Genomic DNA, 72,089 nt, shown 5'->3' on the forward strand with positions numbered 1-72,089 from the left:
AATCTGTTACGGGTGGCACAGTGAGTAGCTCTGCTGTCTCACAGAGCCTGGTTGGTGCCAGAGGATGTGGGTTTGATCCCCACTCAGTCTGTGTGGAGTTTGCATGTTCTCCCTGTGTCTGCATGGGTTTTCTCTGGGTGCTCTGGTTTCCTCCCACAGTCCAAAGACATGCTGTTCAGGTTCCCCCATAGTGTGAGTGACAGAGAGTGTGTGTGTGTGTTCCACTGATGTATGAAGGAGTGACCCTTTGTAAGTAGTGTATCTAGCAGTGTAAGTCACCGTGGTGAATAAGGTGTGTGGGCGGATAACACTACATAGAGTTCATTGGATGTCGCTTTGGAGAAAAGCGTCTGCTACATAAATAAACATAATGGTGACTGCACCCAACTTTGAGAGTTTTTACATACACAGGCTGAGGAGCATCCTGTGATTCTTCTTCAGCTGCTAAGTTATTATGGTAATTAAATTCCCTGGGTATTTCACTGAAGGGCCCCCTGGTCTTAAGTGTGTTTCTTTAAAATGACACACGAGTCCAGCTGCGCCGTAGCTCTGAAGAACTGCACTGCTTTGGTCGACCGTTGTCTTTTTTACCTTCTTTTCTGGCCTACCCCCCCCTTCCCGCTCCTTTCCAACATGAAACCGTTGGTAATTATGTGAGTTGCAACGGAACTGAAACGATCAGACATATGCCGCCATCGCGGAGGGAACTTACTGCCAGGTGGCTTCTTCTCCAGTCCAGTTACTTTGGGGTGGTGCTGGATGTAGGGGGGGGGTGGGGGGTGTTGAGTTGCAGTTTCGGAAAATGCCTTTGTCAGCTCCTATCTCTCTATACTGATGAAAACCAGATGCTTTCCCCCAGTAATTATTTCCTGTACTGAAACGGCGAGCTGACAAGTTGAATGTGCATCATTCCGGGCCGAATCGTCTCCCTCCAAGCTGGGGCCCGGACCAGACGGAGCGAGGTGCGGAGGGGCCGTGGGAGGTCCGGCACACTAACAAGCCAACCTGGAACATCAGCGGCCGCCGGCTGCGACTGGGGGCATTTTCCTCCCCTTCTGCCACCATGCATGGACCTCTGCTACAGTCTGGGCTGGAAGTGCTTTCTGTGTTCAGTTTTTTTCCAGTGTATTTTACCATTACCACTGTAATTTTCACAGTAGCCCATATTAAGTAACTCCCTTTCTTGAATTTCCTTTTATGGCAATTAACAGCAATCTCATGCATAAGACTATGTTAATTACATTCCTAATTAATATCGTATGCTGATATTTTCCCATATTCCACGCCAATTTAACGCCCGAAATTTGGACTCATTACACGATTTCTGATTAACACACAAGGCAATCTGTTTGAGCCGAAACCACGGTCACAGACATTTTGTTGTCAATTAAAAACGTTGCTCTTAAAACGTACTCAGCACTTAAACTATATTCATCACATTGGGCAATCAACCCACCAAGCAAAGTAAAACGTTATTTTTATACCCCAGCCATATGTATACAGTTTGTTCATATCACTGAAGCAACTGGCAGTGCTGCTCCAAGTCTGGATTCACCATGTTATCCTTAAAGTAGCATTATCCTCCAAGATCCTTTTAAGAAAACTTCTTTCGTTCATCTAGGCAGTGCTTTACAGTCTTCCGCGTATCAGCGAACACACTGCGAAGTTGCAAAGTTATTATTATTATCATGATTACGGTTATGGGGGTGTGGGGTTCGAGCACCGCTTGGGGTGCCTTGTGGCAGACTGGCACCCCCTCCCCCCCAGCCTCAGTGATGACTGATGAAGATGACTTACAGCAGCCACTGACCATTCCAGTTCTTGCTGAAGAAACTCTGGTGCACATCCAATTACACACGCACACGCACACTGTCTGAACCACTTGTCCCATACGGGGTTGCAGGGAGCTGGAGCCTAACCCAGCAACACAGGGCATAAGGCCGGAGGGGGAGGGGGAGGGGAGACACCCAGGACAGGATACCAGTCCGTCGCAAGGCACCCCAAGCGGGACTCGAACCCCAGGCCCACCGGAGAGCAGGACCTGCTCAAACCCACTGCGCCACCAGGCCCCCCACCCACTTACAGCTAATAGTAAATTTTTTCTTGTTAATTAAAACTCCATTAATGGGTGCTGAATGCCAATTAAAGTTATGTAACTCATGGTTATCGTTTTAAGGTATTTAACGGTTGTGACCACTGCCATGATTGTGTTGTTTACTTTGCTGAATGCACCCTTTTCAATAACTCCGTGGGGTCAGATGTCAGCTTCACAGTTACATTCCTCGCTAATGGTTTCAGGAGGCTTTTATACGAACAAGTTTGCCGACACTAAATAGGATTTACGGTCATTTGAGAAAACAATATTTGTATGTCGTGCATCTATAGGCCCCACTGGTTAAAATCCCCCCCCCCATTTAGCCGACATTTCTCTAAATTGACTTAAAATGTTAAGCTACCCACAATTATTTCCCCATTTATACAGCTGGGTAATTTTACTGGAGCAATTTTAGGGTAAGTACCTTGCTCAAGAGTATTACAACTGGAGGTGAGATTCAAACCTGCGACTTCTGAGCCCAAAGGCAGTAACCCTAACCCCTACAGTACCAGCTGCCCAAAATGCACCTCTATAGTCATCTGGGCAAGGACTTGAGATTTATTTACAGAGGAGAAGATGAGCAGTATCATATGTAAGATCAGGGTTACAAATGTGGGTTTTCCATCCTCTGAGGCCCAACAGTTGGCAGAACTTGCATCGAGGTGTGTGACCTCCATCCGTTGGTTCATCGCCTTCATCTTTCTCGGGGACATGCAGACTAAAACGCGGTCTATGAATAAAGCTGACGGTACTAGGCTGTCACATTCTGTCACCAGAAGAACGGGAACAGTTTTGGACTGACCGAATGGGAGAGAGAGTGGAAAACACAGCTCTGTGCCCCAGTCCACTTTTACCAGTTCAGATCTCGAACCCAGCGTGTTTTACTACACAGTGCAACACACACAGTCCGAAACCACTTGTCCCGAATGGGGTCGCAGCGAACCAGAACCACCGCACCCCTCCCCCAACACAATAAAATGTTCCAAAGTTCTTAGTTATGTCAGTTTCTGTGTTGATTATGACTAGTTAAAGTTTACCGATTACAAAAATACCACTAGTTCTTTTAGAGTGTCACTTTTAGGTTGGTACTTCACTGCCATTGGAAGATTCTAGAAGGCACCAGAACATTCTAGAAAGCGTCAGCACATAAAAGGTGCTGGAATATTCAGGGCTCGGAACCCGATGCCAAAATTCACCAAAATTTTCTAATTTCAAGAATGTGGAATATTTTCCTAAAAATTTACATACAGTCCAAACTAACGCCAAACACGTTTAACAAAACTGAACGGGAAATGCACAAAAAAAGGACATGAAATTTCTGCTACGTCGTGTTATACGCACTGCGCTGTGTTTCGGTTCTTAGAAAGTGTAACGCTGAGCAGTTTCATTTCGCACAAAGCCGGAAAAGTTAAACGCCCAGCAGGGAGGGCAAGCGTTAGCCGGCAGAGCTCAGTGCTTACAGAGGCTCTCTTCTCATTTTTTTAACTTCGTAACACAAAACACAGACAATATTTACCGTCCTGTACTTTTCACATCTGGAGCGCAACCTATTTAATAACGGCAGAAATTTTACAACTTTTCCGCACCGAGCAGAGATTGCGAGTCCGGAGACTGCGACGGGGGACGGTTCTGCGATTTGCGCGCAAACGTTTGCTCGGGATATTTCCAGACTCGACAGACGCGACACACTGCGCATACTGTGCAGATGTGTTATTTTGGTGAAGTCGGTAATGAGAAGCTAACGACTCTCCGTCGTCAAGCTCAGCAAGTGAAAAATAGCCAAACAAAAGAGAACGGAGAGCGCGTCGACGTCGCCTCTTCTCCCGTCTTTCTAATCAGGGACGTCGCGCAACCTGGTCGCCGACTTCTTAGTGAACAAAACGGCCTCTGACCTGGACGCCACCCGAAAGCAAAGATATGTTGTTTCCATGGCAACGGGGCAGCAGGCCATGAGTGGCCAACTATAGTGCCTACTGCAGCTCTCCAAAGTCTATATGCATATGACTGAGTACGTGATGGAGCTCTTTCTGTCTGCAGGTAGAGACACACACACACACACACACAAAAAGAGAGAGACAGTGCTGCCGCATTCGCTGCTCTCTTGAGCTGAAAGGAGAGACCTGAAGCCGAGGATAAGTCACGACCCTAGCTTTGACATCTTCCGACCCTAAACATTCCTGCCACACGGAGCAGCAGGTACCAGAGTGGAAAAGGAGTTAAAATTTGTCACCCTCGAACCCGGATTGCTGCAGCAAAATGCATCAAGTCAACTGCAGACCTGCACAACACATCAGGTATCTGTTGATTCGGCAATGATTCATTGAATGAAGCGATAACGTGATTTCAGCAGCATCTTTTGTTGGTGAATATAACATATTTTTCCACCATCACATTTCTTTGTCGAGGCACAACTTAAAGGACTCGTCCCGCTCTTGTGAAAATCTGGTCTCCCGACTCCTCGCGAACGCAGAGAGACGCCTGCTGCGGTCTGGATCGGTACAACACGGACACGTTCACGCGCAATAATGGAAGCGGCGCAAGTATGATATTGCCGCATCATAGTCAGGATTACGGAAGACACGATTTTGAATGCGAGCAGCCAAATGACGCAACGCAGAGACGCCGCCGACGTGCGCCTCGGCAGAGCATTAATCTCGCAGCGACAGCGTAATTGTCAGCCTTGCAACAGTCAACATTGAGGAATTCATCATGTGTCGAAATGATTAGGATTGCAATACGTGTCACGCTACAGAACCCTCCGCTGCAAAGTCAGGGATCATAAATCTTACTTTAGAGGGACCAAAACACTGGGAGAAGTATTTTCATACATTTAAAATTAAAAAAAAAAGAGAGGCCCGGACTTTCCGATGTGCAACAAGGAGAAATTAATTTGTAATTCCAGCTACACCGTCTAGATATTAATATTCCTTTCTTCATCCTACAGATGGAAACTAACATTCCTGTTATTACATGAAATCTTAAAACTGAAATCCATGTTACTGGGGAGGTTTGGTGGTTTGTTTCTAATTTCAGTGTTTAAGTTGTTCAGTCTCTCTGGAATCATCATTCACTGTGCCCTTCATCTCAAGAAAAGAGGAATGTTTCTACACACACACACACACACACACACACACACACACACACACACACACACACACACACACACACACACTTAGATTGACTGAACCGGGGTAAATTCCATAGTAAAAGCCTATGAGTTGACTCACTTTAAAGGAAGATGTGATGGTTTTCATACATATTCAGGACTCCTCTGTGCCGTGTGTAAAGGACGGCAGTCGTAGCGGTCGCCTCCTCCTCGCGAGTCCTGCTGGAGGACGGCGCTGCCCCAATCTAATCTTCCGAAAGCAAGGCCAAGGTCAAGTCTCTGAAGCAAATGATTTCCTCGCATCAGTTGCTCCCGCACTTACCAGTTGGACCCCCCTGGGAAAAGGAGAGTCGTACCTAATTTTCTGATTTATCTGCGGATGAACTCCCTTTGCGCATCTTCGGTGTTGTGATCTTCAGCCTGACATTAAAACACAAATGTGTGCAAGCACAAAGTGATTTAAATGACAGGTAACTGACTTACAGGACATTATGGGAAGCACAGAGTAGGAAATGCCCTTTAATAAAATGGATTATAATTTTAATGAAAAGTCAAATGTGGTTTTTGGTAACCTCTAGTATGACAGTGCCCTGAATGTCTCACAGTTATGGACCTCACTGCAACCTCTCAACCTTTGCACAGAGCATGCTGCAAAACTGCGACAAATGCTGCCAACACACTGATGCCTTACAGCACCTGCAGCGTGTATTAAGACATGGGTTCAAACTGGGCTCAGTCTTTATGGAGTTTGGATGGGTCTCTTCTGGGTGTTCTTGTCTGTCTCATCCCACAGTCCAAAGACGCACAGACACCGTCTTAAACCGCTCGTCCCGAGCGGAGTCATGGCAAACCAGAGCCTAACCTGGCAACACAGAGCACAGGCCTGGGGAGGAGGGGACACGCCCAGGACGGGATGTCAGTCCATCACAGGGCACCCCAAGCAGGACTCGAACCCCAGACCCGCTAAAGAGCAAGCCCCGGCCAAACCCACTGTGCCACTACGCCCCCAGTCCAAAGACATGTTTCAGGTAAAGAAGTGACTTTAAATTGCTATTAGTGTGTCCACAGGTCTGTGTGCACGATTGCCCACTATGCACGGGCATTGCATCCAGGGTGTACCTTCTCATGTCCTATCTCTCTGGGATAGACTCTGGATCACCGAAACCCTGCAGCGGACAAGTGTTAATTGATAAAAGACTGGTGGATGCATAGACTCGCTCCAAACTCTTTAAAACAACTAGAAGCCCTGCAAAACTGCAGCGACTTTCCGGAGATCATTCCGCTAACATCGGTACGGGTGATCCGAAACATCACTCAGAGATGTTTACATCGACATTACATTGATTTATTTAGCACTCACTTTTCTCCAAAGCAACTTCCAATGAACTGTATGTAGTGTTATGAGCCCACACACCTTATTCACAGCAGTGACTTACACTGGGTCACTCATCCATACATCAGTGGAACACACACTCACACTCTCTCTAGGGGAACCTGAACAGCATATTTTTGGACTGTGGGAGGAAACCAGAGCACCCGGAGGAAACCCACGCAGACACGGGGAGAACACGCAAACTCCACACAGACTGAGTGGGGATCGAACCCACGTCCTCTCACACCACCCAGGTGCTGTGAGACAGCAGCGCTACTTCCTGCGCCACCGTGCCACCCCGTGGTATGGATGACTATGGAAGATGTGATTGGAACAATTCACATTTTACATTTATTTAGCAGACGCTTTTCTCCAAAGCGGCTCGCGCTGGATACTACATAGCGTTTCAGCCCACACACTTTATTCACCAAGGTGATTTACAACACAACGTCACGACAGATGAACGCCACCGAAACAGTCACATCCAGTCCACGTACGTTCGTCCTCCGTAGGGCCTCGCTCTCTTTTTCCTTCTCCCTTCGAAGTCTCGCGGTCAGCTTTCCGGAGGAGGAGTTCCTTGACGGGGCCCGTCGCCTCCGTCAGCGGGACGCAACAACCTTGCTCCAAGCCGATGCGGTCCCACGGAGACGGCATGTTTGCTGACCTCCCCCAGGCGAGTGGCACCGAAGCAGTCACTTAGGCCTGCCACTCACACTTGAAAGTGCGGCAGCATTAGTGTGCGGGGCGCGTGCACGCCGACGGCGGCTGGTTAAAAGGGCCCGGCGACCAGAGGCGTTATCAGCCTTTAACAAATGGGCTCTAATCCCCTATCGATGGGAGGGGAATGGGGGGAAGAAGAAAAAAAAACAAAAAAAAAAAAAAAAAAAAAAAACCAATTGAAGTCGATACGAGGTGTGCCTGACAAAATATGCACTTGATTGCACTGAAGGACAGACAGGTGAGTTTGAGAAGGTAATCCAACACGTGGCAGCAGAACAGAGGCCCGACACTGCGCACACTGACACCTCTCTGGGCGTGAATGACCATCGCGAAGGACTTTTCACATTGTCACAAAAAAAAAAAAAAAAAAAAAAAAAAAAAAAAAATCACTGTTTTCTTGACCCCTCAGAAAATTCATCATCCATTTTTATAAAATTTAATACTTGTTTATACGTATATAGACCTGATGTTTCTGTCCAAGACAACTTAGAATTTTAGGTTTGGAGACTAAGCTACTAGAACGTACTATGAAATTTATATAGCTGGGTAATTTTTACCGAATCATTTCAGGATAAAGGACCTTGCCTAAAGGTACGACAGCAGAAGTGGGATTCGAACCCGAGGCCTTCGGACTGCACAGCAACAGTTTCTACTAATGCACCACCTGGTGCCCATTATACAACTGGATTTCCTTTTTGTTGATGATCGTTCTTCCATCTCCAAGGTGTTATGAAATTATACGGCAGAAAAGCATCAGCCCGAATTTCCCCGAACTCGATGCCTCGCAGGTTCAGCTTTGCGTCCCTGAAGCCCAGATGTTGCCCGGCGTTTCAGACTCGAACGGACCGTGAACTTCAGCTCCATCTTGTGACCACACTGCAGTTCTTTTATTGTCCCTCTGCTGATGCATTACGACGAATCGAATCAACCTGGAGAAAAGGCACTTTTCCTCTTTCTAGGTGCTGATGTGGAAAGGACAGCACGCTGAACCGCATTAGCGCAGACTTCACGCCACACACGCTCATGAAACAGAGGCGGTTTAACAGACTTCCGAAATACTGTACGTTTCGCTGCGGAAGAAAGATCATCCGACAGGCCAGCTTTTTCAAAACAATACAATCATGTTCCTCAGCACTTCGGAAAGAGCATTCGACGGCAAAACGCACGCACACGAAAAACAGACAGGTCTCAGCTGCTCATTGCAAAGTGCACCAAGATTCATAGTTTATGAAAGAGAATAATACATGAAAGTCAAAGTACCAGGTCAAGCCAAGAATGCTTGGGAAAATGTTAAATAATCTCGGAAATGAAACGTAAAGGCCTGGAAATCTACATGAAAATGGGGGAAAAAAAAAAAAAAACTGATATGAATATAATTGTTTGGACATTTATAGCTATAATTAAAATTTTGATTACTGACAAGTATTTTTTTTCAGTTAAATCTTTTCATTCATCCATCCATTATTAGCAACCGCTTGCCAGGATCGCAGTGGTTTGGAACCTATCCCAGAAGCAGAGGGTGCAAGGCAGGGTAAATGTGGAATGGAAGACTGGTCTATCACAGTGCAATAATCTCACACACACACACACACACACACACACACACACACACACACACACACCAAATGTCACCTGCACACCGAAACACATCTCTGGACTGTGGAAGGAAACCAGAGCACCTTGAGAAGACTCACATGAACATGGGAAGAACATGCGAACTTCCTGCAGACTAAGCAGTATATGAGCCCCCAGCGCAGAAGCTGCGACGCACCAGTGCCACTTCTGGCCCCACCGTTCCTTTCAAACTAGTCGAATGAGACCTACAAAAAGAGAAGAGCTCTTACCTGGTGTCTCCTCACCTGTGTCAGAGTTCAAAATGTACTTCACAAGTCAGAAAGCATCCCTGTAAGCTTGGCAGGATTCTGACAGCTGAGGTTGAATTTTTTTTGTTGCCTGGGGAGTTCTGCACAGCACATTGTTACCAGCTGTCAAAAATAAACATTAAATGGGTACAAAGATACTGAAACTAGTGTAGCCTGTAGGTCTCCCCGAGATAACACATGAATAGCACTTCACGGACTTATAAATCTGCACACAAAGTATTCCGCACATCATAAATGTCAGCAGGTGGCATGGTGGTTAGAGTCATCCCCTCGTGTTCAAAATTCTTACATTAGAGAATGATGCTGTATTAATGGGTACATCATTCTTGGAGAAAAACACCATATAAATCAAATTATAAATACAAGGATGCTGCTAAAGTTCTCCTGTGGAAATCAACAACACTGTCAACAATCAGGGCAACTAGGAGCTATGTGGTTACAGCTGCTGGTTTTGAACCCTAAGGTCACAGGCTCAAATCCCACCTCCACCTGTAGTACCCTTGAGCAAGGTACTTACCCTAAATTACTCCACTACAATTAACCAGATGTATAAATGGGCAAATAATTGTAGATACGTAGCTTAACATCGTAAGTTGCTTTGGAGAAGGGAGAAAAAAAAAAAAAAAAAAAAGTGTCAGTTAAATGAATAAATGTAACAATTTCCAGTGTGTTACAGCAGGAGGAGAAAACACACTGCAGTTTGGCTTAAATTCAAAACAAATATAAGCAGGTGTTCAGATAACCTTTCATCATAAAAAGCCAATATTTTAAATGTGATTAGAGAAAAGCGATAACACCAGAAGAAATGAAAATGTCGGCTGACCACAGCACGTAATTTAATCCTTCACGTATGCTAATATTGCAGAAAACTCACCATGACATACATTGGTATCACTGCACTATAAAAATAAAAGCTTTTTACAACACATCATACACCTTGTGGAATAATCACTTTAATTCACTGTAAAATAAAACATGATTACAATAATCACTCAATTTTCTCCATCAGGAGGGCAGTCGCTGGAGCCTTAATATAGTGCATTCTATAAATATCGCTTTAAAAAGCAAAAAAAAAAAAAAAAAAAAAAAAACACTTAACCCCTAAAGGTGACACCAACAGTCATGGTTTGTTCACAGCAGCACTAGAACATTCCTAACACCGTCACCTTGCACCGAAAGCGGAAAGGAATAGATCTAGTCCCATGGCGGCCTTAAAACAAAAGATAACAAATAACTGTGTGCCCACCTGCCCAGTACCACCTGTACGTACATTTACACAATTTCATCATCAATCCACCAGACCGTGTAATGCGTTGCATGTAAGAAAAGGTCAGGCTACGATGTAGCGCAACGCACTGTAACGTCATTCAAGTTGATTAATTGTTCCCATTGCAACGTTAAGAGGGACGGACTTCAAATATCCACTAAAAATTTCTGTCAAACAAATAAGACTGTCGCGGAGAACAACACTTGATGGGGACGGGATGAGAAGAGGAAGTATGTGAAAAGGGAATATTGCATTTGTTTTTTTTTTTTTATTTCGTAGCTACTTTATATAGCAGAATTTGGCACTCAGGAATGCAGCATTTCCTCGAGATTGCCCGTTGTGACTACATTTTCTGCCTGGAAGCACAAAAAAAAAAATACATTTTGAAGGGCTTTGTGAATAATCAACCTGTGTGACATTGGGGCTCAGTCGCGGTTGAGCTACCCGACGCTCGGCCGAACCGAGAGTAGAGGCTACTTCTCCATACAGTCCCATAACAACTCCATTCCTGTATGTCACATGCCGATTATTGCCGTTCCCCCTACATCGCCCAGAAAGCGGCTCCGTTTATGTCATCGAGAGAGGTGAAATTGTTTGATAGTCCTGACCAACAGTGAGGTAAAATTACACGTGGTCATCAGATCGTAGTGGTGTGAGCTTGAGCAGCTTCGAAGAAACACAGCAAACGGGCTAATGTGAGCGAATAGTACCGAATATTACCACCGACGTTCATCCTCCCTTGATAGTGTAAAAAATGCAGAGAAACTGTAAAATGTCCCTACTTTTATACAGAGCCGGCAGGAGCTGGAATGAGGCTGAATTCACTAGAACACAGAGCTACACAGTCTTTGGTCACTAAATTCTTCAACGGGCAATTCAAGTACGATGTCGGAGTCTTTTAAAAGAAACTACAGATGGATCTGGGCAGATCAGTGGAAGTGCCCCATAGCTTCTGCAGCTTTGGCCCGTACCAGAGGTTCGGGATCCTGGAGCAGCAAGACGAGACCTGGAGAGAGAAGGTGAGTCAGCATTTTAATCCTTTTACCTGTCAAAGCGATAAAATGAACTCACCGGCTACCTAACCGCCTATGCAGGTGGTCCCCGTTTTACGATGGAGTTACGGTCTGCGAAACCCATCATAAGTCGAAAATATCGTAAGTGCATTTAAGGGAGGGGCGCAGCGGGTCTGACCGAGTCCTGCTCTCCGGGGGGTCTGGGGTTCGAGTCCCGCTTGGGGTGCCTTGTGACAAACTGGCGTCCCATCCTGGGTGTGTCTCCTTCCCCTCCGGCCTTACACCCTGTGTTACCGGGTAGGCTCTGGTTCCCCACGACCCCGTATGGGACAAGTGGTTTCAGATGGTGTGTGTGTGTGTGTGAGTGTGAGTGTGTGTGTGAGTGTGTGTGTGAGAGAGAGAAAATGCATTTAATACCCATAGTACACATCTCTGTGTGACAGACTAGGAGATGTGGATGTATCGCTCGACATATCACATGCCCGGGGGCGGGTCAGAATTCGAAGTACGGTTTCTACTGAATGTCTATCACCAGCCTACCATCATAAAATTGAAAAGTCCAACCGTTGCGAATCGCAGACTACCTGTTATTAAACACCAAGTCTCCTGTAACTTCATCTTTCAGCAGTGATTACAAAAATGAAGATATTTGCTCCTCGAACATTAATGTTTGCAATACTAATATTCAGGAACATTAACATTCTTGCTATATGTTTAACAGCATCTTATTCAGTAATATCTTCCAAAAAAAAAAAAAAAAAAAAAAAAAAAAAAAAAAAAAAAAAAAAAAAGAATAAATAAATCAGGTTGCTGCAGAGCAAATGGGACCTGTATTTATATGACCGGCCAACAGATGGCAGTAAAAAGAAAGCTGCATATGTTTATGGCTTGAATCAGTCAACAGGTGGCACTTGGAGTCTACAATGAACACATTTTGTTTTCAGTCTTTCAAAATGTATTTTACACACACACACACACACACACACACACACACACACACACACACACACACACAGTCTGAAGCCGCTTGTCCCAAGCGAGATCGCAGTAACCCAGCAACACAGGACGTAAGGCCGGAAGGGGAGGGGACACACCCAGGATGAGACGCCAGTCCGTCACAAGGCACCCCAAGCGGGACTCGAACCCCAGACCCACCGGAGAGCAGGACCTGGCCAAACCCGCTGCACCACCATGCCCCCGAAATGTATTTTAATGTTGCTTGAATTTTTTGTAACAAATGTTGCTTTTTATTATTGCTGTACATAACCCAAAAATTAATAGAGGGTAGTCTGTATTATTAAGTTTTTATTGAAACCTAATGGTTAGAGATTTACAAAGAGAAGTAAAGGCAGATTTCTGGTTCCAGCTGTGTAAGTTGAGGACCCAGTGTACATATAATTGCAACAGGGAGCTGCAGGGAGTTGCTTACCTTTTGTTATACTCCCCATGTTCAAGTGAGAAAAATACTCTTCTGGAAGATTTCCCAGCAGAAACCCTAGATATTGAGAACAACAGATTTGTGTTGAAATGCACAGCTTCTTGGCTTCTTCCAGGTAATGACTTCATGGCAGATCACTACAAACTAATAAAGGAAGATGCTCACATGCCTTAGCTCACATTTTACTTCATGCCTATTAGGATTATTGCAAAGGTTAATCTTTCAGAAGACACTGTCATGCAAAGGAAATCCTCCTGCGAAGGTCAAGAGATCGAGAAATCTGGGACCGTAAAAGGTACTCAGGAGAAGTGCCTTACCTATAAACATAGCTGCACCAGCTCGCACCTCAGCCCAGTTGCTTTTGAAAAACTGGATGACGGTGATGTGGTAGAAGTTGAGCATGCTGGGGAAGTCTTGAATCTGTTGGGGGTGAAGAAATGAGGCAGTGTCTCGCCAAGGAGGTTGGCATCATTATGAGCACGGCCGAGCCGTTTCAACCCGTCACTCACAATGTATTTGGTGAGGTCGTTGACGAACTCGCCGTAGTGCAGGCCTTTGTCCTCGTGTAGGTGGTTCTGGAACATAGTGGCGATCTGCTCCGAGCCCACCACTGGAGCGCACACCCGCATGGCATACTTCGAGGCCTGCCAGGACAATGAGGTAACACAGCGATGGCCATCATCATCTAAACCAAAGGCTTAAGTAAAACAAGGCTTGCCTGCTGCAAAATGCTGCCAATTTTCAACGTGCATCTAAGCGTGAACATGGGCTGCCCTTACCTTGACCACCTGTGGACTGGGGTCGTTAAGATGCAGAAGCAGGCTGACCAGCACATTGTGGATCTGGTCCTTAAAGACGGGTTCCCCGGAACCAAATTTGGACAGATTACCCAGCAGCATGATGGAGGTACAGCGAATCTCATCATTCTCCTGTAGAATCAAAATGACCACAATGAGGAACATAATGCTGAAAAATTAGAAGGGAAAATTAAAATAAAAAAAAACCCTTGTTATTGTACTGGGGTGACACAATTCAGAGCATCTGGATGCAATAAGACCTCAGAAAGACAAATCCACTCACACTCTCCAGGAAGGGCTTGATCTTCATGAAGATGTAGACCACCAAGAGCTGCACGTTCTTCTTGTCCAGGTAAAGGAGGACTTTGGAGAGGCCGGACATTGCCTCAAGGGTGATGCGCTTACCGGGGTCATCTTTCTCCTCCATTCCTGAACTCATGGCTGCCAGTAGCTCCTTTGCATACTTGTTCACCTGTTGGTGGAGGACACAGCAACTCTGATTTGTCACACAGGGCTTTGTCTCAAGAAAATTAAGCATCTATAAGCACCCGGCACAAGTATCCATTTTCTGCATATAAAGCTTTAACATTTGTGGCACTTTCAGCGTTTTAAATTAATGACATTTGGAAATGTCCCCCCAGGGCTTTATAGAAGCATTTCTCAACACCAACCCACGTGCTGGTTTTCGTTCAAACTGATTGTGAAATTAATGAGCCACAATTGAGCTGTTCACTGAATTAATGACACAATTCAAATCCTTTTCAGCCAAAAGTGTTAGCTGAGGACACGCTTCAATTTGTAATATTTGTGAAATACTCGCATTCCCCCAGTGAAGAACAAAAGTAAATAAGTTCAATATTTCTCTTTAAAAAAAAAAAAAAAAAGTGTGGGATTGGATTACACAGTGCTTACAATGAATGCCCGTGCCATCTCTTTCTGACTTTAATCAATAATTTACATTTATTAATACAATATTTAAACTCAGTACTCATTTATTCTGCTTAAAGCAAATTATAAAACATTCACTAGAAAGGAGAATTTTATTACCATCAATGGCCCAAGCAACCATTTTCTAATGCGTGTTCCTTAAAACTGTTTAACATGCCTGAAAATTTTATATTCTATTCAACTTAATTCTGCAATTACCAGCTTAGTCCAGGAACCATAATATCTGCTCTGCTCAGTCACATTCAAATACCATCATGTGCCATGGGTTCTGAACTTGTCTAGAAAAATGTAAGAACCAACAACATTGCTAAAGAACAAAGCTGGAATAATTGAGGCGAAGCACAACGGGGGGGGAAAAAGAAAAGAAATGGGGAGGTATATCATTATTTCAATATCAACAAACTTGCTGGCAAAAAAGAAGAAACAGGAGGAAGAGTATTCCTGGGGAGACCCCTTCGGTGCTGCGTCGAAGCACACGAGCCGTAGAGGAGTTTGCTGGGCACCTTCTCGGGAGAGCCCACGGCGATGTTCCCCAGGCCCCGGATGGCGAGCATGCGCACTGTGCTGCACTGGTCCGAGATGCGCTCCATCATACTGTTCATCAGCATGTCCATCATCATCAGTTCTGTCACCACGTGGTGGTTGAGTAGCTGCGGAAGACGGTGCCGCATGCACACACAAAAAAAGAAAGAAAAAAAAAAAAATACATCACACCTCTACACTGCAAAGTTTCACACCAGTATTATGTTCTTCTACTCCAGAGTAGAACTTCTCATACTCTATTTCAAGCCTAAAATGTAACATAGTTATCAGTATAACTCAGCTGAAAACAAACAAATATGAACAGCTTACTTTGTCTGACCAGAATGCCAGGATACAGGATACCCTAAGCAGTAACCCCAGGACACCAGTAGGTGGCAGTACATACTTTTTCCATGGATACTCATGTGGCAAACAGCACTTGAGCGCTCTTTAAAGCGCTTCTGCTCTGAGAGTCATTGAAGTGCTCTTTACAGACTGAATCACAGCTCTCCACGCACAATGTGACGGGATAAACATCTATTCTGTCAGTTACATCCAGAACCCCAAACCCTCCCGCGCTGAGCATCTTCGGCCCTCACCTCCGAGAAGAACGCAATGACAGTGATCCTCTGGCACTCGTAGATATTGTTCAGAGAGGGGCACAGATTCTCCACGATGGTTGGCAGGCGAGGGCCCGCGTGCTTCGCCATGGCCCTGGGGGCATCACAACGGGAACACGGTAGCTCAGGCTTGGGGGACCTCGTTCAAAAGCAGCTTCTTTTGGGATTAGTAAAGTTGTCTGCCATTCATTCAGTTCTACCCTTAAGAGACTGCTGTGTATTTGAGTGCAATAGCATTACTAAGAAAAGGCAAGAAATGTTTCAAGCGCGCAGGCATCGAGCCCAGGAGGACAGGTCTCTCGGTATATATCTCCGGAACCATGTGACAGGGGTGTACCTAGCCAGCAGAGTGACACCATCCATATGTTTCTTGGGGTCCTGCATCTTTTCCCATGCACCCTCTGAATCCAGGGGCTTCAAAACTTCTTCCAGCTGCGCCCGGGCCAGCAGAATCCGCAGCGCCTCCACTGCCACCCTATCACCACGGTGACACAAACATATAACCTTCATGGTGATTGACAGTGGTGGACATTCCAGTACAGCGTTGATGTGTGGGATAAAAGTATTCATCAAAAAAGGGTTACTAATACTTTCTGAAGGAAAATTCTAGTAAATGCCACTTCCGTTTTCATACTTTTTCAGTTTTAAGATTAATTTGTTTTTAGCCCATGTTATAGCTAAATTAACTTGTAGCATTTGTCCAGTTTATACAGATGGGCATTTTAAATAAAAGTGATTCAGGGTAAGTACCTTGATCAAGGGTATTACAGGTCTAGTGAGAGCAGGAGTGGGGCGGAAACCTGCAATCTTCATGTCACAAGTCCACGTCATTGATCGCAAAGCAATCTTCTGCCACCTTACGGAGTAGAACTGCTCACTGCAGTAAAAACCCTTTTGCCTCCTCTCCTTTCAACTCTATGGGGAGGAGGCAGGCTGAAACGATGCTCACCCACACACATCGAAGGACGAGGGAAACTTCCCTGACTGCTTCCTCTCAGGGCCAATGCTGTTGCTGTTGATGTCCTTGGGGACCTGGACACCGACGCTGGACCCTAGGCGCACCAGCAGGGTGCTGAAGAGTCTCGGGAAGAGGGCCACCACGGCATCGGCACTCTGGCCATTCAGCATGATCTCTCGTAAGGCACATGTCATCTGTCAAAGCGGGAGGAGGGGGACAGCCGGTCAGCACAGGGCCCAGCAAAACCTTTCTCATGCTCTGCACAAGGGAACCACGTGGTGTTCTACAGTCCTCAGCCAAACAGTTGATGGTTTTAATCCCTGCTGTAAAACTTCCAAATGAATTGTATCAAAGCTGCATGCTCACAGCTAAAGGGGGTCCGGTGGCGAATTTGGACATGCCCGGCCTCAGCATCGACTCCTTCTTGTCTGCGTAGGGGGCCATGACGGCCAGCTTCTCCATCATAATCTCCATGATCTGGGAGGCCAGGGTGCTGTCAGCACCCAGAGCAATCCACATCTCACAACTCCAACTGAGGATAAAAGAGAGACATCCTGTTTGTTATGGAGGTGACTACAGTAGTCTGGCACTATAGCAGCAGCGGAGCCTTCACACATCAAAACTTCAGTAATGTAGTCACTCAGAGTGGCAGACTGCAGCACTCAGAACAGTGTTAAAGTCCTGGACTGGGTCCTCAACTTATCAGCACAACTGGGGCGGTCCTTAATAAAAGACTTCCGGCAATTCACTTACAGGTTATGTTCTGTATAAGCATCAGATATAGCTATAATAAATTTAAAAAATAACTTGTAAGACTTTAATATTAAACTTGAAGCTGAATTTATCGATAGTTGGCATTCACTGATGCCAGACACAAACCGTTAACACTACAGAAGCAAGTTGAATTGAGATGGTCCGACACTCCTATTCTGTTTGAGTATGTTTTAGCAGCATCTACCAGCTGGGCAAGTAAACACAATTCAGGTTCAATTCACAACAAACAGAAATTTTACAAAATAGATGAGTGAAGAAAATGCCATTTAATACAAATAATGTTTAAAAATTGACACTCGTCTACTCTTAACATCAAGAGCCAGTGAAACTCAAATTCATTTCCTGACAAGCCATGTTTCAGCTGGTTGTCACAGCAACTAACTAGTCCACACACACACACACACACACACACACACACACACACACACACACACACACAGGACGGGATGCCAGTCCATCGCAAGGCACCCCAAGCAGGACTTGAACCCCAGACCCACGGGAGAGCAGGACTCGGTCCAACCCACTGCGCCATCGCACCCCCTTCTAACTAGTCCAATCACTAGATAATATTACAGTCTATACCGAAACACAGGACCAAATACTCCATTTCCTAAACCCAGAGCAAAAGAAGCAATCCACAGGTGTTCCTCTTAACAAAAAAAAGTAGATAAGTACATGACAGAAGATGTTAGACACCCAAGAACAGTTTCACATCCCTGGTATGAAATAAGTAAATATGAGCTGTGAACTGCAAGACTACAAAGCTGTATTTCAGCTGTCACCTGTCAAAGGGCAGGGGGTAAGCGATGAGGGTGTTGACCACCGTCTGCAGGTGCTGCGTAGCCAAGATGAGGACGGACTGGGCGACGGCCACCTTCACCTGCTCTTCAGAGATCACTTGCAGCCGGATGTGCAGAACCTCCAGCATCTCGGGGACCTGAGAGACAGACACGCATGGGGTCATCAGCGATGATCCCACCACTGCACAAGCATGAGTCAAGAAGAAAAGCTGCTCCTTCAAATATAAATTAAGGTGCTGGATTCTACTTGTCCAGTTACCATGTGTGGTGAGAACTACAGTAAAACAGATTTATACTTTGCATTAAGCTGGAAAAAAATTACTGTAAACCATGAAATAATCAGTTTGAGTCACATCCCTCACTAAGGTACCAGTTCCCTTGAACATCATACTTACCCTGAACTGGTAAAGCTGTAGGAAGGTACCACATGCTGTATGTAGCCTTCGAAGAAACATCATCTGCATGACTAATTAAATTAGTCGTATAGGTGGCGCATAATTCTGTTAAATACTGATACCCCTGCTCCTCCTAACTCATTTTATTTGTAAAATAAAGATTTAAAAGACATCTAAATTTATTTGCTGCTACCTTCTATTAAAACCTCAAATAAAGCTTTAATGAAAAACACTTTGTACCCTTTATAAAGTGATCCCTTATATAATGGGTTCCTGTACAAAAAAAAAAAAAAAGCTACAGCACTTAATTCATATGCTTTTTTTTTTTTTTTTTTTTTTTAAATTCCACACCTTACGTAATCATTTTACTTACAAAATTTTTATTTTATGGCATTGCCCCTTGCATCAGACCTTTTGAGACAATTGTACACTTTTGGTGTATAAAAGCCAAAAGGTTTTTTCCTCCTAATTCTTGTGTCAAACTTCCTGTAAGTGCAGGCATCTCAACGTTACAGAAATAAAACAATAATATAACATTTCATCTCATACTACGAGTGCTGAGATGCTTTCCTTGTGGGTTCTGCGGAGAGACAGTCCTTACCAGATCCTGTAGTCCTGCACCCCTGTTTTTAAGGAGTGTGTTAAGCATGACGCTGGAGGCCCGGGAGCAGTTGGCCTGGGGGTCCACCAGACCCTCGAACAACATGAAGATCAGCGTGATGAGCTGCTGCTGCGGCAGGCGCTTGCTGATTATCTGAGGGTACAGGAGGATAGGACATCGCCCAGTGTTAACAACGCAAGTTTGTAAACCAGAACGTTGCCGATTCAAGCGCCAGAAGGGAACTGCTGAGGTAACCAAGATCCTTCAACTTCACGTACTAGTGCTTGAAGTTTTATGAATATCACTGGGTCGGCGGCAGAGACTAAACCCATAAATTGAACATATGTCTGCATATACAGAACAAGGGCAAAACGTTGTGTAATATTTTGCACATGTGATCATATAGCATACTATAAGTTCCAGAAATCCTTTAAATTGTCATAAAAATTAAATGTTAATTTTTTTAAGCAGAAAACTAAACACGCTGGTCATCCACATATTTACAGAGGGAACTTCGCGTGTAGACCATAGCAATAAAATGTATTTTATTGCCAAGTATTTAACAGTAAGAGGCCTACATTCCAAAAAAAAAAAAAAAAAAAAAAAAAAAAAAAAAAATGGTTTGTCTAACAATAAAAAAAAAAAAAAGGGGGGGCATATGAAACTTTTGTTAAAGTTTCTTTCAATGCATGAGTGAACCGCAATCCAGCGAGTTCGTACCCTTTCACATCCCCAGAATAAATGTATAAAAGTGCCTGGACGGGCTTTGCATTTAAAAGCCAGCCTCGGGAATATTGTGTGAAGACACAGTGGAGTGAAGAAGATTCAGTGAATGAACTTGCAGTTCTGTACATGAATGCTGAACAAAATGCAGACAGGGGAGACTTCAGCACATACAAACAGCTATTCATCCTCGGTGAAAGACAAGTCAAGGCCCCGTTCCCAGGTCTCCCTCAGCGAAGCACAAGAACACGTACCAATACTTATTAAAACCGTATATAACGCAAATATCACACCCCTGGAATTGTTTGGGGTGGTTTCTCAGCTTTAGTTAACTCTATAGACTATTCTCATTTTCTAGGATGTAATACAATGTCACAGTTGCTAGTATTAAGTCTCTGCTGAGTAGATCAAAATTATTTCTTAGGTGGTTGAAACTTACCATTTCTTGATCTGCAAACAATATAAGCAACACCCCCAACATGGGGATGTGGGTTGCGAGCAACCGGAGGCCATAATGATAAAATGTTTGGGGTCCCCAGATCCCTCCAAAATGTTGTTCTGGGCAGCTGCTCTGGCACTGGAATCCAGGCTCACCCTCGAGTGACAATGGGTTGTGGAGGACTTCCCTAGGGAACTTGCAGAGCTGCTTACCTTTGTGAGACCGGAGCAGGTCGTATAGAGCACAGTGGGATCGGGGCTGTTGAGCTTCTCACGGAGGGTGATCAGGCTCTCCACGGACTCGTCTTTGTAGTCCAAGGCAAACCCTGCACCAAGGGCGGCGTGAGAACCGTTGTCTCGCAATCCCACCCATGTTGTGTTAATAGGAGACAACTGAAAAGCGCCTGCCTTTCACTCACCATCGTAGCGCAGCTGGATGTAGAGCAGCGTGTAGATGCAGTCAATAGCAGCCCTGCGGACCAGGGGGCTGGAGTCTGTGCAGCGGGGGGACAGACGTCCCAGCAGGGCGCCCAGGTTGTGGAACGTCACCATGTTCTGTTAGGGACATGGAAAAAATCTATCCGATAGCTCACAAAGTTAAAAACCGCATGTAAAAATCACTGCAACAGAAGTGTGTGTGTTTGAGGGTTAAAGATCTCATGCCAGCTGCCTCCTTCTGACAAATTTATAATGCCTGAATGTGGCTCTCATGCCAGACAACCAGTGGGACATGAGGACGAGAGGAGCTACACAGCTTGAGATTTGTCTAGATGTTGCCTTTGCATTTTCGTCACCAACATCGTCGTTAATCAAATGTAAGTGGATTAAGTTTTATCGCGTAATTTTTCTCAGTGAGGCTCTACCAGCCACTTGGAAACAATATTAGGTAACCGATGAAATGACAAGGTGTCAAACTGGAACACTCAAGACTAAAGCATTAGCAAAATAGTTATTATTGGTTAGTATTATATCATATTTATAACTATTTTGGTAAATCCAAAGACATGCTGTTCAGGTTCCCGCCATTGTGTGTGTGAGAGACAGAGAGAGTGTGTGTGTTCCACTGATTTGTGGATGAGTGACCCAGTGTAAATAGTGTATCTAGCAGTGTAAGTCACCGCGGTGAATAAAGTGTGTGGGCTCATAACACTACATAGAGTTCATTGGAAGTTGCTTTGGAGAAAAGCGTCTGCTAAATAAATACAAATGTAAGCTCATGTGTGCTCTCCGATCTTTGCTTTATTTTTCATATATACCAGGGGTTCTGAGCTTCCAGGCCCTTAAGTAGAGGGCCCTTTACTGGACACTAATTTGAAATATCCTTTTCTAGGAACTTCTGACCAAGAAAGGTCTGTTGGTATCTGTTATAAATAAAAATGTTTTATAGCCTGATGGAGTAGTTGGAAAACAGGAAACTGCTGTTATTTATATTTATTTAGTTGATGCTCTTCTTCAAAGAGACTTACAGTGTTAACCTACTTACAGTGATTTACACTTTTATACAGCCGAGTAACTTTTACTGGGAAAATGTAGGGTTAGTTCCACGATCAAGTGGATAACAGCATGCGCTGGGAGTGGAACCTGGCTCCTTTCCCTGAAAAAGTGGCAGTTGTAACCGCGGCACCACCTGCTGCCCCAGGTTAATATTTATACCAGGTATATTTTTTTTTCCACAACACACAAACCTTCACATTGAGTCTCTCCAAGTAGAAGTCGAGGATCTCTGCTGTTGTGCTCACGGCCCTCTCACGCTCGTGGTCCATCCTGGAGCTCAGATAACCCTCAATGTGCTGAGGTAGGGAATGGAGCAGGGGATGGAAGAACATGATACCAGGGTGTTACACACTGACTGGGTTTTTTTTTTTTTTTCTTCTAATATTTCCAGTTTTAAGAAACTCTAGCCCAAGAAACTCCTCAGCTGGCTGGATCACCTTCTTACCTTAAATATGCTCTGGAGACCATCTGGGCTCAAATCTCTCGCCAACATGTTTCTCAGCAAATCATGAAGCGCGTTGAAGGTATCAACGTACAGGGCCTGAGAAACGACATTTTTTTTTTTTTAAAAGTTTAACAGATCTGATGAATAAACGATGTGCCACGTCCTCCCAGCTCTTCCGCAGCAGTTGTAGGGCACTTATGTGCTGCTTTGCTTTCAATCTTCTGTCCAGTTCGTCCCATACAGGTGTTTCACCAGGTGTACTCAAATTATTCTATGTTACATAAAGTCTCCTTATCTCTTAGCCATTTCATTATTTTTATTTACTGCGTAAAACAGAATGAAATAAACACCCATCGTTGCCAGGGAAAAAAAGAAAACTTGAGGATCTTATTGGCTGTCTGAGCCTCAATCCATCGGTCTGTACCACATCACGCACTGCAGACAGCAGCCAGAGGTCAAGTGGCACAACCTCCCTGTCACCTGAGCAGAAGTTAGAAAAAGTGAACTGAAAGAAAGATAAACAGTATCATTTGTGCGAGTCGCCTTTGGCCGCCGTGAGTAAAAGAGCACAGATGCCTTGTGGAACCGTAACAGTTAATATTTTCCACCGCGAGAGCTCGCACGCAGGGAGCCTCTGCTTAGGCAGCCTGACAGGAGCAGCCCTCACCTCCCTCTGCTGCGGGTCCAGCACCTCGTCCTCTTTGTTCCCCTCCACGACCTCAGCGGGGGGCAGCCCGTACGCGCTGTTTAGACAGGTGCGCAACATGTCGAAATTCTCGTTCTCCGTCAGCACGGGGTCTAGGTTACTGGGCGAGGCGGTCAAAGGCAAACAGTTGGACACTGCGCGCTCACAGCGGACAGCTCGAAACATCTGGCACGAAGCACGCTTAAGCACGAGCGTGTTTTCGGGGGTTGTCTGTGGAGCCGACTTTGAAAAATTTAGTGTTACGGTTGGGAATCTTGAGTGCCGGACAAGCGTTTGAGTGAGGAACTGACTACGAGAATGAAGCAACGGTCATGATATCGGGACATAATGAAAAAAGAAAAACAGCAATGAGGGGCAGAAAAGGGGGCCTGCAAAGCATGCTTAAGGGCTACAGCGTGTTAAACGCATTTTTTCCAGAAGGATACACCAGGTCAGCACATGCGGCCATTGCTAGATGGCGCACTGGAGTCCGTATGGTGTCTGCAGGCTCCGCTTTTACGAAGTCCTGCCAGAGAAACACAAACACGGTATAGACAACATGAATGCTTGCGTAATCAATGTTACCCTGCTATATAAAAGGGTAAATCACTGTCAGTCACTTTATACTAAGTGGCTGCAGAGAAAAGTGTCAGCTAAATAAAGTAAGTACTTTGTTTCTTAACTGGCACTTTTACTCACAGCACCTTTTCCCATTACACAGCTGGACAGCAATTAACCTGTGACACTCATCTGAGCGTCAGGTTATTATTACTTTCAGCTGTTATTTATCTGAAGCCGTCGTCCAAAGAAACTTGTGCGTTATGTTTGTATACCTAGCTACCCAGGGTAAGTACCTTATACAAGTGTACTAGAGCAAGAGGTGGGATTTGAACCCCAGTACTTCAGCTGCAAGTGAATGGCTCCAACCGCTACACCGCCCAGCACCAATGCGGATTACCAGTGTGTTCTTAAGCGCCAAAGTACATGAGTGTCAGGCATCATGAGGCTGAGCCATTAACTCTTCCCATGCTGCTTCCCTGCCTCCAAGATGTTGGTGGAGGGAACAGATCTGTTGTGTACCAGCATGGCACCCAGGAGCTCCATCTTGCGGGAGAATAGGTAGCTCTGTCTGGTCACGCAGGTGCCGATGGCCCTGGCGATGAGGCCCACACTCTGGATCAGGCTGAGCTTCATGGTCAGGTCCTGTTTGAAGTCAATGGCATACACACAGACAGAGAGAGAGAGACACATGCATGTTCTCACACTGGATCTCAGAGGAAGGTGAACCCAGGTGAACCTGTTAACCTGGAACATGGTATAATTTACTGGACCAACAGATTGAAGCATTTCCCTGAAGGCTTTGCAGGCAGAGTACACAGTGGCTGGATAGAAAGGGAAAAGAATATCTGCAGAAATTTGTTTTTTCCATGAAATCACCTAATTTTCACAGATTTACATCATTATCTTATTAGCACTCCGTCATAGTTTTCATGCCACAAAAAGCTCTTAAACTACAGTTCTTAATAACACCTTAGATTGAAGTGAATTTAACTGATTTCAAAAGCAAATACTAAAATTCCTGAAAAAATCCTTTATATTTTACACTACTGAGATTTTTCTGCACATTTTTTTTTTTTTTTTAAAAACTTTTTCTATAGTTTAAAAATATAATTACTATGTGTGCACCCACTGGTTAGGACAGATGTTACAGAGGATGCTGTGTAGTAGAGCACATCTCAATAAATTGAAACACTGAAAAAAAGGTCTCAACTATTTTAATCTGAGGAATAAAAATGTTTTTTATAGACATTTTATGCTATATGCAAAATAGACATGGAAGCCAGGAAAAATATAAAAATCAGAGTGCAATTAACCAGAAAAACCCAAAAATAAATCAGTAAATTAAGGGGAAAATGTGTAAAATATATTTTTTTAAAGACTGAAGACAGAATAAGGCTAAGAGAAACCATGAATCACTAAGACCTGACAGTAAAGACATTTCTGCAGTTTGGTGACTTCACTGTTGGTGAATGTGAAGTTAGTTTTGCGTGCAGCATTTTGAAACCAGATTAGTAACAAACGGCAAGAAACTTTCTGAACTTCAAAGAATAACAATGAGCGCAAGGAAGTATGAATGAAGGCGATCTTTACAAATATACTAATAAATACAATTGCAACACTTACTCCTGTCTTGAGACGACACTAAATCAGTAAAAGTTTTACTGGTGCTGACAGTTATCTCTGAGCTCTGGCAACAATAAAACAATACCTTAACTACCTCACCGTAGAGTTAAAGTGGAACAGATTTATTGCAGTTCTTTGAGGAAATGAATATTTTCACTTCGTTACACGGTACAAGACCACGCGCACCCTTCCAAGCACAATAAAAGGCTCAGATATTTCTCCGAGCTAAACGGGCCGTACTTGTACATTTTCCTCCATAAAACCCAAACCAAACACCGCATGAGCCCAACGACACTTTTTTCAGGAAGTTCAGAAAGTTTCTATTTTTTCTCTCTCAAGACCTGACCCTCACACCAAAGACAAAAGCAAAGAGGAGTAAGGTTTTAGCAAAGGAGCGGAGGAGAAGGGCTGTCACGTTGGCTTCCTCTCACTGTACCTTGGTCTCTACTTTAATTCCCAGAACCTGCACAATATAAAAAGTAATAAGGAGTTTACAATTGAGGTGTGTATTTCTCTCGCAGAGCAGTTCATTCACTCCAAAAAGTGTAAAATGTAAAGAAAAGAATATTAATCCGTCTCTCTAAGGAGAAACCACCCCTACCTTACTTGACTGTACATTACTACTACTTTACTGTCCCTCCAGCACAACCTGGGAATGGATTAAGTCAAAAATCATATGTTTTAGGTATTCAGCACAACCAGATGTTGTGCAGTGAGTGCGTGCAAATTATTTGGGCTGAGAGGGATTTTTCGAACAAAATAGGAATATAAATGAGGACAATATGATGCGTTAAGATAAGGGTGCATTTCACTGCGTGTGTGCGTACACCATGCGACCACCACCACCACCACCACCTGTGCGCAAGTGAAGAGGACTGTGATCATATGACCACACAAAACCCTCATCAAAAGGCAGAGAGGAGATGGCCCTGCAGAGTATGGTTTTAATGAAAGTTTTAGTAAAGTTACAATACCTGCAATACGATAAAATGAGAAACCTTCTGATTCTCATGCTGACCTCTATGATCTCTTGCGAGGATGACATTTGATGTATGTCATTTTGATGTGAATATGATGTGATGACCAGGCATCAATGTTAATCCATAGGAAGGGAGGCTATTTCTCTACCGTGAACTCAGCCGTTTCTGGTCGTGTCATAAACTAGCAACGTATACCACGAGCTCACCGTTTCACTATGTGAATTGGCGGTAACGGTGTATTTTAGGGACTGACTACGGCTCTGTGTTCAGTCTGCCTTCCTGCTTTGGCGCCTGCTGTGTTCCAGCTGGACCAGAAAACCTACCTTGGTGTTGAAGTGTTTGCTGATGCACCTCAGGATGTCAGAGTCAATCCTGGCCAGGATCTTGTCACCAGGGGCGTTGAGGGCCACGTACCCGTAGCACAGGATCAGCGTGCTCTTCATCTTCTCGATGTCAACGTCATTCTTGTCCTGTAGACCATAACCACAGTGAGAAAAAGGCTGACATGGGAGATGGGATGATTGGGCCTTTGCTGCCACCCATAAAAAAAAATTTGGTGCATTTCATGGATCTTCAACACTGAGCTATTTTCCTCTGAGTCTTACAAAGCCTAAGAAAGGACAGGGGCGTTCACTGGCTCATAGTGCACGTTTTCAGCGAACCCAGCACAAGATGAACTTACTTTAAGGAGACCAAATATTCCTGAGGCCTTCTTGAAAGCATCCGATTTGCCAAAGTCTTCAAGTTTGGCCAGTGTGTCATCGAGGTGACTGCTGGCACAGAGGCCAATTCCCATTGCGACTCCCTGTAAAACACATCCAAATATGACCATTTCAATGTCACCAAATTCCAGGAAAGTCTGAACTTGTCACTGGACCTATTGCTGGACAAATGATTCATTTGAAGAGCCTTTTCCAATGAAATCAGTGTTAGGATCATTTCTCAACAATTCAAACAATTCATAACGCATCAATTCACATATACATCACACACACACACACACACACACACACACACACACACATTACCATCTCAGAATTTATTTTGGAAGAGTAGTTGCACGAAACCCAGACAGACAGCTGTCCCATAATGTAATGAAGTGTCAAAATTTACTTGGCTTTACCGTTCTCTCGATGGTGTCGCTGTGGCGTGCTGTAATGAGAACTTCCTGCAGCTGCTTCCTCACCACGTCCTTACTGCGGCACTGCTGCAGGGTCACACCGATGCACTTGTACAGAAAACTCTGCCAAAGGCAAACATAAAAACGAGACTAGTTAACATGATTTCATGAACCTGAGTGGTTTCAGCATCTGCATCAGCTAAATACCACTGTTATTTATGAATATTAATTAATGTACCTGATGCTTTTCTCTGAAGGAACATACAATGACAGATTTACATAGTAAATTATTTACAATTATGTACTCATTTCTATAGCTGGGAAAATATCAGAGCAATTCATGGTAAATAACTTGATGAGAAGCAATATGGCAGGAGCAGGAATTTTAACCAGGGCAATTTGATTACAAGAGCAGCAGCTTTAACCTCTATACCATCTGAAAGTTGAAAATCATTTCCCGACTCATACTTTGCAAAGTGCTGCAATCAGCAATTGAAAAAGCTGCTATAAGAACTCAATGGTTTCTTACCAGGTAAGTTGTACTTTTAAATGTTTGTTTTGTACTAATGCTTATTTAAATATCCACACACACACACACACACACACACACACACACACACACACACACACACACACACACACACACACACACACACACACACACACACACACAGTCTGAAACTGTTTGTCCCATGCAAGGTCACAGGGAGCCAGAACCTAACCTGGCAACACAGGGCATAAGGCTGGAGGGGGAGGGGACACACCCAGGATAGGATGCCAGTCCATCGCAAGGCACACCAAACGGGACTCGAACCCCAGACCCACTGGAGAGCAAGCCCTGGCCAAACCTGCTGCGCCACCGCGCCCCCTCTTATTTAAATATTAAATAATATTTACATAAGCATTAGCACAAAAATTTGTATTTCACAAAATTACCACAATATTTACATTAAAGTATAAATATTGTGCAAAGAAGACAAGATGTCATGCTTTACCTCATTAACGAGAGATATCACACTGCCAGCCACCTATGCTGAAACTGTGTACATGCACACAGTGGGGCGTACAGGTACAAAAATTAATTAGGTAAGACTGCCTCACCTTCTCCTCCAGGGAGCTGTTGTAGGTGGGCAGGTATTGTGTTGACTCTGCAGACAGCTGACAGCTCCATTTGTCATCTGAGATGGCAACCAGGGTTTTGGACAAGAGCTGCATCGAGAAAGGACAACATTTGCATATAGCCAAATAAATAGAGAGGTGCTGCACCCAAGCAAAAATTAAGACAGAAGGTGCGGTCAAATAAATCGAGCAAAAAGCACAGTCAAATATAAACAAAAAATACAGACATGTCAGACATGTGCTGCAAACAAACAAAACAGACAGAAGGTAGTCAAACAAAACAGAAAAATGGCAATATCAGTCAAAAGGCAGAAAGAGCAGTAGAACAAAATTAACAGGACAGAATTTAAGAAAACAAGCAACAAGAAACAAAATAACAAAGGTGCCGCATTTAGGCAAAACAAAACAAACCTATAGGTTCTGTAAACAAAATTATACGTGGAAGGTACAGTCAAGCAAAACAGACCAAACATAAGTATTTCAAACAAAACAAAATAGGTCTTTAACCAAACACAAACACAGAGCAAATCTGTCAAAAAAAATAAATAAATAAATAAAATTTAAAAAAGAAAAAAAAAAAAAGAAAAAAAGAAAAAATATTTTAGGGCTCATTTGTGCAAACACTAAATTTGGCAAAAGCTGTTAAAGAGAAGATACTTCTATATATTACATTTACATAAATACAGTGCGAGTGCATGATTAATAAAGGATGCCGACCTCAAGCAGACTTTCCTCCCAGCTCTTTCTGTTTAATGTTTCCGCTGTGGATTCTGTTTGGGTAAAAAGGCAAAGATAAAATGTTAATATGTTAGAGAAAAGAAAAGAAACAGGCATCCATATAATACTCTGTTCGATCCAACAAAATCAAACACTTGAAGTGATTTAAGTCCTGCTGAAATACTTCAGTTCTAAAATGTATTTTTATAACCGAAAAAAAAAAGCGTTTTTCTCCATTTGTGCTGCAAAAATCAAGTATCCATAACTTTTTACGTGACATTATTTATTTTCTTAATGCACCATTTCCTCTAATGTAACTCGCATATTACAGCATCTTTCATATTTCACTGAAGCAGCTCAGGTTGAGCACTTTCGTGGGACCAGGACTACATGGGGACTCCAGATTTGTGGACAAGTCCATGCCAAACTCTGCGCCTATTATTATTAAGAAAAAAATCTGGCAGAACGCCAAAATCATTCTCAACCCAGTGGGGTGTTTCTTTAATTTAACAGAGTCGTGTTTCACGTTTCACTGTTCATTTTTACGTTTTTGCAAAGCAGAAAGATTGACAGGTCTATATAAAGGATGTGGTTGGCAAAGGTACAACAAACCCCACAATGAAGAAGAATGCAACCTCACCTTCCAGGTAGCTCAGCAGTGGAGGGATCTCTGACTCCCACACCTTCTGTGTGTTGGGATGGATGCTGGGCGCCAAAACGGTCAGCAGGCGCAGGGAGGGTGCTCCCCTGCCACGCCCCCAGAAAGGGAACGCAGCGTTTACCTGGCGGGGGGTGTTCAGAGAACAGAGTCACAGCCCTGGAGAACATATTATTCCGTATTTTCACGTATGTTCATTTTTCATATACGAGATATTCCTCGTGACCAGTCGGAAGGACTTGTAAACTTACCAAAAGCCTGACCATCAGGACATATGGTGAAGGAAGACTGGCTAAAAAGACAAGTAAGATTGACAAAGGGCCATGTTTTTACTACATTACACAGCAGCGCGAATACATAAACAACGGACGCTTTAAGAATACAGTTTCTTTACGCTTGGAAAAACTCGGTTCTGACGCCAACTAAAAACCAGCATTGTGAAAAAACATAATTCTGTGTCAATTTGGCTTCCCCCATCCCACGGGTGAGATGAGAACTACAACGAAGACCAGCCCACTCGAACCTTTTTCACTGAAGTTGATTACGTAGCTGGGCTCCTGGGCAGATTTCTTCTTGTTGCCCAGGAGAACGAGACTCCTGCACAGCGGTGTGGTGGCATTACTGTACTGCGCTGGGGTCAGGTAGCACAGCAGGGAAGGCCACAGCACCTGGGAGTCCGATAGGCATGGCAAAGAAAGTAAAATGAGTGTCAGTGTGCGAGTGTGTGTGGGGGCAGCGTAGGGACACATAATATAGGGAAAACTAACGCCACCAAAATGAGCGTTTTACGGTATATCAAATGGAACGCAATTTTCCTGGAGGCGCACACCGGACTCACATCGGTCAGGCGGCCCACAGTTGTGGTGAAGAGGTGCAGCGTGTTCTCGCACATGCTCCGCAGGGCCTCGTTAGTGACATCTTCCGGGTCCGAGGGATGACGACCACGCTGCAAAAAGCCAGAGGCCAAAATAAGGACTCCCTCATACAGCATCGCATTATACATACAGACTTGCTCATTTCAGAGTCATCTGCAAATTGCTTAAGGTTAACAACAGACAGCAATTGGGTCATAAACTAAATATATTCTGTCAACAAAAACTGCATTAAAATTATATTAATTATGTTAAAATAATTACACAAAACAACATTCTAAGTAGTTTCAAGCCAAAAGTAACCATAGGTACAATACAGTATTCTTATAAATATTTACAGTCACCATCATCATCGTCATCATCTGAAACGTTTGTCCCATACAGGGTCGCGAGGAGCCGGAGCCTAACCCAGCAACACAGGGCGCAAGGCTGGAGGGTGAGGGGACAAACCCAGGACAGGACACCAGTCCATCGCAAGGCACCCCAAGCGGGACTCGAACCCCAGATCCACCAGAGAGCAGGACCCGGTCCAACCCACTGCGACACCGTGCCCCCCCCCCCCCCCCCCATATTTACAGTAAAAAAAAAAAAAAAAACATTTAAATCATTTTCATTATAGTAATAGTACTGTGTGTATTTGACGGCAATGAATGATGAACATACGTTGTACGTATCATGGAGGGCACAGTGCTGGACGATGAACTTCACCAGAAGGTCTCCTCCCTCTAACTCCAGGTACCCGTGATGAGCCATGGCACTGATCACCTGAACCACCATCTTCTTTACCTGCAGGGGACGGCACTATTCACCACTTGACAAGCGTAAACACTGGCCTACAGTCACAGGTTACATTTGTTCTGTAACTCAACAGTTTAAAAAAAAAAAAAAAAAGAAAAAAAAACTGCTTTTTACAGGATCAAAACTTACATATTTGCAGATTAAAAAAAAAGACAAACATAAAAAGACTTAAAATGCTGGAAATGATTATGATTATTAATGATTATGTGGGAGTAACTAAGTGAAAGTAAGAGGTGTAAGAAGTCTATCATTAAGAAAGAATGTTGAAAAGAGAAGAAAGAGGAGTGTATTCAGGTCTCATGACCCTCAGGCCCACATGCCAAATCTTACCTTATTGCTCTGGTCAAGCAACGGCTGCCTGATGCTAGCAAGAATTAGACTCTTCTTTGTCTCCATCATAGAAGCTACATTAAAAATAAAAAAAGTGACTTAAAAAAAATTTAAAATCTGGATTTTAATATTTGTCATAAATCTTACATCCAAAAAAACTTCGATATAATAGATTCGTTCCCCCCCCCAACACATGGACAAAACTTCTTAAGAACGGGGCTTAAATATAACTCGTGGTAAAATATGCAGCTGTAAGTAGCACCAGTGCAAAGTGTGAGCACACCTGGGCAACCTGGGCAACCTGCAAAGTACTTGTATGGGATAAACTGGACAGAAGAGTGAAAGCAAAGCAGCACATAAATCCTACATCCCATGTCTCTGACAAGCGCAGCAGAAGAGCTGGGAAGACATGTTAACCGAATGCCTTGAGGAAGGGGGGGGGGGGGTGGTTTCCAGCAAATGTATTCACAGTTTTCACTGGTACTGTGTGTGTATAATACACACACACACATATATACACATACAAGCACAGATACGATGTGTAATAATATGAGCATGGGCCAAGTCTCTACCCCAGTGCCACTCCTGTTTAGACTTACTGCTGGAGTTGATAAGGTGTCTGAGCACAGCCAGAGAGCCCATGCGGTTGCGCTCATTGTTGTTTTCAAGCTTCTGCAGGACAAACACTATCAATCGGTCGGGGAACGTGTTGGCTGGTGTGCGACAGTGGGGTGGGGAGGAAATAAGAGCCTTTGTCCATTATGCTTATTCATGCAAACAGCCATCCACATGTGAGCAATCGGATATTTATCACTGATTTATCACTGATTGTGTAATAAGACAACTTACAGTCAATTAAATGTAAAAAAGAGCAAATACTGAGCATCACTCTTACTGTTTTTTTCATAACTAAGCTTCACTGAGTTGCAAATGATAAATTACATGTAAAATGACTTTTGTTCATGGTTTTCACTGTACTAAGAGCTGAAAACAACCATCAGACTCGTCTTTTAGATGCAGGGCAAATGGTATCTTAAATCAACAATCAGTCCCCTGGCTCTTGACAGCCATCTAATTTTAAAAGTTAACCTAGCAAAAAAGTACATGACCTGCTGCTCACTAAGTAACAAAAACAGAAACTAGCCAAAAAAAATAAATAATAGCGAACACAAATAAACTCAATACGATTAATGATATACAAATAACATTGAAACCCACCTAAAACGCTGAATATTCTCAACACCTCGTTGTGGTTCTTCACAGTTGGAGGATTGCTGTAGTCGACAGGCGCGCACACCTGAGCGAAACACAGCCCTTTGTGTCTACGTCTCACTTTCTTAACTTAACACTATTAAAGGAAAATTGTATCTGACCACATTAGGTTCCCAATTTCTTACTGTCGTGACCCAAGTTTAATTTGATTTATATACAAATAGTTTCACTTAAGAAAAATAAATTAAATACAATGAACAAATTACATTACATCAGATACATACTAAAATATATGCATAAATTGTGCATGACATATATTCACTTATTATGAATTCCAATTGTGACCCAAATTAATGCATTATCAAATAAAACATCTCAGATGTTACTGAAAACATATAGAAAAGCCTTTGTTCTCCATAAATGGCAAATGGAACGTGAACCACAATCCGAGTCTACCAAGCGCGTATGCGTTCCACGGCAAGGGCGAACACTTCCGCTGACGTGTGAAACCCAGCGCCGTTACCTCCTGGTGGAGTGTGAGGAGCAAGCTGTCAGTTTGTGTCTCCAGCACACGGCTGCCCATGTTCACAGAGGCATCCAGGATCTGACACAAGCTCTGTTGGGGGGGGGATAAGTGCAATGAGTACTAAATGCTCATCTCACCAGAGAAAAAGTAGGGAGCAAAGATGACAACGACATGGGAAAAGGTGACTGGTGGGGGGAAATCAAGAAAAGAAAATGCATGACTTTCATATATTAAGATCATGTGTTGTTTATAAATCCGGACTCCCCCATAAATAACAAATGCGCATGACGTGGCCCACCTTGCTGATGATGTAATGCTCGTTGTTCTTCTTGTACAGGGAGACGGTCGTGGGAATAAGTTTCGGAAGCTGCTCTTCCAGTTTATCGTGAGGCATCAGGTGACTCATGGATCCCAGCGCCTCCGCCACAGTCAGACGGAGCTGCGGTCAAAAAGACGGGGGGGAAGAACAAGGCGTCAAGAGCCGCGTAAAGCAGAAGAACAGAGAGAACAGAGCTCACTACAGTCAGTTAATATGCAACAAAGCCCTTCGGCTCAACCACACCTACACTCTTCAACCTCTTCAGTTAATTCATAAAAGTCTAAACCTTATTTATTCATTTAGCTGTTGCTTCTCTTCCCGGTAACTTATAATGTCACATTTGTACAATAAAATACTTAAATCGTTTACCCATTTTAAGGCTGAGTAAATTTTACCGTCGACTAAGGGTAAAGTACCTTGTCCAAGGGTACTAAAACAGCAGTGAGGATTCAAAACTGGACACTTGAGTAGCAAGGCGACAGCTCTAACCGCTACGCTCCCTCCGCCCCATGGAACATAAACGGAAAGCAGTCGGTGGTTACTCATTAATCAAATTAATTATACAGCATTCTCTCACTACCTGGGAGAAATTACATGTTTAAAAAGTAAATAGAAGAAGAAAAGTTAACAGACAACTGTATTTGCAGTTTAAAAAGTAAAGTATTTCAGATTTTTATTTTCATATATTTCATATATTTTCAGAGTTAGGAACAAATCTGCAACCACCATTAACAAAAAGAAGTCATAGCATGACATGTCTAACAGTGCACTCTGCTACAGTGACCAAAAAGTCCCCTCTGCAACTAGAAACCAAAGCCTTCAAATCATATCTTGACCTAATTTTCTAATTTTAGGGCCTTTGAGTCTCAGCGAGGGCTGAAACAGAGCAGCTTTCGCAATTATCACGACAGGAGCTGTTGAGCGGGGACAAATCCAGCTATGGCCAACTTGGCCGACTCGCACCACGGCTGATCGCGCGGACCTTGGGCTCACGGCTCTGCAGCCAGCTCGAGAACAGGATGTCATAGGCGGCGTAGATCTCGCTGGAGAAGGTGTCCTTGCGCACTGTAGGGTCCGGGGCCTTGTCCAGGTTGGCCAAGTACTCCATAATACTCTCGCTGAAACGGGCCAGGGCTGGGATGGAGACAGGAGGACAGGGAGCTTATAGGAAACGTCCTCAGATGTGTCGTGGGTTTTTGGTCACACATTTATTCAATATTAAGAGAGAATGAGGTTTACTATGTTGCAAAGACTTTATAGAAGGGGACAATCGGATCACATTTCTTACCAGAGGAGAAGACAAACTTCATGTTGTCCTGCTTGGATATGCTGAGCATGGGCAGCATGGTTCCCAGGATGGCGCTGAGGAACGGCACCATGCCGTACACTGGAAGCAAGAGCAAGTCTGGTGCTGTATTCTGCTGCTCGAACGGCTCACGGACATTAGCGTGTCAACAATAAAATGAATCTCCTCTTGAAAACAAGCGACGCATTCAAAAAATCATCACAATCATCAACTGCGAGAAGCACCTTAAGATTAGTACTGCAACTCAAGCTCATTCTTTCGCCAATCTTTGTGCGTACCATTAGACTCAGAGAGGCTGGCCAGGGTCTGGACCACAAAGAAATGAGGAAGGACCCCAGGCTGGAACTTGCTGAGAATTTCCTCCATGATGTCATTGATATGCTTGTTGCCCACAGCAACCAAAATATCACTAGCTGCTTGCTGCCAGTCTGGAATCACATCCTGAACAAAAGAGAACACGAAAGACAATGGGTATAAATTTAATACACAGAGACCATAAATAGATAGCATTTACCAGTTTGTGATTTCACAATTACTGCACAGCACTAAAATCATTCAAATCACTGAGATCCAAAAAAAAAAAAAAGTTTTCAAATGTATATGTTGATTACAAAACTGAACGATAAGTGAATAATAAGAAAACTGAATTTATTTGCATAGTTCTCAGAGAAAAGATTTTGCGAACTACCATGCAGCTCTGATAATGCAGAACAACATCTGTCAAAAACATACCGGCTGCAAGATTACAGCTTTTAAATGACTGGAGGGGGTGACACAGTTCTAAAAACAAAAAGGTGGCTGAAACTAATTGCACCACCAGACTGATGCCGGCTGGAAACGTGTGACTGATTAAATCTCCGATAATAAATCGGCAAACCTCATTTTGGATTAAATATTACAGCTGTGACCACACCAAATAAACAAGCTTGCAGACAGATGCCACTCCCCTTGGCATCCGCTTTAATCCCCAACACTTTACGGCATTGATTTCCTAATTCCTTTTTACCCCCAGCTACCACTAAACCCAAGGCCAGGACCCACAGCATCAGATCCACAGTTACATCCTCCCTCCCTGATTAAGGCAAATGTTACAGGGCAATAAAAATGTGCTGTACTTTTCCTGTTGTGTTTTCAAATGCAAAAAAGCAGGCACCGTACAATAATTATTCCCGCAAATACGGTCAAGTCGGCCGGTTTCCACTTTATTGCTAGCAGTGTCATTATTTCGGTGATTTGGTGACTTTTTGGTGGAAGTTTGCGGGTCAACGAACATATTTTTCCCTATGATAAATAATAATACTCTGACTTCCACAGAATGGTCCCATTGCTAAGGTGATTTTACTGAATAAAAATGTCTGTTAAGCAGGTAAATCTGTATGCGGAAAACATTACTCCCCTATACTGTTTAAAATGTTTTACATTTAAAGGTAAACCAAGTTTTTTTTTTTTTTTTTTTTTTAAAAAAAGGCTCTCGCAGTCAATGTCTTCAGGCATACGTAGGTCAGACTGGGGTGAATTGCAAGACAAAATGTGTTGTTAAAGATCTTAACACAGATGGGAATGTTACTCAAAGCAGAGCCTCTGTAAAGTACAGATTATTTGGGGCCGAGAAGGTTAAGTGAGCAGAGGGAAGTACGACCGGGGTCCCGTGTGACCGTGAACTACGCGAACGCACCAGGAGCGGATGTACAGACACAGTGACGGAGAAGTCTGGTCTCCGCTCTTTTGCATCACACCTGGATGTAAAGCTCCAGAAAAGGAAGAAGACTGAGAGGAAACGCCACCTATCACCTCCCACCAAACATCCATCAAGCGACCAACTCTGCAAAACACGCGGCCAAGACCGTTGTCGGTTAACCAGACGATGCGCACGTATGAACCCTTTTAGACGTGGAAAAGGGCGCTGTGGCGGATTCACCCGTGCCTGACAAGCATTCGAGCTTACCTTGGATCGAGTCATCTCATCGGAAGCGAGGGAAATAATCTTCTTTATTTTCTGGTAGTTGATCTCGTCGAGCTTGAACTTCACGATTAGTTCGATCGTTTGAAGTATAACCACTCTATGGCTAGTTGTGAGCTGTCGACAAAAAACGGTGACATTTGAGGAGGTTCGGGAAACCGTACGTTGAGCACGCATGAGCAACATTAGGCATCGTTTGCACACATTTATATTACATATGCTCATTTAGCAGATGCTTTTTTCCAAAGCGACTTACAACCCAGAGTGAACAAAAGTGCATTTCACCGAGATGGAGAGATACACACACACACGATTCTCAAGGTGCGGTTTGTAGAATACCACCATTTTTGCTGGCACGCGTTACATAAGTAGCTGCCCACAGAACTGATAGGAAACACAAAAGTGATTGTGACAGATGATGTAATGAAGCAATTCAGAGACCCTGAGGATACAAACTGCAGAAATGTTACAATAGAGGTACAGCATGAAATGGCAGATGATCAATTACTTGTAAAAGTCATTGACCTACACAGAAAGTGCGTCTTGGGTCAAGACATATGTGCTAAAATGGGTCAAGACAAAAAAAAGCACAGTGGAGTACAGAAAGAGAGCATGACTTGACATGAAGATCTTTCATATTGATTTCATGACAGTTGACAAAAGGAGACCCCTCCACGGTCATCACTTCCACTTCCGTTTTCTGCAGCTGCAAGTCACATGAACACAACGTGACCAAACGCCAAAATCCACGCTGGTTGGAGTGACCAAAAAACAATGACGATCTCAGGAATGCTCCCAGAGCCACAGTAAGGCGATACGGAAACAAATTCTTCATTCAAACGCGCGAGTAACTCGCGGGTTTCCGATGAAGAAACGATGTCAGGCTTCCGATTTCCGACCGATCCAAGTAAGAGTTCCATCTCCTTGACTGACAAAAGTAACGGCCCAGGAGTGCCGCAGGCAACAAGGCGCACGCGTACGAATGCAAAGAGCACGCGCTGTCCCAGGCGGGGTTTCCACGAGGAATAACCTGCCATTGCTCGTGAGCCCAAACAGAGTTCGAGATCAGACGCCTCTTCTTTCGCTGCCAGCTCTTCTGTGGTTGACTGACAGAGGCTCCTGTTTTACCAGAACCAACCTCATCAGACCAGCGTGACCTGAAGTGCTTCCTTGAGAAACTCTGTTGCAACATCCCATCTGAATGTCTCCAGTTTGCTGCTGAGACTGACCTTCCAACCGTACCATGTCTGAGTATGTAACCTGTACAATGTATTACTTTAAAAGGTATATATTCTAGAGTGGGGGGTTGGACCGCAGTCCTGCTCTCCGGTGGGTCTGGGGTTCGAGTCCCGCTTGGGGTGCCTTGCGACGGACTGGCGTCCCGTCCTGGGTGTGTCCCCTCCCCCTCCGGCCTTACGCCCTGTGTTACCGGGTAGGCCCCGTGACCCCGTGTGGGACAAGCGGTTCGGAAAGTGTGTGTGTGTATGTATATATTCTATAGCTTGGGGTGGCACCCTAGTGGCTTAATGTCTGTGCTTTTCTTACTTTGGTATCATATCATTTATAGACATCTATGACCTACTCATCCCTTTATTTGTGATCTCTGAAAGTTATACCGGGGGGGGGGGGGGGGTCAGCTGGATCCTGCTCTCTGGGGTTCTGGTTTCCTCCCACAGTGCAAAGGCATGTGTTTCAAGTTGACTGGTTACTCTAGATGGGGGCATGGCGGCGCAGCAGGTTTGGCTGGGTCCTGCTCTCTGGTGTGTGTGTGTGTGTGTGTGTGTCTGTCCAACTTGGGGTGCCTTGTTACGGCCTGGCGTGTCACCTCCCCCTCCAGCCCTACGTCCTGCGTCACCGGGTTAGGCTCCGGCTCATTGTAACCCTGCTCCGGGACAAGCGGCTTCAGCCTGTGTGTGTGTGTGTGTTTGTGTGGAAAAGTGATACCTTGGAAATGTTTCAGAAGACTCATGTTTTTGGAATTCCTTTGCTGCTGTGCATCACAAACAGTTTTTGAAAGAACACAACTTCAAGCATGGTCACCCTGTCTACAAAGAACCCTGAGGGCGAAACCCCAACAGACTCCTGACCTGGTTTACACCTTCCCCAAAAGGTTACTTGACCTGCTGGATCACAGACAATAGTGATCATTTACATTTTTCAGTCCATTACATGCATTGGTTGGTCCTAATAATATAGAGATGACGGTTTAACACCATGATAAAAAGCCACAAGATTTCGGAGAGATGCTCGTAAAAGGAAAAGCAGGGATGTGCGCGGGGGCTGCTCACTTTATGTGGCTGTTGAGATAATCAAGGTTCATATTATGAACTGATATTTCTGTTCTTAAAAGGCATTTTATGTAAGTGTGAGCTGAGAGCTTGTTGAGCACATTTTGAGAATGACATGTATTCAAAAGTGCACACCTGAGGTATGAGGCTGGCCAGTGGAGTGTTTGGAGAGCGATAGAGTGCTTTGCCTGACCTTGGGATGTTTGACCAGGTAGTCTTGGCACATAGACAGGATCTTGTCAGGCTGCTGTTTCCCCAGCGTCAGGATGGACTTCCTGACCTGTTCCTGCACCAGCGGGTCTCGGTCGTTGGCAGCGTCCAGCAGGGAGAGGGACACCTCTGAATTATGCAGCATGGGAACAGAGATGAGCCACATTTCACCGAATGTGAACTTCTTCTGAACAGTCAGACTAATAATTTAACAATATACTATCAGACGCAACTGAACCGTAAATGAGGCATGCCCAAAAAATAACCACAAAATAAGGATATAAATTAATTTTAAAAAAAAAAATTGTAGGAAGGTTATCGGGAGTCATCTATCCTGCGTTTTATGCACCTACTCAAGCAATGAACATCGGTGCATCAGGTGGAAAGTAACAAACCAGGTTTACTTATGAATCATGTCTGTAACTATGTCTCTTTCTCTTAATGTAATGCACAAATTGTATTTTCACTGAGATGTATGTCGCTTCGGAGAAAAGCGTCAGCTAAATGAATAAATGTAAATGTAAGTGGAATCTGTATTCAGATTGTGTCTATAAAGCTGTGTCAGGTTAGCTACGGGGACAGTTAGTGAAACATTTTGCTGACATCTACTGAAGGACTCTACAGGAGGAGGTATGAGAAGTTCACTTACGCTCAACATCGGTGTCCTCCATCGCGAATGTAGTACGGCCTGCTGTGGGTACTTAGGAACTCATCCGGCAATGCCAGAACCTCTCCTTCCCCTGCAGACGACATGAATTCCAGAAAAAAGAAGAGAAAATTGATCATAATAAACATCTCCACAGATACGTTTCACATTTTCATAGAGGAGCGCCGAGGCAGGACAAGATGAGGAAAACCCACATGACGATAACCGGCGTTGTCACTTCTCCAAAACTGCTTGTGTCACTTTTGCTCATAAAAAAAGTGATAAGTACTGCTCAGAAGTTTGCTGATAATAACAACCCTTTATTTAGCGGATTCCTTCATCCAAGGCGACTTACAATGTTAGATAAGCAACTGTGCAGTGATTTACCCATTTCTATAGCTAGGTATTTACTGCCAACTCAGGGTGATTACCCTGATCAAGGGTACTAAATCACAAAGGGGATCCGAATCAGGAATCACCAGTTCACATGGACACAGCCACAAGCCACCTGATGGTGTAATGAAACACTACTATAATTCTCCTGCAAATATTTTTTTTAATATTTGTTTGGTAGCACTAAAAATTGGCATGCATTAAGGTAAGACTCATATCTTAGAAGCTGAAAGAATCTATACAGTTCACTTTAGATTGTCACTATATGAGCGGACAGCCGGTAGCGTAGTGGTTACAGCTGCTGCCTTTGGATTGGATTTGGTTGCAGGTTCGATCCCCACCTCTAGCCATAGTACCCTTGAGCAAGGTACTTACCCTAAACTGCTCCAGTGAAATCAGCCAACTGTATAAATGGGTAGCTTGTTTTAACTGTAACCTTAACGTTGTACTGTAAGTCGCTTTGGAGAAAAGCGTCAGCTAAATGAGTAAATTTAAATGAGTGACACAACAATCAAAGTGCCACTCACTCTTGCGAGGTAAGACTTAAACAGGTAAAAACTAATCAGGTTATCCTACCTTCCGCTGTTTAAATTCTGTAAAGTATATATATTTTTACATAGTACTTTCAAATTGATTCCAGAAATACAAAATGTGTAACACACAGTATGCCAAAATGCCACAGTTAAAGACAGCAAATTAAAACCAACAAAGTGATTATAATACAGTATCTTTAAGAGGCCCTCATCCATGCGAAAACATTCTTGCGGCACATTTTACCTGTTCAGTTTCTGCTCTCATACATATTAACGGAACTGACAGGCACAATCTGGCCTTAAACAGCCTATGTGCTGAAGCATATTTTATGCTGGATGTGACTGTATGCACTGAATTACTCAGGCTGGACCCTACTACTCCCTGGTGTCTGGTCTCATCCCACCTCACAGTACTGACTCGCACCTGCCGCAGTCACCAGTGTGAATTCACTGCTGGGACAAATCTTTCACCATGGTGACTGACAGCATTGGGCACGGGACGGGTATGGAGCTGGGTATTCTATTCCCACTGTCCCTACTTTCATCTAGGTACTGCGGCCCGAATGAATGGGGCGGGATTCGACCCAACAACCTTCCGGCTACAAAACCGACGTCTCCAGACACTACCTGTTCCGAACACGAGGTTTGCGCGACTGCTGTACACCAGTTCCTTGTGTGGTCCATGCACCACTGACACTGTGTGGAGTTCGGGCAGTCGTCCGCTGAGGAGCACATGTAACATACATACATATAGTGTCAGTGCGCAAAGCGGGCAAACAGCGAGTCCACATTCAGATTCATCCACGCACGGACGGACTCGACGTGCGGCGACAGTGAGGGACTGAGCGAGTGCAAATGAGTGAGATCGGTGGCCTCCTACCTCTCTCTTCCAGTTCCAGCAGCAGCGATCCGAGCAGAACACGGCGGCTCCTCCGCCCTAGCCACACAAACACACAACCGGCGCTGCGCCTGCTCCGCTACACACTTAGTCTTAGACCCGCGGCAAACCTCTTGCATCCATTCGCATCGCTTTTAAAAAAGCAAGTTATTCGGGTCTTCTAAAACGCCATTTTAAGCCGAATGCACTTTACTTCTCTGACACGCTCTTTCCTGCATTGCGCTGCAGGTAAACACGCCTAATCATGTGCTCTGTGTCAGGAGGAACGTAATGAGGGAGGCGTGGCCTAACGGCACCTCCGAACACGTCACAGCCGCGCAGAGGGCAAACCCGGAAGTAGTGCTTATACATAATACCGACCCGTACAGCATTCACGGGATGTGGGCGAAGAACATGTGTGATTTGTGACGACTTAAGTTCCTTTTAAAATCATTATTGTCTTTGTTATAAATTAGTTATATGGATTTAATCGAACCACCATTGCGCTTTTGGTTCGGTGAAGGATGAAAATATTCCTTTTTTTTTAGTTTTTGTCCCCATTTAATCTGAGTTGAAGTATTATTTATTCAAGTTCTTCACCTCATTTCATACCGTCTTAATAATATTTCCGTTTCTGGGGTTTTTTTTCTATCCTGGCGAAATAGGCAATACGAATTGAGACAAGGCTTTAAATTTTATTCATATGTGTTGCGCAAATATCACACATCCATAGTAAGATATCTTCAATATAGACCTAACTCTAATTTGTTTCTCATTGATCTGAAAGTTATTTTTTCATCTCTTCAAAAAATCCCCTCCGGTAAGAAAGCTATGAAGATATCCCAGATAATTAAATTATCTCCGGACAAATTGTAACCATCCTTTTGTTTATTCTTCTTGTTTGTGTCTGTATCCCCTTTTCGTACAACTTATTGTGACTTTCTCTGCACCTGCAATGTTCTGCTTTTGCTTCTCTTGGTATGATGTAATTGTGTTCAACATGTGTTTGTAGCACAGTATTAATTAAAAAAAAAAAAAAAGTGGCCAAAATACACCTAACACACAGAAAGAGGGCTCCTTTGGGTTTGACCCGGAAACGATCTTTTTGGTCAATGTCGGACGTAGCAGCGCGTTCAGCTTAACCGGAAAAAGCAGTCCGTAGAGAGTGGAAGGAGATGCAGATGCAACATCGAGGTCAACCGGAAGCCGGGATACCCCTGCAAAAATCTCCGAAGAAGGCAGACTTGTGTTAATTCGCTTCGTGTGCCTTAAGGTTCTCATAAGGCAAAGAAAGACACACGGGTAGCATTTGTAATGAACGTTTTATGGGAAACGCGGGGTAATAATGTTCTCGTTCTGACAGCCACACTTTCTCAAGAACTTACGCTTCAAGGCAGTCCCCAGGCTGTTCCCCCCCTTTATTTTGTCCGTAAATCCCCCCAGTGGTTGCACAATTACTTTCCTAATTTTTTTTTTCCCATAATGCAACTATGTCCGATACACCCGTTTCCCGCTCAAACTTCCAGTAACACGGGTGGTTACAGTACATCTGTGGTATTAAAAAAAAGAGGATCATGAATTCAAATTTGCCTGACCCTGTTTAACAATATGAAATATTGCTGCATATAGCCTATAGCTTTTTATATTACACGCTGATATATTTTTTTATATTTTATTTAGGCTAATTATATACAATATGTTGAAAAAGAGTTTAAAAATGTAAAATATTTTTTTCTCACTCACATTTATTCATTTAGCTGAAATTTTTCTCCAATGCAACTTACAGTGCTGAGCTACTTACAGTTATTTGCCCATTTATACAGCTGCGTAAGTCCCTTCTCAGTGGTTCTACAGCTGGTGGGGGGATTTGAACCTGTAACCTTTGGGTCCTAAAACAGCTGTACCACTACTAGCTATTACCACCTACTGCTTGTCGAAGGTGGGGTGAGCACTTCATTGCCGGTCACATAACTAGCCATTGTACCGCTGTTTTGTAGTCACTAGAACTGAAAAAAGAGCAGACTTAAGCAGGCTCAAGCAGTTATGGTCTTGTATAAACTGGGGTTGAACAGCCGTGTACAAAGGGCAACTTGGCATCGATATATAAATATACCGTATATATAATTTTTGTTTTTTTCCCAGAAACTAATATGACAAAAAACATAAGGTTGATCTTAGCTTTATACACCGCATTTCATATTATGGTACATTAAAAAACTTGCACTGTACACAGTGAAAAGAAGGTAGCAGCACAGTACCATGCATGAAAAATCTGTTTTTACTTCTGAATTTTCCCCAGCGATTCAAGACAATTTGCTTTATAGTTTCTTCTTCTCAGTATATGAATTAAGGGTCATTTGAGAATAATGTTTCAAAGGGTATTTGTGATTGCATGGAACCTGAATAGAAGTTCCGAATGAAGCAAACATAATTCTGTTTGTGACAGATCCAAGGAGACTGCCATCCAAGAAAAATGTTACTTATGGTTCCATAAATTTGCATACATTGAAGTATCATTTTAACTTAATCATAAACAGTGCTGTTGTTCGACATTGGCAGAAAACACTAGTATGGAATGTAACTGTCAATATGTACATTATGAAAGTGAAATATGTATTACGCATAAATAGCCTTGATCAAATTGTTAGGTTGAAGTTATTTAAAATTTAAATTTTTCACAAAATATCCCTGAAATATGAAAAATGCCAAAAGCACTGTTAGCCAGAGCAATGATTTTCTGGTTGTCATGAATTATTGTTTTGTTATTTATCCATACCATATGCTTTCAAAGGAGCTTATTGGAAATATTTACAAACCACCTCAGGGTAAGAACATGCCACATAAGTCAAATTTTTAAGCAACACAAGAATGTAAAAATATAACAAAATAGTCAAGACATGTCCTGAGACCTTTGCATGCAATCTTGGAGGGGATGCCATTGTCCATAATTATATTTTTAAATGTGTATGTTTAATAGGGAAAGTGCAATGGTGTCTCACAGCTCCTGGGACTGTGGGACTGGACCTTGATCTCATATGTGCATGATAAATGCATAAGTGTTTAATAATTTTTAATAATGTGCGCAATAATATTTGTTGACTAATGGATAAATCTTTATTCAGTTAGCTGTGTGATGTACACTGGTTGGCATGGTGGAACGTCACAAACTGTTCTCTGGAATCGTGTGTGTATCCACACACACACACACACACATTTTCAGAACCGCTTGTCCCATACGGGGTCACGGGGAACCGGAGCCAACCCGGTAACACAGGGCGTAAGGCCAGAGGGGGTGGGGACACACCCAGGACGGGACGCCAGTCCGTCACAAGGCACCCCAAGTGGGACTCGAACCCCAGACCCACCGGACAGCAGGACTGTGGTCCAACCCACTGCGCCACTGCACCCCCCCGTGTGTATCCAAATCTCTCCTTTTCTTGGTGTAATGCACTGTAAGATGTACATCTCTTTAGAGAAAAGCATCTGCTAAATGAATACATGTAAATGGGTTTCTGCCCCCAGTCCAAAGATATGTTTCAGATGAACTGATAACCCTAAATTGCCCATAGTGTGTGTATGTGTGTGAATGAGTGATTGAATGTTTGTGATTTCCTTGTGACGAATTTGGTGTCTTCTCCAGGATGTACCCTGCTTCACACCCTATGCATCCAGGATAGGGTCGAGATTATCACAGCCGTGCACTGGAAAAGGGTTTATGGATGGATGGATGGATGTGTGCTTCTTCATAACTGACCCAACCTTTTGCACTTAATCATGGAACCTTCTTAATCTCCATAAAATACTTTATTTGTGAGTTTTAAAAATCACTGCTACAATATGATTCAAACTTATTCTGTCCATTTTCATATGCATTTGTGCTGAAGATTCAGTAGGTCCAAGTCAGGCTGTGATGAAGCATGTAGTAAACTGAATGTGACATGCTGCTGGGATGGGGAGGAAGAAAGCTGCACTCTGGGCCTTCATGCACTACTCGTCACCTCGTTCTCCATCGAAATGTCAGCCGGTTCTCTTCTCCAGACGTGAGGCTCAAGAGAAGCATTGTTGCTTTAGGAAATCGATACCAGAGATGGCTGGGCCAATGCAAAAATGAAAAGTAAACAGATACATCTACCTGTCAAAAGCCCAGGGTTTATGAGCTGGGAGACCATAAGGGGCAGCAAATGTGTCTATCCAAGAACAACACATAATGTAAAATGAGACGTGAGCATATTTGTATGTGTGGTCTTTGGGTATACAGTTTTTGCTGGACATTACAACTCATGTCGCAGTTTTAAGAAGTGAACTAAGCATGTGTAAATGTTTCACTTAAGACCTGACTCCCTCATTCGATTTATCTTAAAAAAAAAAAAAAAAAGAAAGCTTTCAGGTTGAAAACTTTAAGAAATAGACAAAGCAGGTGTTTTAAATTAATTTGCCAAGAGGTGTTTTGTCGCCCCCTAGTGGTGTAAATTTGCCACGGACATGTTGTGCTGGGCTTTACCTGGAAAAAAAATGTTAACCTTTATTTCTAAAATCCCTTTGTCCAAAACAACTAACAATGACAGATGATCATCTTAAAAAAACATTTACAGCAGGGTATTTTTACTCTCTTAGTTCAGAGTACGTGCCTTGCTCAAGGGACCGACAGAAGAAATGGGATTTTAACTAGAAACCTTCAGATTGTACAACAACCTGAACCACTGTACTACATGCTGCCCAACAACCTTATGTGCTGCCAAAATTAAGAGTGAAATATCTTGGGTTAAATAATATGTTAAATGCCCATTTAGCTAACTATTGTTTCAAAACAATATATAGTACTAGACAATGAAAAATGCTAATATGCATAATAAGCCAATATCATGAACGTCCGTCCGTCCGTCCATCTATCCATCCAATAACCACTTGACCTGATCAGGGTTGTGGCAAACTAGAGCCTCTCCCAGAATCATAGGTCACAAGGTCGGGGTGGGTAACACCCTGGACAGGACACCAGCACATCACAGGGTAGACACAGTCACTCACTAAGGGCAATTTATGATCAACAATCCACCTGAAGTGCATGTCTTTGAACTGTGGGAGGAAACCCATGCAGACACAGAGAGAACATGTGAACTCCACACAGACTGAGCAGGGATGGAACCCACATTCTCTCACACCAGCCAGGCACTGTGAGATGTGAGTGATACTCTGTGCCAAAGTGCCACCTGTCCTATACACTTACATCAATATATATTGTACATATAGCCTTTATAGCAGGGGGGTGCGGTTGTGCACCGGGTATGGCCGAGTCCTGCTCTCTAATGGGTCTGGGGTTCAAGTCCCGCTTGGGGTGCCTTGCAATGGACTGGCGTCCCGTCCTGGGTGTGTCCCGTCCCCCTCCAGCCTTATGCCCTGTCTTGCCAGGATAGGCTCTGGCTCTCCATGACCCTGTATGGGACAAGCGTTTCAGACAATGTGTGTGTGTGTGTTATTCTTTATTCAAAGGATATGCACTTTTTGTCTGATAATCTTTAGCGTAAAAAAGGTGTAATTTTTCATTTTCATAGTCATTTTTATGATGACCATTGATCAGCATAGTACGTTATGTTCCGTCGGTTTCCAAACAAATGGTGTTCCAGTCTTCACCCTCCTGTGTTCTCTCATGTATTTTAATGTTTGCAAATTACGGTTCGATGGCCATTTAATTTGGAGCTCACTGAAGGTGGAACACCTACACGTGTGTCGAATGTGGACTGTTCTCCATCCAGCACTCTGCTAGTTACCAGCATATTTATTGGCTTTATAATGCAATTTGTCGTAAATCCTCTTAATACTGGCTGAGCAGAAATTACAGAACGAAAAACAGACCTTGATTTGAAGACGGATTACGTGATCTGGGTCTGATTAAGAAAACTAGAGCTGGATGAACCTAAAGTTTACAGTACGGCTGGAGTATTTTAAATGTCTAATGGTGAATGTCTTGGAATGTTTATATAAACAGATGTGACATGTGTGATGTTCATAAAATGGGCAGAAAGTTGGTGAAGGAGGAGGCAAATATAAAAAAAAATAAATAAATAAATGTACGGTTTGTGACCCAGACGTATGGTGACTTACACTGCTAGATACACTACTTACAATGGGTAAGTCACCATGGTGGATAAGGTGTGTGGGCTCATAACACTACATAGTAGCCATTGTAGGTCGCTTTGGAGAAAAGCATCTGCTAAATCAATAAATATAAATAAAAAACGTGGGGTTCATTGACTTGACCTTTCAAGGCTGGTTGGAGCTTTCACTGGTACAAGGAATTCCAGGTTGATCACGGAGATGTGAATTGATATTTTTAAGGCAAACACACACAGCGTGGTCATAGCAAGAAGGCGGCGGGACATGTAGTGGAGAGATTTAAATCTTGCACCTGGAAAGCTTCTGGGCCAAGACTGTTTCATCACAGTCTTAATTTGTTCACCTTTTTCCACTGCACCGAGAGCCCTGTAGGAAGACAAGCTACCCTGTTTTCGATGAGCAGGAATGGGGTAATTTACCCGGCGTTGGAAAACCCTCAGCATTGTGCATGAGACAATTTGGCACGCGCTTCGACACAGTGGCTCTAATTCAGACGTGCTGCACGAAGCACGGACGTCGGAGACCTATTTTCCTGATACGCTATCAGTCCGTTCCGAACTGCGGGTTCCGACACGGAATGGGATCTGGCTCGGTCTGTGTGGAGTTTGCATGTTCTACCCATGTTCACGTGGCTCTCCTCCAGCTGACCTGACTCCGAACTGCCCTTACGCTGTGTGCGCGCGCATGTGTGAGGGTGTGTGTTGCACTGCTCTGCTAAATACTTGGAAGTAGCTTAGTGAAGCGCAGAGCTGCATCGGCTGAATACAAATTAATAACAATAGCTGCCAGACTTCATAACTGTGTGATATACAGTACTGTGCAAAAGTTTTGGGCACTTGGGGAAAAAAGCTGTAAAGTGAGAATGCTTCCAAAAATAATGCTCTTAATTAATAAACTTCCTACAAAGGTTAGTAACCATCCATCGTCAACAGGCGCTTGTCCAGAGTGGGGTTGCAGGAGGCTTAGTCGAGTCCCCCTCTCTGGTGGGTCTGGGGTTCGAGTTCTTCTTGGGGTACCTTGCAATGGACTGGCGTCCTGTCCTGGGTGTGTCCCGTCTCCCCCCCAGCCTTGCGCCCTGTGTTGCCAGGTTAGGCTCCGGTTTGCCACGACCCTGCTTGGGATGAGTGGTTTCAGACTCTGTGTGTGTGTGTGTGTGTGTGTGTGTGTGTGTGTAGTTTCTTTCTTTAACAGCATAGAAAACCCTTACTGTAGTACTGTAACTTTTTGCAGAAGGAATGCTTGGAAATCTGAAACATGCACTTTCCCATTGACACTAATGCACACACACACACAGTCCGAAACCACTTGTCCCAAGCAGGGTCGCGGCAAACCGGAGCCTAACCCAGCCACACGGGGCTGGAGACGCACTCAGGATGGGATGCCAGTCTGCTGTAAGGCACCCCGAGCAGGACTCGAACCCCAGGTCTGCCAAAGAGCAGAACCCAGCCAAACCTACTGCGCCACCACACCCCCGACACTCATGCGGAAGACATTAAATAACCATCTAAAACAAATATTTTCGTGAAACATCTAAGTGCCTAAGACTTTTGCACACTACTGTATGTGCGCAGTGACTTTCATGGTGGGGAGAGACAGTTACCGCTTGAAGGTCCCCGGGACAAGTCAGACAAGTGTTCTTTACTATCGCACACCTGATCAAGGTATTTAACGTGATTAAGTGCAGTAAAATGTTCATCTGTACGAACGCACGAGCCTGTGGGCCGGTATGGAAAAGCGTGCGCTTTTGAGAGTTTAGCATGAATCCCTACAAAGGCAGACAGGCCCAGATCAGGACGTGCCGTACAGGTAAGCGGCCAGGAAACACCTGAAAGCCAAACAGAGCCGTGCAGCTGAATACGCCGGGAGAGAATCGGCACACTTCTAAAACAAACAAAACACTTGACTTCCCTTTCGGCTTATCCGGGGGGGGGGGTATTACCACAATACTGTGCTGTGTTTTCTTTTCACTTAATAGGCAAACCTGGAAAACAGAGGAGTCTTTGGGCGGACAAACCTTGTGACACGCATACAGCTTCTGTTTCCCAAGAATTAAATTAACGCAGTAGCTAAAAATACCCCATGTACAGATGTGACCAGTAAACGGCTCTGCTCTCTGACATCGATCACATCTCAGCCCGGTCTTGAGCTGGAAGCGCTGGGGCTCCGTCTGCCGATCTAACGATTCTGTAGAAACAAACAAAAAAATCTGTAATAACAAAGACTATTATTAATGCAATTGTTCACATTCTCCAGTTTCTCTCAAAGTCCAAAGGCATGTGTTTCGAGTGACTTGATGACACTAATTTGCTGTGTGTGAGTGAATGAGTGTGTGTTTGATTGCTCTGTGATGGTGCGGTGTCCCGTCCGGGGTGTACTGTGCCTTCACACCCTGTTTCCAGGATAGGCTCTGAGCACTGCAAACCTGAACAGGGCAACTTGTTTTTGATAATCGATTGGTAGATAGACACATCCATCCATCCATCCATCCATCCATCCATCCATCCATTTTCTTGCCCGCTTGTCCTTCTAAGGTCACGGTGGCAACAGGGAGAACAGAGAGGCCCGGCCGCCCCGTCCCCCCCCCCCGCAACTTCCTCCGACTTCATCCGCAAAAAGCAGAGACGTCAGCTTCCGACTCCCACGCAGAATGCCCTCCTGATCTCGACTGCGCCTTGATATCCTGTCCGTGAAGACCACAAACAGGAGTGGAGACAAGGCACAATCTTGGCGGAGTCCAACATCCACAACGAAGGGGCTTTACTTAATGCTGAGTATGCGGACACAGCTCTCGCTCCGTGTGTGCAGGGGCCAAATGGCCCGCAGCAGTGGCCCCGGCACCCCATATTCCCTAAGCACCCCCAACAGAATTTCTCGGGGAACACGGTCATAGGCCTTCTCCAAGTCCACAAAACACATGTAGACTGGATTAGCAAACTCCCATACCCCTTCAATTATCTGTGAGAGCGTAAATAGCTGGTCCACTGTTCCACGGCAGAATCCGCATTGTTCCTCTTCAATCCGAGGTTCAACGCCACAGATAAATAAGCAAATGTGCTATTACACACACACACACACACACACACACACACACACACACACAGTCTGATACTGCTTCTCCCAAGCAGGGCTGCAGCGAACTGGAGCCTAACCCGGCAACGCAGGGCACAAGGCCAGAGGGGGAGGGGACACACCCGGGACGGGACGCCAGTCCACCGCAAGGCACCGCAGGCAGGACTTTGACCCCAGACCCGCCAGAGAGCAGGACCCGGCCAAACCTGCTGCGCCCCCCCAACTTTCATTTAATAACTGCACATAATTTTGTGTGTGTGTGTGTGTGCAGTATAATCACAGGAACGATGACCCACAAAATAGCAGTCCTACACCTGATTTCCATTCAGCGGTACAAGAATCAGTCTAAAATTTTATGACCTGCTGTTTTACAGCCTCATTGGGCTTTCTCTTATTAACACCGGTGAAAACAGGTTTGTTTGAACAGATGTTAACTAGACGTAAACTTCTCCTGAGTACAGTCAACACTTTGGGGGCCAACCCCTGCCCCCCCATCTTGCCAGTTTTTCAATCAACAAATCAGGTCTTATAAACCTTTATTTCTGACAGCGGGGCCACCCCGGTATTTCGGCCCTGCGCAACAACAGCACCATGTCCTCAGCCCACGACTTTGTCTTGGGCCAGCGTTGTCCTACTGACATATATATAGAGCCAGCGTGCAATAATGTTTAGGCAGTGAATCCCTTCATTGCGAGTTTAATCTCCAAACACCATAAGTCATATTTCCCAGTCTTTAAAAATGCGCTTTCATGGCTGTTATTTAAAGCTCAAAATATGCAGGGGTCCAGACACCCTTGTCTCAGACAAAAAGACGGGAGTTGGAGTAGTATTTCGGCGTTTGGCCTCCCAAACCATGGCCAGAATCCTGCGACGTGGGGGCTCTCGCGGCTCGACTCGGGTCCTGCGGCCAGACTGTTTATTTTCATTCAGCGCTGAAATTGCGAATGTCTCCAAACATGCATTCGCTTCCATCTGACAACATCCTAATGCATTCGCCTGAAACAGTATCTCCAAGCTGCCCGTTACTGTTGCCTCGCATCCCCCAGTTGTGCGACTAAAGAAAGGTTTTTCAAGTCCCGGAAAGCTGAGCCTGCGATGAACCGGGTCTGTGATGGATGTGACAGAGGGTCTGTGGTTTAAACCCTGTGATTCCTCACAAACTACATTGTCATGAACAAGAAAATAACCTTCCGCTTGAAATCCCTGGTTTTGAATCCCACCTCCTGCTGTAGTACCCTTGAGCACGGTACTTATCTTCAGCTGATACATTAACGTTACCCAGCTGTGACAATGGGTAAATCATTGCAAGTGGTGGCATGGTGGCATAGCGAGTTGTGCTGCTGCGTCACAGCTCCAGGCTGGTGCAAGAGAACGTGGGTTTGACCCCTGCTCAGTCTGTGTGGAGTTTTCATGTTGTCTGTGTGTGTTTCCTATGGGTGCTCTGGTTTCCTCCCACAGTCCAAAGACATGCTGTTCAGGTTCACCCATAGTGTGTGAGTGACAGAGAGAGAGAGTGTGTTCCACTGATGTATGGATGAGTGACTCATTGTAAGTAGTGTATCTAGCAGTGTAAGTCACCGTGGTGAATAAGGGGTGTGGGCTGATAACACTACATAGAGTTCATTGGAAGTTGCTTTGGAGAAAAGCATCTCCTAAATAAATGTAAATTTTACCCAATATTGCAAGACTCTTAGGAGAAAAGCATCGGCTGAGTGAATAATATGGTGATACCAAGGATGACAGCTGGCCAGGGAGCTGTTGTCTTCACCGTTACCTATGTGCGTTTGAATTTCTGGTGTGCCTTGTTAGTTCTCCCAGCTCTTCTACAGCACTTCTCAAGATGTAAGACGCTTGTGTGTTGCTTTGCTTTCACCCTACAGTCCAGCTGGACTCACACTCAAGTGTTGCCCAAGTTGCCTGGGTGAACTCACACTCTTCACTGGTGCTGTATACAGGTACTACAGTATATCACTGGCAGTAATTTAAGATTTAGTGCTTTGCTAAAGGGTACAACATCAGAGCCCCTCCTGGGCTTTGAAACAGGAACCCTCAGGTTTTCCTGTCATTGTCTTGAATCACCACACCTCCTACTGGCTGTATAAGAGCACAGAGAAGCCAACTGGGGGTCCACTGGCTGCAGCAGCTGGAGTCGTCCTCTTGGAAAGCGTGGTACTCGGTACCAGTGAGCGGAGCGAGCCCTGGCGAGGGCGATGTGCGCTGCGACGTCCTGCGGCATGCTTAACGTGGAATACATGAGCCGGCATCCACTGATTTGGGAACGTGCCGGACGGTAAGCCCGAGCTCAATTAATCGCAGAAGAGCTGAAAGGGTCACAAGCAAAGCCACGACGCGTCCCCATTAGTACGGTTTCAATCTGGAGTGAGCGGCTCCACAGCCGGCCCACCGCTATTTTTCACAGCGTTCGTTTCAATCGGATCATTTCTGTAATTAGTTACTCCGATTTCATTACAGTAATCAGCCGCAGCAAACAGTCTGCCTCAAAGGTTATTTTTCAGCTGTCCATCCAGTTCACGACCTCGAAATGTACGTAAAGGGAAATCTGTGAACAGACAGGAACGGCTTGAATGTCTTTAACCAGACTGATGCGAGAAAAAAGAAAAACGCATGTTTAACAGTTTTGTCTACCCTGGAATTCGTATTACACCGTTGGTCTAAGAACAAAGGGAATTCCATGTATGGGGCGAGAACGCTCTTCCCCAAAGGTTGTCCGGTTTCTGTTTGGATTTTCACTCTAGGGTGGACCCCGAGGAAGGGATCGGATGTTACCAAAAGCATGGAACAGAAATAATAGAAATAGAAAAATAATAAAAATAACGGATGTCATAGAAATATTCACTCACGGAAATAATGGATCTCATGCAGATATCAGCAGATTGAAGAAGTGGAGCTGAGGTAGAGCATAAGAGCAGTGAGCACCTCAGTCATAATACATGATTACGGACCACAGCCGATGAAGGGAAGGAATTACAGTGATCGGAATGTTATATAGCAAAGGAGATAGAGCACGAGCCTCTAAGGAGGAACATCAGTGGGCAGATGAATGAGGCAAATCATTGAAAGCCGAGTCACCTCACGAACGAAATACACACACACACACACACTTTCAGAACCGCTCGTCCCTGACAGGGTCACGGGGAACCGGAGCCAACCCGGCAACACAGGACGTTAGGCCAGAGGGGGAAGGGGACACACCCAGGACGGGACGCCAGTCCACCGCAAGGCACCCCAAGCGGGACTCGAACCCCAGACCCACCGGAGAGTAGGACTACGGTCCAACCCACTGCGCCACCACACCCCCACGAACAAAATATCTGAGATTAATTAATTTAATAATACATTTTTAAAAAGTGCACCGTGGCTGTATGGACTGTGATATCTGTACAGTTTATGCTGAGCTACAGAGTCTTTCAAAGCGAAGTTCACCGATAAAAAATTAAAAAGTTTCCGGTTGATTCAAGTTATGTTTAACACTATTCAAAATATCACTAATAATTTTCTCTCCAAAAAAATTATCCCCCAGAGTTAATTTGGATTATCATGCGGTGGCACAGCGGGTTTGGCCAGGACCCGCTCTCTGGTGAGTCTGGGGTTCGAGTCCTCCTTGGGGTACCTTGCAATGGACTGGCGTCCCATCCTGGGTGTGTCCCCACCCCCTCCAGTCCTTCGCCCTGTGTTGCCAGGTTAGGCTCCAGCTTGCCTCGACCCCGCTCGTGACAAGTGGTTTCAGACAGTGTGTGTGTGTGTGTGATGCGGGTTAAATGTTCATTTTTCTTGCGGAAGTAAATTGAGGGAACCACATATTTATGGATCGAGACTGCGGTGTGGACTTTAGAACTAAAATACCCTGCCTTGCCAAACACGAAAGAATCATCAACATACGTTCCATTGTTTTCGAAAGCAAAATTATGGTTGGGATTTAAGAGCCGTGTGATTTTTCTTCCAAAAATTACAACAGCGAAAGACAGAGACGTTGTATTACTTCTAAAAAAATAAGAGTCAGATGATGGATAAGACATCATGAGGCAGACGCAGGGTGCTGCGCTGCAGCGAAACGCGCTGGAGGCGGTGGTTGAGAAGTGCGCAGACGAGCGACACGGAGGCCTTATAATCAAATCCACATTAAACGCGAGCACGACTGGAAACAGCGCTCAACAGCTCCTGGCCGAAGGCTGGTTCAGACCTAACCACATCCTGTTCTCCGAAAAGGCGCTGATGTCACTTTGTTTAAGAATGACTGAAGTAATGTGGCACTCGTGCCCAGAGCTGGACACGCAGGTATTTTCATGGCTTTTCAGCTCTCACCACAGAATATACACTTTCACGTTAAAGCCATCATTACGGCCAAAGGGAAGTTTCGCGCCGGTTGGCGTGAAGTTTGCGTTCCTGCGGATTTTGCCTTGGTCTTCCATCACCAGAAGACACTACGCGGTTACCCCCATCGGTGAAAAAATTATCGTATCGGGAATAAGTAAACCTGGAGCGGAATTCTGCAAATGGGAAGAAAGCTAGATATGAAAAGGTCAAACTCTTTCTGTGTATTTTCGCTATGTTGGGACTTCTCTTATGCCTTGTATACATTTCTGTTGTGTGTGTGCTTGAAAATTCGATTTTTCAGATGCTCTGTTTCAAATGATAATCTTTCCAGTTGGTTTCCGACCAGGAAAGTGTCCAGTGGCGGCTTTTTATCATTCTTATTACTTCCAGGTATCCAGCTGGCCCATAAATAATGCTGAAGCTACTGTACCTTCTTCCCCAGGATTTAATTTGAATGCTACAGCTCACATATTTCTTTCCATAAGAAAAAAAGTCAGAATCCACCGGTTCTGGCAAAACGTTGGCAGCCTCCCGGCTTCGGATCACGTGACGGACCACTTGATCCTTCGGAAAAACGTCTTGATTTGTGATGGATAAACGTGTGTTCCCCATTAAAGTTTGGATCTGGAGTTAGGAATAAACCTTAAAGCTGAGAAAAAGCTGACTAGGTGTCAACATGAAAAAAAGGCTTACATCAGGGGTCAAGCACAAAGTATTATGGGCAAAATAACTATCGAGTCCAAGACAACTATAAAAGCACAGTGACGGGCTGATTTATTTTTTCCTGTCGAAAGCTGTGATCTGCCGTATTGCATGTGTCTGTGCTGTGAGTTCCTACACTTGCATGAGAATGGATGGCATCGCATCGGTTGGCGTTGCCGTGCGCACTGCCACTGGCCCGCGATGAGCCACTGAAGATCGCCTGATGATCAGGTGGGGGAAGGTTGAACAACCATCTGACTGCTCCTCAAACTACTCATGAAACACTAATATTTTTACCAAATTGCAGGGTGTTCGCATGCCCAGGAGTAGCGGGCAGCCAGTTGGCCTTGGACCCACGAAGGGTTTTTTTTTCTTCTGTGCCAACTGCAGGAGTTTAGTTTCTCTCTTTAGCAGCTTTCTGGATTCTCTCCGACTCTGAATCTCCATTTCGATGATTTTACTCATTCCTACCATGGTGTCTCTCTCTCTCCGTCATTTCTATTTCTATTATTTACATTTATGCATTTTAGATTTTTTTTTCCCAAAACGATGTACGGTTCAAAGTAGACATAAGTGCCTTTAGAATACACACAGAGCTTTGGGTGCAGACTCATCATTATTAAAGCACAGGATACTGAAAGAGGAAAATCATAGACTACCCTGTCTGATTAGGGTTGAGTAATATATGTACTGATATATGTCTCAAGTCAGTGCTCCCTAAATTCCATCAGAATGTAGACTTTGCATCGAGAGGGGCGAACGCACTGGATCTTGTTTACACAAACATCCCCGCCCCCGACTCGGCTACTCAGACCGACTGTTCCCAGCACACAGACCGCTTGCCAAACGCGCCAAACCGGTTCTGAAGCAGGTGAAAACCTGGCCTGCAGGAGCCACCTCTGATCTTCAGGACTCTTTTGAACACACTGACTGGCACACGTTCAAGGAAGCTGCATCCGATGATGACTCCACCAACCTGGAGGAATACACGGCATCAGCGACCAGCTACATCGGCAAGCGCATTGATGACGTCGCTGCCTCCGAGTCCATCATCACACGCCCCAACCAGAAGCCGCGGATGACCGCGAAGGTGAGCGCGCTGCTGAGGACCTGCGACTCCACCTTGAGAGCAAGTGACAAGGCAGCCCTAAGAACAGCGAAGACCAAACTGTCCCGGGCCATCGAAGACGCAAAGATTGCAAACGGCCAGAGAATCCTCAGCCACTTTCAGAACAGCGGTGACACGCAACGCATGCGGAAGAGCGTCCGGACAATCACCAACCACAGGACAAAATCACCTGCCTGTGACATTGATGCCTACCTTCCAGATGCGCTGAACAACTACTACTCTCGGTTTGAGGCAGAGAACGATGTGGCGGCGAGGAAGATCACCCCTCCTCCCAACGACCAGGTGCTGTGTCTTCCCACGGCTGATGTGCATTTATTCGTTTATTCATTTATTCATTTATCAGACGCTTTTGTTTTTTGATGTGAGGATAACTCTTCGTAGAGTCAACCCACGGAAGGCTGCTGGACCAGACAACATTCCTGGCAGATTGCTCAGAGGATGTGCAGACCAACTGGCAGATGCTTCAAGGCCACCACTATTGTCCCCGTATCGAAGAAGTCTCCTGTGTCCTGCCCCAACGACTACCGTCCCGACACACTCGCACCCATCATCATGAAATACTTCGAGAGGCTTGTCATGAGGCACATCAAGGCCCTGTTACTCCCTCAGTGGCCCCCCTGCAGTTCACGCATTGTCCCAAGCGCTCAACAGACGACGCCGTCGCCACCGCCCTCCATCAGGCCTTCACCCACCAGGACAAAACGGACACGTATGTTCGAATACTGTCCGGAGACTTCAGTTCAGCATTCAATAGAACCTTTCCTCAGCACCTGATTGGAAAGCTGAGCCGACTAGGCCCAAATACCTCCCGCTGCAACTGGATCCCAGACTTCCTGACTGAGACACCTCAGTCAGTCCAGATCAGGAGCAGCATCTCCAACACCACTACATTGAGCGCTGGGGCCCCCCAGGGTTGTGTGCTCAGTCCACTGCTATTTACTCTGCTGACTCACGACTGTGCAGCGATGCACAGGTTGAACCACATCATCAACTTCGTCGATGACACGACCGTGGTGGGTCTCATCAGCAAGAATAATGAGTCAGCATACAGAGAGGAGGCACAGCGGCTAATGGACTGGTGCAGAGCCAACAAACCTGACCCTCAACGTGGACAAAACAAAAGAGATGGTTGTTGACGTCAGGAGAGCATGAAGCAAGCCAACCCCCCCCGAACATCGATGGCTCCTCTGTGGAGATTGTCAAGAGCACCAAATTCCTTGGTGTTCACCTGGCGGAGACCCTCATCTGGTCCTTCAATACCAGCTCCATAGCCAAGAAAGCCCAGCAGTGTCTCTACTTTCCGCGAAGGTTGAGAAAGGCCCATCTCCCACCCCCATCCTCACCACATTCTACAGAGGGTCTCTCGAGAGCATCCTGAGCAGCTGCATCACTGCTTGGTTTGGAAATTGCATCTTTTCAGATCGCAAGACTCTGCAGCAGATAGTGAAGACAGCTGAGAAGATCATCGGGATCTCTCTTCCCTCCATCACAGACATTTACACCACATGCTGTGTCCGCAAAGCCACCAGCATTGCAGACGACCCCACGCACCCGTCACACAAACTCTTCGCCCTCCTGCCATCTGGAAAAAGGTACCGAAGCATTCGGGCCCATACAGCCAGACTGTGTAACAGTTTCTTCTCCCAAGCCATCAGACTCCTCTACACCCAAGGACTGAACTGACACACACACACACACACACACACACACACACACACACACACACACACACACATACATACTCCAACGAACACCATTCCACTCCCTTTGTAATTTTTTGCACTGTTCATCTTCCTGCTGGGGGATGCAGTGGTGCAGCAGGTTTGGCTGGGTCCTCCTCTGTTGGGGGTCAGGGGTTCGTGTCCTGCTTGGGGTGCCTTGCGGCGGACTGGTGTCCCTTGTGGGGTGTGTCCCCTCTCCCTGCGGCCTTGTGCCCTGTGTTGCCGGGTTAGGCTCTGGCTCGCCGCGACCCTGCTCGGGACAAGCGGCTTCAGCGAGAGTGTGTGTGTGTGTGTGTGCCTTGTACTGTTTTGCACACGTCTTGCCCACGTGCATTTTATGCAGTCCTGTGTAAGTAGCTCTGTGTTGTTTTATGTAGCACCGTGGTCCTGGAGGAATGTTCTTTCGTTTCACTGTGTACTGTACCAGCTGTATATGGTTGAAATGACAATAAAGCCACTTTGACTTTGACTAATGCTGTTGTCAGAAGACTGGGAGATAAATTGGCCCGAAAGAGATACTGATAATTGGAAGGATTCAGCAGCTGTGAGGGAAAGAGGGGGTTTGTCCCACAATATGAGGGCTCAAACCGAGAATCAAAGCACTTATGATTTTTGGCCTCTTGGGAGTGGGAGAAGTAGGCAGCCAGAATTGGAGAAGCACAGTGCTCTTTCTGTGGTGGAGGACCGATCAGGTCCTGTAGGTACATGGATGTTGATCCTCTGACAGTCTTATGGGCTGCAACAAGAGTTGTGCTGGCAAGGGTGTTGAAAAACTGAATTATACACATGAAGTACCCTGCGATGGGCTGGGGTCCTGTTCAGCGTGTACCCTGAACTCCTAGCATTCTCTACTTCTGCGATAGACTCTGGTCCTCTGTCACCCTGACGCAAAGGAATATCACTTCAATACCAAGCTCTTCATATGTTCTGCATCCCTCTTCTCCCACATCTTTTTCTTGAACATTTGCTCTATTTAAAGCACAGATAATGGATTCAAACAATGCAGAACTGGTTATGTTTGGTTATAACCTTTTAAAGAAGCAGCGGTCACTTGAGCTCCAGCAGAAGATCTTTTCAGGAGATCTACAGGGAAGCTATGATATAAAGCTGATCTGTACATGCAGAAAGCATAGTGCTGATCTTACGTGTCCCGGTGCTTTTGCTGGAAGTCATGAGAATGTGGGAAAATACCTTACAGCTTCTTGCCCTGTGCTGGACAGGTGTCCCATCTCAGCTGTACCCTTCCTCACTTCCTGTGTTTCCAGAATATGCTCCAGGCTAGCATGATCATGCACTGCACAAATTTATCTGACACTGTTCTCCAATGTGCAATCTATAGTTATTTACCCATTTATACATCTGGCTGATTTTCCTGGAGCAATTTAGGGTAAGTACTTTGCTCATGGATACTACAGCAGGGATTCAAACTGCAACCTTTGGGCCCCAAGGCAGCAGTTCCAACCACTACGCTACCAACTCTCCCTGTTAACTATCACTGATATTGAATAAATGAGTTGTGAATGATATTTACCTTTATTTTTATCTGTCCACCGAAGGGTAATAAAATTACGCCGTGCGTTTGTATTGAGACGTTTAAGTGCCGCAGAGCTCAAAGTACAAAGCTTGTAACAGTTCCACAAACTGCAAGGCATTTCCAGTGCAAAATGTAACTGAATCCAGCGGTAGTTCTTCAAACTGTTCTTATACAGTATGATTTACTGTTATTAAACACACATAGCAGGCTAATGGTTGCCTATTTTTTCAACAATTCTTTGCATTTATCATTGCGAAGTTCCCGTTATTTGCCAGTTTAGAATGTGAATATGCTTGATCTTTTAACTTATACTGAAAAACATCCATGTAATGATATGCATACGAGCAGCATGACCGTTTAAAGAAAGAAAAATAGGATGAGAATATTATAATGGTTTCGCTTGCGCTGCTAGATGCTAGAACTTTACAGCTTGAAAAACACAAATTGTACCATGATTTATGAATCTGAAGCTGGGGAGAAATCAGTTGTGAGTGTGTGTTACTGTAAATGTGAAAAAAAAAAAGAGAAATGTATAATGTTCCCTACTCGGTAGTATATTTGTTGGGAGATTTCATTTGTGCAGTAAACCTTTATATTTACAAAGATATTTTTTAATCTTACAGTATTTGTGACTGTAATCTGTATTACTTTCAGAATTCCCCTAATGGTAAAATGAGTATTTGCCATAATGGAAAAAAGATACTTTATTACTAGTTTCAAAAATCTGAAAGTCCTGGGTTTGAATCCCACTCCTGCAGTAGCACCCTTGGTCATGGCACTTATACCAAACTGATGCAGTCAGAATAGTCTGCTGTATAAATGCTAAATAATTGTGAAGCTGCTTATCTAACACTGTCAGGTGGTTTTGGCAAAGTCATCAGTTAACCATATATTAAATATTAATAATGTATACATTTTTTATAGTGTATTAATATGAATGATCTATATTAATGATCGTATGCTGTTTGTTTCCTGAGATCAATGCAGGAGCATTTGCCAACTTGAATGACATAATTAACGTTTCCCTCTAAATATACAGTTTACCGCACAAAAGGCAAATTAATACGATTAATTTAGACTTTGATACATGAAAACACACACACACACACACAAACACACACAGAGTCTACAATCGCTTGTCCTAAGCGGGGTCACGGCAAGCCAGAGGCTACGTGGCAACACAGGGCGCAAGACCGAAGAGGGAGGGGACAGATCCCGGACAGGGCGCCGGTCCGCAGCAAGGCACCCCAAGCAGGGCTCGAACCCCAGACCCATCTACATGAAAACAAATGAGATTTTTTTTAGTTTTGCTGCTTGCTGCGTCTTCGCATTTGACAGAGAGAAAGTGTGATGCGCAGTCAACGACTTCACTTGGGCCACTTTCTGACCGGGAAAACGGTTTTCCAGCTGTCCTTTGTCATTCCTAAACGCAGCCATCAAGACGGTGAACAGACAGCGATGGAGGAGAAAGAAAACAAAACTAAGCACAAGAGGTGTGGTGTTACAGAAGTGGCATTTCCATGTTGACAAATCCTGGTCAATATCAGCAACAGCATTTTCCACTGGTGCTGTTCTTACTCCTGAAGCTCAGCGTATCACACAGCGGAACCAAACAATCCCTCAAGACCAGCTGTGAGCCAAAACTCTATTACGCGGAGACCACTTTGGAATGGAGTATTTCATATTGCTAGATGAACTAAATCATTTGTTTTCAGGCGCTATTAAAAATATAACTCAAAAAGTGCATGTAAAAGTGTGCAGATACAGCCAAAATGTGACTGATATATGCCTTGTAGATTTTCCTACACCCACTCAAGCAATCCTTCTGAACCTAATGACAATCATATGTATATTGTCCCATTCAAGTGGAGGGAAACCTTAGCGCCGGTCAGTGAGTACCGTGGCTTATGGCCCCATTGCACACACACACACACACTCTTCTGGGCTCCCAGAACGCTGGTTTTGAAGGTATCTGAAATTTAGGAGAATATCTCTTTTTTATTCTTTGTAAACAAAAAAACGATTGCTTACAGATTAGGGCAGCAGGTGGCGTATTGGTTAAAGTTGCTGCCTTAGACTCGAAGAACTAGGTTTGAATGCCACCTCCTGCTCTCATACCTTCGATGAAGGTACTTACCTTAACATTGCTCCTCTAAAATTACCCAGCTTTACAAACGGGCCCGCAATTGTGAGTAGTTTAGCACTGTGAATCGCTTTGGAGAAAGGTGTCATCTAAATGAAGGACCGTAACGTATGAAAGAATCGTGTCCTATTTAGGGAATAGAGACTACTCTTTGGAGTGATGAAGCCTTTGTGAGATTTTTTGCAAAAATAAGGAAAACCCATTGTGAGCAAAAACCTGGATATATTACAAGAACAATGTAATCAAGTTTCTTTAATGCTCTTTGTTAATTGCTTAACTGATGCCCTGACTGTTAAGAGCAGCAATAAGATGAGAGCAGCTCCTGGTGCCAACAGCGCAACAGTGCAACGCTGCACACCTATGTATTACCTGCACCTCTTAGATATAAACAAAGCAGAATATAAACCAGCTATGTGTGGCCGACAACCCCAACCCCCCGCCCCCCCGCTTGACTTGTTCCAGTTCCCCTTTCCAGAATTTTACTGCAAAGATGGAAGTCCAAGGAAATGCGTCCCCAGATGAAGATTTATTTTAATTTCTAAATGTAACAATGCTCACAAGAGCCATTCTGTGAAACAGTTGTGCATTTTCAGTGTGCGTTAAGGCATTTTGTTTTATTTCCTGGTCTGGCTCCCAATAAGACGTGCTGCTGTGTGACCACGCAGTTTATTCAAGTAGAAATGGGGGCTGAAACCAGCACTTGCCATCTTTAACTTATATACACTTATATGGAAGTGAGCCAGAAAGTAATTTTTCCCAAGATGCATCTGCACTTAACTGGAGTTGGCTCCTCTTAGATCCACATTTATCTGAAACGGGAGAAAGGAGGACTTACGAACAAAGTAAAGACATGTGAGCTATTATTTCCTCCATGTCAGACAATGATCAGCACATGTCCTACAGCATGTGGCAACCGGGGGTCGACACATTACTGCAGCCTTTCTGAAAGCTTCCTCTGTGCAGCATGCGCGAATATGGTCTCTGAGGAAGCTGGAGGGGTGCATGAGCCTTCATCCCAGGGTAGGGGACAGGGGGCAGAGGTGGTGGGCCACTCCAGGCAGACCTGGAGCTACTTAAAGAGCAAGCAGAAGAGAGTTGGCTCACCCCACCTGGTGGCTGGTGAGGTTTCTGAAGGATGAAAGCACGTCTTCCTGTCCTCGCGTTCCTGGGGAGGGGGGGTCCTCGCCTTCGCCCTCATGGGCTCCTCAAGGAATGAGTTTAACAGAAGGCTTTTTCCAATTGCGTACAGCTGACAGCTGGTCTCAAACATGAAGAAATAAAACGTGAATCAAAAAATGTGTGTTCATACTGTCAGCACGACTACATTCGCAGCATTTTCCTTGATGCATTTCATCCTCTTATTGGTCTAAAGGGTTGGATTCGTAGGTCTGGATGAGTACTGTAGGCCCTGGACAGTAAGGATGACCCAGTTAGGGTTGGGGCAGTAAGGGTCAGAGAGGACTGGACAGTCCATCCACAGGGCTAAACCCAAAGTAACATTGGGTTCTACTCACTCTTTACTCAAGGATGATACACACACACACACGCGTTGGCCAAAGTCGCTTGTCCCAAGCAGGGGTCGCGGTGAGCCGGAGCCTAACCCGGCAACACAGGGCATTAGGCTGGAGGGGGAGGGGACACACCCAGGACGGGACGCCAGTTCGACACAAGGCACCCCAAGTGGGACTCAAACCCCAGAGCCGCCAGAGAGCAGGACCCGGCCAAACCCGCTGCGCCACCGTGCCCCCATAAAGGATGACATAATATAAATAAATAAAACAAACAGATATGCAAACATGCATAACACGCAAAGCTTCCACTTTCAGTATGTTGCGATTCTTTTATTTCAATTAATCTCAGTTTTCATTTAGATGTGCTTTTCCTCATACAGTACTGCTTAAAAGTACGTTAACCCTACTGGGATGGGCATTATTCTTGTAAAATATTAAACTAAACTCATAAAATCTAAATTTTAAATAAACTTAAATGATTATGATTTACACACCTGTTTCGACCTATCTATTTGGTTTAAGCAATACAAGTTGGGGTTCACTTATTTTTACCACCGCGCTACTTCTGTTTTTCTACTAAGCACATGATTCCTCTAAAGAAACGTATTACACACCAGTCATGTCAGATGAGAAAGACTGCTTCTGGTGAACGATTTTGTGGTAAAACTAAGGGACACGGGGGTTCATGTTCTTTCAATGAGCACTGAATTTGATTAAATGTATGTACTTCATGATTCTAAGCATAATGACGCAACTGAAGCTTAACAATTATTCAAATCAGAAAACGTAAATGCTCTTCACTCAACGGGCTAGTGTAAAAGAGTACAAATGAATAAAAGCAGTACTCAGTACTCATTGTCCCAGCATACAGCTCCACAGAAGATTGTACTCTCTACAACAGACTAGAAGAACATCTGCAACAATGACCTGTGAACTCCAAAAGCCTAACCCTAATCATGAAGGTAAAAGCGACTTTGGCCAGTAGGTTCAGGGAATGTCAATATCCTAAATAAAAAAGGGGTAGGAAACAATTAATTGCCTTTTAGATGACACCTTTATTCAGTTGCTTAACCATCGACACAGCAGAGACATACTGCATCAGTTCATGGTAAGTATCCTGACCAAGGCTACTACAGCCGTCGTAGGAGCTGGATGTTCTGAAGATGTGCCCTCTGCAGAGTTGAAACTCGGTCTTGTTAAGTATGGTATTAAATAACCGCGTCTGACATCTTGTCAAAGAATAAGTGCCTAGTAGGAAGGCAGTTATGACAAGCAGATTTTTCCATTGAATCCTGGAACGGTCGCCGTTACCTTCCACTGGAATGTCCCTAAACAGCGGCGCAGATACGCAAACTGCAGAAAACAGACGCAATTACAGACGGCGATTTTTCCACGGAAAGAAGATTGTCAGAGCGGCCGCAAGGGGTTACAAATCGCCCTGTAGTGAAACTGAAATTGACCAAAGCTCTCTCCAAAGCGGGTGTCCCGATCCGCAAGGTTAAGAATAAAACTATCAAGTTCGCTGTGCTTTCGTCTGCGGGTCCGAAGGCAAACGTTTTTTCGCTCTTTATCATTTCCCTTCGTCCCCTTGTACCTCTAAATCTTACATTGCTGTATCGTGCATGGCTCTGCATCCTGAGCAAGAAATCCTGCATATCTTGTGGAGCAGCACATTCAACACATTGATCTTTCTGCAGAGCGCATTTCACCCGATACGTACTGTCAATAAAATTACAAAAAGAGATTTTAAGTCCTTGTTGAGAGCAACATTGTCCGTGAAACATTTCTTATCCGTTACTCCCTACTCCAGTCACTGCGTTGTTACACTTTTCATTTCTTTGGCCTTTTGACTGTGAAGCAGCTACCGAATATGTTCATATTTTTTCATTTAATGGACACTTTTCTCCAAGGCACCGTAAAATGATAAAAAAAATTAACTGGTATTTAGCTGAGACCTTCATCTAATTTAGCTTATAGTGCTACATACACCAAACTCCCTAAAGTCATTCTCTCATGTGTACAGTACAGCAATCTAACACACACATACACACACACCATGCAATGTGGAGTCACCAGTTCTCCCGAAACACATGTCTTTGGGCTGTGGGATAAATCCCGCTGTGAGGAACCAGCACTACCCAGTGCTCTACCACCCTATCACCGACCATGATCGTCGGCCGCTAACTGCACAGTGTAGAACTGAATCAACAGGAAAGAAAACTAGAAAAAGTTTATTTACTATAGCTCATTATATGTAATTTATCCAAGTCTATAAAGCAAAGTATAGTAGTGATGGAGAACTTGATTCCTAGTTTCTCACTGGTTTGCACCAGGAAACTCATGAAGGCACCTCAGAAGCCTGTGACTGAAGAAGACATTTACCTTTTCATTACCGACATTCACGTTTATTTGGTTAGCAGACATTTTTCTCCAAAGCAACTTCCAATGGATACTATGTAGTGTTACCAGCCAACACACCTTATTCACCGCGGTGACTTACACTGCTAGATACACTACTTACACTGGGTCACTCATCCATACATCAGTGGAACACACACTCTCTGTCGCTCACACACTGAGTGAACCTGAACACCATGTCTTTGGAGTGTGGGAGGAAACCAGAGCACCCAGAAGAAACCCACACAGACACGGGGAGAACATGCAAACTCCACACAGACTGAGTGGGGAACTGAACCAACATCCTCACGCACCACCCAGGCACAGTGAGAAAGCAGCGCTACTCGCTGTCCCACCGTCCCCGCACATGTATCTTTATTCACCAACCTTACAGCTTTGTCCAAGACAGTTTGCAATATTACATAAACTACATGAAACTACTTACAATAATTTATCCATGTATACAGCAGGGCAATTTTTACTGGAGCAATTTAGGGTAAGAACCTCGTCCAATGGTATTACAACAAGATCAGGCTTCAAACCTGGGACAGTCATACAGAAATAGGGCAAAGCTGTGAAAAACAGTGTGTCGATCCAGTAGCCGAATGGAGAGGACAGTGGGGGGCCTTGAGAACTCATGCCTTCACATAGGGTGTGAACATGGGAGAAGATGCAGACCTCCCTGGCCTGCTCTGCTCCACAGTTCAGGGTCTTTTTCTGCTGCCTGACAGGAAGCTTTTCGGGAACCGCCGTGGACTCAGCTCACTGGAACCATGCGGCGTCTGGTTAGCCTGGGCTTCACAGTTCTGGCAAGACAATGCAAACACAAGTCTTCCGCTGTCAAGCGGGAACAATATGCCAAGGCATTTAATTTCCTGTCCGGAAGTCCGCCCTCTTAAAGAAGGAGGAAAAAAAGTAAACCTGAAATCTACCTTAAAAGTGACCACTGCTCAAAGTTCTTCTGAAATATTTTTGAATAAGGCCTTATATCATTTACTTAACACCCCGATATCGAGCTTTTCTGAGACAAGAACTGAAAGTAGGGGAAGGGGACAGCTCTTTTACTGCCCAATAAACCCCAGCTGCTACAAACAGCAAGATATAAGGAAGGAACACACACACATGTGGTCTCGCGGTGCTTCGCTTTCTCTAGGACTTCTTGTTGCTGAGAAGAGGGGGAAAAAAAAAAGCAAAATTTAGAGGAAAGAACTGGAGCACAACACCAGAGATATAAGATGTAAAAAAAAAACAGACGGAAAATATAGCGTCACATCTTACAAGCACGAACTTGACGTCGCATCAAGAAAGAAAATAGAAATCGCAAGACAATGAGAAATAAACAAATGTGAAACAAGTTAATCCATGTAAATAAATACAGCAGAACAGCAAAAGGCTTCAATATCTGAGAGGGGTGCTCATGTACTGCTATCCAAAAAGTTCCAAAAAAGTGAGGAAATCTTCCAAAATTCCATTCAGTTATAATGTGCGTTAGAATTTAACGTTAACAGAAGTAAATTAGACACCTGAGGCACCCATACATTCGTGGAGAGAGCTTCTGCTATGGAAATGTAGCAAGAAAATTCATGTTCTTGCCAGATACGCAAGAAGAACCAGAATATATTTTGTAACTTTGCCCAAGCTTCTTCAGCACACGTTCAAAACATATCTGCAAATATACTGTATCACGCTTTTGAAACGCTAGCATTACAATTAATTTATATTTCAGAATGGATGAGAATTTGTGATGGAGGCAGAGTGGGGCTGTGTTTCGGGGACAGCACTGATTTACAGCAAAGGAAGACTTGCCTCAAAGCGCTTTGGATGTTGCAGATGACGCATATAGTCCCTTTTTCAGCTACAGCGCTATGCCACTGCATTGTCTGATTTATGTTAGAGAAGAGGAACACAATGCTTCATGAATATAAACGACATGTGCAGCACACGTGCTTTCAATTTTCCAGGAAAACAAAGGTTTTATTAACTCTCGTTCGGGCTGAATTCTGCAGAATCTGGGACAAGCCGTGTGACAAATACCTGCATCTCTAGAGCGGATCCAAGATCTGTGTTCCGAGCCTCTTTGCACGTGAAAAAAACATCTAAACTGGCCGTGTCTGGTTTTTCTCACACGATTATCTTATTAAGACTTTTTTGGGGAGCTGAAGCTAGCGACACGCAGAAAACGAGAATACGTACAAAAACACTTTGATTTTAAGAGGGGATTCCAAAATCAGCCAAGGAGCCGTGCGAGGTGACAGGCTGGCAGATTTTAATTTGGCCCGGGACTGCGGTTTTACAAGCCGGGGGGGGGCGAAAGCTCCCTCGGGATGGACCCCCGCGCCACACCCGGCCCAGCTGGTGGTTTACAAGACGACTACATCAAACGGACGAGGCCACGGCTCCAGAGTGCCTCGAATTTCTCACCGATTTCTGTGGCTAAGTAAAACGGCATGTCCCCCACATTTCCCGAGTGATGACTTTTTTAAAGGGCTCTGTGTCGCCCCCAAATCCTCTGTGTGCGGAACTCGGGCTTCTTCTTCTTCTTCTGCCCTGCACCCCTCCTGGGGCATAGGCTGCCAACAAGGGTTCTCCAGGCATCCCTTAGAGCTGAGATGTCATGAAGTCTCCTCGTTGGCGTTTCTGTGTCCGGCGAGGTTTTTACGGTGTGGGAAGGGGAAATTTCACCTTATGGCAGTTCGAACCTATTTTGTCTCCTGTCTCTGCTCTTTGCATTAGGATGTCGAGATTGGAAGGCTAGGAATTGCACGCAAGTTTATTTAGATGCCCAGAGCATTTTTAAACTTTTACTTTCGTGTTTAATAAACAGACACTTTCCATTACTTCCGCAAATTGCATTTGCTCATTTCATCGAACGCGGAATGCGTGAAAAGGATGAGGGCAAAAACGCGACGTGTTGATTCGCTTGTCAAAATTTGCGGCAAACACTGGAAATTTTGATAAAATCGAGGCTTTTGTAATTAATCGGGCCCGGCTCTTCGCAGTGAGCGTTCACTTCATTTTGCGTCGCGTGTCTGAGCGTCAGATTCTCCTTTTTCACGGTGCCGTCGTTTTTGCCAGGAGCCGATGGGCAGACAAAACAAAGTGCCTGGTGGGGAAGCCATGATGTCAGACAGTGCTGAAACCCACTCATAAATGAATAAATTATACAACGTTCCGCTCACTGTGAATGGTAAAGCCCCATTAATTATTGCGAAGTGTTGAAACCAAAGTTATAAAGACTTTGTCCAACTTGAAAAAACATATATTCATGTAATTTTGTCTTTTAAAGAGGTAACAGCAGCAGCATTGAGGAGCGAATGGGTTCTAAAATGCAGTTTTTATCTCTGTGTACCGTCTGATTTGATGCTGTTCAACAAATTTTTTTAGTAAACGTTTATTTTTTCGACTGTGACATTTTTGAAGTCCGTCATGATCTCAGCCTTAAAGTTTCTCTTCCTTTTTTGCTAAGACCTCATACTTTAAGCTGGTTTTTAACAAAAAGCTTCTCTTCCCCAAAAACCTTGAGGTACATTTCAGTCTCACAGTAGATTTCATTGTTATTATGTACTATAAAATATAGCAAAAAAAGAACAGTCGGTACAGGGCAAAACGTGTTGCGTAACAGTTAGCATGGGAATTTTGACTCAGACTTAACAACCTAAAACCTCACTAGCTGTAGAAAACTAACTGGTCATTAAGGCAGCAGATAAATACATATTTTGCTCTAACTGCTCTAACTAAGCAAGTAAACCTGGAATTTAGCTGGTTCCACAATAAGGTTTACAAAGGATATTCGCATTTCATGGAATATTAAAAATGATCACCAATTACGATCAATCAACGTTCACGTAGAACTTTCAGAAAAAAATGGTTATGAAAATAGCTGGGGCGATGTCGGAATAACTAAGGTCGGCAAATAAGTGATCGAGTCTAAGGCTTTCAAGTCAGTTTTTCCATTGCACAGTACCACTGACTTCCTCACAGTGTGAATTTCCTAAATCACTAAAACGGACATTTTATAACAGAATGGAACTGTAAAAGTGTAAAACTTTAAATAAATGACACACACATTTTCAGAACCGCTTGTCCCACACGGGGTTGCAGGGAACCAGAGCCTACCCGGCAACACAGGGCGTAAGGCCAGAGGGGGAGGGGACACACCCAGGACGGGATGCCAGTCCACCGCAAGGCACCCCACGCGGGACTCGAACCCCAGACCCACTGGAGAGCAGGACCGGGGTCCAACCCACTGCGCCACCGCACCCCTGTCAAATAAATAACGATTAGTAGAAATCATGACTATGAATGGGATGCTGTAAAGAATTTAATATGGTTTTCAGCAGCTTCTTGGCTTTACTAACAATAACTTTTAAAGGGTTTCTCCTGTTAGGAGATGAATATGTTAAACAGTTTAACTATGTAGTGTTATTGGGGCAATAGGCAGTGTAGTAGGACCCAGGTTCAAATCCCACCTCTAACTGTAGAACCATTGAGTAACGCTCTGACCCTAAATTTCTCCACTACGATATCATTGTCAATTGATTTGAACCGCTTAAATTAGCATTATGGAAATGCTTTGGTGTACTGTGAAACAAGTCGTAACAGTTACCAATAAATGAGCGGGGATATCTTATAGAAGCAGAACGTGTGCGCTCCACATTATACCAAGTAGATTGTTTGATTTAGATGGTCCATTGTTTGAATTACTTAAGTACCTGCAGCTAAGTACGCAATGGCTAACTAAATTTGCGCTGTCTATGTATGAATACATTTTTTCACGCGCCACTTAATGTTCGGGAAATACTGTAATGCTCAGCACCTGATTTATTACATTATCGGTTTTCTTACGAAAACCATCTGAGCCGGATGTGAAACTGCCTAAAAGGGCAGTAAGCCATTATAAGACGTCACACCTTACTGAAGTATGTCGAGGGCCTCCCGTCTTTCACTTAGTTGCTCTACAATGTATTATTTTGTCTTTCACCTCTAAAGTTCTTAAGTCTCCTTTCCCCTCCACCCGCACAACTACCCCCACGCACACCACCACTCCGTTCTCCGTCACTTGGGAACATTTGTCTGGAAGTTGATTTTGGACCGTGAATCGCATTGCTGGGAGTGCAGCATTCCTGCCTCTTGGAGGGAGCTGGAAAATAGAGAGCTTCTTGAAAATGGTTTCACAGTAAATATTTGGAATACGTGTTTGGCTTCACCTTTCTCCACTCTCCTTACTTCTGTTGATCAAGAAATTACAGATTGCATAAACCCTTGCAACAAAGAAATGATCAGTGCTGGAGATCT

General features: G+C 44.4%; 1 protein-coding gene across 4 annotated transcripts; it reads right to left on the reverse strand.

Annotated features, from left to right (window-relative positions):
* Nucleotides 1-8,322: 8,322 nt before the first annotated feature.
* On the reverse strand, nucleotides 8,323-42,396 carry mroh1 (maestro heat-like repeat family member 1). 4 transcript variants are annotated; one of them, XM_018763034.2, is made up of 44 exons: nucleotides 42,146-42,396; nucleotides 40,343-40,433; nucleotides 39,677-39,822; nucleotides 37,181-37,312; nucleotides 35,514-35,676; nucleotides 35,218-35,316; nucleotides 34,912-35,063; nucleotides 33,909-34,049; nucleotides 33,608-33,700; nucleotides 33,091-33,169; nucleotides 32,472-32,585; nucleotides 31,873-31,946; nucleotides 31,408-31,530; nucleotides 30,711-30,818; nucleotides 30,396-30,540; nucleotides 30,124-30,164; nucleotides 29,855-29,996; nucleotides 29,215-29,267; nucleotides 28,480-28,587; nucleotides 27,382-27,501; nucleotides 26,941-27,063; nucleotides 26,582-26,728; nucleotides 25,715-25,741; nucleotides 24,175-24,297; nucleotides 23,541-23,620; nucleotides 23,077-23,215; nucleotides 22,410-22,505; nucleotides 22,156-22,260; nucleotides 20,890-21,025; nucleotides 20,684-20,796; nucleotides 19,310-19,462; nucleotides 18,296-18,450; nucleotides 17,106-17,271; nucleotides 16,731-16,933; nucleotides 16,119-16,256; nucleotides 15,761-15,875; nucleotides 15,143-15,289; nucleotides 13,975-14,163; nucleotides 13,674-13,823; nucleotides 13,404-13,538; nucleotides 13,212-13,314; nucleotides 12,886-12,951; nucleotides 11,415-11,449; nucleotides 8,323-9,113 (listed from the first exon to the last, which is right to left on the reverse strand). In XM_018763034.2, exons 2-44 carry the CDS (start codon nucleotides 40,362-40,364, stop codon nucleotides 9,099-9,101), a joined length of 4,914 nt encoding a protein of 1,637 aa, XP_018618550.2. In that variant the 5' UTR covers nucleotides 40,365-40,433; nucleotides 42,146-42,396; the 3' UTR covers nucleotides 8,323-9,098. The 4 variants fall into 4 exon arrangements, with proteins under 4 accessions (XP_018618550.2, XP_018618548.2, XP_018618549.2 ...); XM_018763032.2 differs by lacking the exon at nucleotides 8,323-9,113 and having other exon boundaries at nucleotides 10,475-11,449; XM_018763033.2 differs by lacking the exons at nucleotides 8,323-9,113; nucleotides 25,715-25,741 and having other exon boundaries at nucleotides 10,475-11,449.
* Between the last annotated feature and the right edge of the window lie 29,693 nt (nucleotides 42,397-72,089).

Source organism: Scleropages formosus, chromosome 18, assembly GCF_900964775.1.
Source record: "Scleropages formosus chromosome 18, fSclFor1.1, whole genome shotgun sequence".
NCBI lineage: Eukaryota > Metazoa > Chordata > Actinopteri > Osteoglossiformes > Osteoglossidae > Scleropages > Scleropages formosus.

What these genes read in the sequence shown, in the direction of transcription:
- mroh1 (XM_018763032.2), bottom strand. Translation starts at nt 40,364, where the DNA reads ATGGAGGACACCGATGTTGAGC. An exon ending in GCGACACCATCGAGAGAACG is followed by an intron (nt 27,064 to 27,381) that starts GTAAAGCCAAGT and finishes TGTGTTTTACAG; the next exon opens with GGAGTCGCAATGGGAATTGG. An exon ending in CATGGGGAGTATAACAAAAG is followed by an intron (nt 11,450 to 12,885) that starts GTAAGCAACTCC and finishes TTCTCTCTCCAG; the next exon opens with GTCTCGTCTTGCTGCTCCAG.